General features: G+C 34.5%; 1 protein-coding gene and 1 non-coding gene across 3 annotated transcripts; both read left to right on the top strand.

The window, feature by feature from the left end:
• Window positions 1-401: 401 nt before the first annotated feature.
• LOC127848549 (neurexin-1a-like) lies at window positions 402-31,894 on the top strand. 2 transcript variants are annotated; one of them, XM_052381064.1, is made up of 15 exons: window positions 405-660; window positions 10,575-10,837; window positions 11,914-12,045; window positions 13,268-13,426; window positions 14,535-14,705; window positions 15,219-15,479; window positions 16,177-16,390; window positions 21,840-22,019; window positions 22,738-22,864; window positions 23,424-23,514; window positions 24,344-25,017; window positions 26,228-26,403; window positions 26,936-27,091; window positions 29,120-29,428; window positions 30,705-31,894. In XM_052381064.1, the coding sequence occupies exons 1-15, from the start codon at window positions 630-632 to the stop codon at window positions 30,791-30,793; spliced, it is 3,033 nt and encodes a 1,010-aa protein (XP_052237024.1). In that variant the 5' UTR covers window positions 405-629; the 3' UTR covers window positions 30,794-31,894. The 2 variants fall into 2 exon arrangements, with proteins under 2 accessions (XP_052237025.1, XP_052237024.1); XM_052381065.1 differs by lacking the exon at window positions 26,936-27,091 and having other exon boundaries at window positions 402-660.
• On the top strand, window positions 21,442-21,523 carry Trnas-gcu (transfer RNA serine (anticodon GCU)). Its single transcript has one exon. It is a non-coding gene; the product is annotated as a tRNA-Ser (tRNA).
• Window positions 31,895-60,948: the final 29,054 nt, after the last annotated feature.

Genomic DNA, 60,948 nt, shown 5'->3' with positions numbered 1-60,948 from the left:
TCAAGGCTTATAATAGATTTTCTCAAGGTCACACGTTCAATCAAATGGTTAAAACATTCAGCAACTTATGTTGATGCAACTATAAACATTCCAAGTCCATAACGGGAGCATCCATAGTTTTCAACGATACTTGTTTTGTAAGCTTAGGAAACAACCTTTCCAGTCACATATAGTGATATATTGGCTAATCGCTCGGTCATGGTGAAATTTGAAATAAAAAAATGCAAATTCTATATATAACAAAGAAGGAAATTATTTTTGCATGCGTAACCTCTAGTATACGCCGACTACAAGGAAATCATTTCTATTACATAACCGAACAGCTTAAGCAGTTTTAGTGTACATTTACGGAAGCTGTTGTAGCTGGTATGGATTAAAAACATATCAAGTGGTCTACGCTGCGCACTCGGCATCTAGTTTCTTTAATTTCCGACTTGTGGTTAAGAATTCAATCCTTAAGAGGGTTGCACTGCGTAGAATGCAATCAATGTAAGTGAAAACCGTGCCTTTTGTCGGTGTTTGTAACTTGTGTTATAGAAATCTATCAACTGTTTTTTGATTAATTTGTGAAATCTTGTGTTTTGCTATCACTTGGGATTTTAACGTCCTGGTTACAGAAATATGCAAGAATGAATTTGGTCTGGTGTATTTTACCTGTCGGTGAGTATTTTAAATAATTAACACCTGTTTAATTATTTAGTAAACGGAAACTGATATGTTACAAACCAATTAATGACTTTAAATGTTATACAAAAAAACGAAATGGAGAACAGTATCGTTAATGAAAATAAGATAATGTCAAAATATCGGAAATCATCGTGTTTGCATCGCTTCGCAATAAGTTCTTTCTGTTAAAAACCAAATTCCCAAAAACTCCGATTTACAACTTAATTCATGCGCAATGAAAGTAGTTTAAAAACAGAACATTACTATATAACATGACCGTGTCATAAAAAGTGTAAAACAAAGTATTGATGCAAAATTGCTAGGCATATGCATGCGTGAATAAGTTCCTAACTTGACGGTCTAGGCCGAAAAGATACGAGTGATAACGAATACAGTAAGAATTCTTTTTTTCTGAGATATTTTTTGAAGACATTATATTTGATTTTTATAAACATATTAAAAATAATGTTATTTTGCGTAAACAAGACATTCCAGAAAAAAAAATCCCCCCCTCAAATATTCACGATAATTCTCGGAAATAGACGAAGTAACCGGATATGGTATTTCACTACGCATATCGAGCGCGCAAATCGAGCGCGAAAAGTTCTACGTGAGACAACGTACACAATCTGTACACCGTTCTTCATCAGGGTAAGTGGATTTTCTTTTGTATACACATTACAAAGGAAGTATGAGTGTTTTCTGATCTGTTAATTATGTAATAGAAAGCTATTTTAGGCTATTGAAAGTGATTTATTTGACGCCAACAATAACAGTTTTTTGCGGCCATGTTGTTGTTGTATATCTTAACCGCCTTTGTAGACGAACCACTACCAGATCTGTAGAGTTGAACAAAAGGGTTATCGTTCTCGCCACCAGTATCTTGTATTCCTCCACCGTCTATGTACACTGTAGTATATACAAAAATATTGTCTTTTCTTACAGTCTCTGAGCTTCTGCACTCAACCGCTACAATAGTAGTGATAATACTGTCAACTGTTGTTTGTCTCCTGGACTTAAAATTGCTTTACATATTGAACCTTGACACATGTAGAGAATATAGCATTCTTCTATAGTCATATTCAATTAACTCTAGTTTACGAGGTTTGACACTTTCAAAGTGAATACTGTAATCTAATAGGACTCTAACTTTATCATGTGGTGTTTGCTCGTAAAAATGCTTATTTGTCAGCAGCTCATATTGTGTCGCGACTTCCAGAAGTATTGGTACTCTTATAGTTCGTAACATATCCCACTGCAATATAAATTGAAATTGTGTTGTTTTGAAAAGGTGATATAATAGACCTGTTAATCAAACAGCGAGGCTGTTTGAAATGGCACCCCCCTTTGAAGTGTTGTTATTAAGATCATGCTTGTGTATCTTCGGTTCCATCTTGTGTTTTTCAGAATGCTGTTGTGTTCAAGTTTTTGATAAAGTCAAATAGAGCAAATCCGTTCTTTTTCGATGCCCGTTTAATTCCGACGCCTTTGATCTTTTTACCGATGTCAATCAAATTATCGGGGTCTTTAAAGATACTGACCTTCATATTGCGTTGATGAAAAAATCAAAGTAAATTTTAGAATATTCCGACTTTTTTGTTATGATCGTTAACAAGACATCAACATTTTGTTACAGGCATATTTTTTGTCATTGAAATGCACTGAAATTATAAGAATTTCACATTTCTATCGATATACTTTTAACCCCGTTTGTCACATGGTAAACATTGACTTTATAATTTCAAATCAAAGAACTGACCGTACTGGTGTGACGATGCTTTTGAAAAGAATTTAAGTTTATCTACATCACCACAATTGTGAATGTAGGTGGAAACAAAAATTTGGGTACGAAAACAAATTTGGGTACGAAAAAAATTGGGTACGAAAATAAATTGAGTAACGAAAAATTTGGGTACGAAAAAAAAATTAGGTTCGAAAAAAAGTGGGTACGAAAAAAAATTAAGTACGAAAAAAAAATTGAGTACGAAAACTTTTGGGTACGGAACAAAATTGGGGGTACGGGGAAGTAGTACCCGTTGGGAACTTGATCCACAATCGCACATTCTCGGCCCTTTCCGTCCAAGTTAAACATCGGATAAGTACCTCGAAGGCAATAGTATGAATACACATTTCGGAAGCGGTAATGCGGTCCTACCTACGCGCGTCAAAATGTAAGCGAAATATGTTAACAAAGCGGCAGCCTCTCAGGAATGTTTGAATTAACAAAGAAAATCGTGTATTGATGTAAGTTTATTGAAGATGCACAGAAAATATATTAAATAAGCAATGGCGATATTTTTCTCAGCCACATAATTGTTAATAGTTTGATATCACAAAATGAAAGTGAAAGTAGAACTGTAAAATATGACAACCTGTCAACGTGTTGTTTTTGCTGGCACGAGAGGGCGATTACACTCAATGTGTTCACATTTTCACCATAGGCTTTGCCAATGGCCTTTATAGTATTGGTGGCTTTGTTATTATTTATTGCTATCATCTAACTGCATGATTGTGTATATGTTTACAATACACAAAGCATAAATTATGATATAAATATACTGATTGAGCTTATAATAATCTGAAAACTATAGCCAGGTCAATTAAGGACTTAAAATACAATTTTTTGTCCTGATTTCATGAGCACTTGAGTTATTTATGCACATAGAGAATCAAGATATGGGGTGATCCACAAATAAAAAGTATTTTTCATCTTTGTTGTGCAAGCTCTTTTTCCATGACTATGAAAGTGAAATTTCCATGTGAAAAGGATGTAATTTTTTTCTGAAGTATTTCACTCAACCATTGCATATAATGAACTGTTCTACATATAATTTGCCATTTTGAAAGGTGTTTGTTAGGTGATCAACAGGAGATGACCAGGGTGCCAGAGAAAAGGAATATACATTTGAGATCTGGTCAGGGCTCCATATAAAAGTGGTTAAATGGATTACATTTTATATCTGGCCAGTGCTCAAGTGAAAATGGGTAAACATTTCAGAATTTTTTGCCATTTTTTTTTAAATACCCCTTGACTAAGGCTCTTAATTCATCTAGCGTGAACATGTGTACTATATCTTTTTAACACTAAAAATAATATTTAATGTACAAATTTAATCTACCAATGTGTACAGATATTACTTAACATATAGTTGACTGTATTGAATGTAGGAACTAATAAAATATCAATTAGAAAAAAAAGATCAGAGGGTGAAATATTCATTACCTACAGCACCTAAAGCTCTGACCCTGGAGCTATTTTTATATTTCTTTAAACACACTGATTAAAGAAGTAAAACAATAAATTGATACAACAGAGAGAAAATCATCCCCTCTAAACAACATGAGACATGATTATGTATAATATTTTTGGATCTGGATCTGGATAGGTACACAGCAGGACCTTTAGGTATGCGCGCTGAGGGAGAGAGATGGGAATGACTTACATTTTGGATTTAATTTAATTAACTGATATTCATCACTGAAGTTACAGTATGATCTCATTTGATATAGATGTACATGATTGTATCAAGCACTAATATTAAATAATTATCAGTATAAATTACTGTCATGATTTCATTATCATTTAAAGGATTTCAGTCACGTTTATCATTCATATACATTAATTGTGTAAATATTATCAATATAAGTGTACTAGATGCAAACATATTTGAAATAATACAGTTTGATATACTGTATATATATATATACTACACATCCAAGCAGTCCATCAAACGATTGCAACCGAGCCACCTGGTGTGCCAACGCACCAGCAGAAAAGTCAAATGCCTTCTGACTTAGTGCATTTTGCTATTTATAACATCTACATTAGTTACAGATACATGTTTACATTTGTATGTGTTTGAAAATTTTTATAATCTTTAATGACATCATCTGACCATGCATGTTCTAGATTTCAAAATCAAGGCCCTGGTCTGACACATTGGTAACATTAACGTTTAACTGTTACCAGGCTTCTGAAATTAATTTTTATTGAACTATGTAAGGAAATCTAAATCGGGCACTGATTTTACTTGTTTTAAAATAGTCATAGATCAGTTGTGGCCTCACGTTAGTGATTGACCCATTTTTGCTTCCTTGTCACAACCTGAAAACTGTCCACACTTCTATAATAGCAAATCTGGATTTAGGTGATCTTCAAAGGTACATTTACACTTTAGCTCTGTTACAAGAGTCTGCAATCAAAGTCGATACTCTACCACTAGGCTTTTAGGAAGATTCTGAAATATTTCGATCCCTCAAGACCAACCAAACCAAAAATTAAGTCAAATATTGCCGACTCGGTTTTATTGAATCGGTTCATGAGAGATAATGGAAGGTGCAACATCTCTCACGCCCCCTAGCATCGCCTTGAGCAGTATTCAATTCTTAACACGAAAGTGCTGGAATCATTGATCCCAAGGGACCAGAAAAAAACCTACTTGATTAATGTTCGAAATAAAATCATTTTATTAATGACAATTTTATTATTTGAGCCAGGTCACAGGAAAATGGCAGTCTTATCAGTATCCAATGAAACTATTTGCTATTGTCAGAAAACCGCTTTTAAGCAAACAGCTTTCAAGCGACTGCAGGCTTATCTGGATCTATACTGGCCACAATCACCTTAATGTCTCTTTTACTGTGACACAGTTCATTTAACTTTAAAATGAGATCAAGTACTAAAATAGAAAGAAGAAAGAAACCAGTAATTTGAGTAAAGAGTTTGTAATCAATGTTTAATTTCATGACAGCTTGGTGATCTGCAAATCCCATATGATATGTTGATATAGGGTATCATAGTCATTCAATAAGTCGCAAAATGCTCGAATACAAATAATAAAGCAAAATGTGACTTAAATTGATAACTAAAAATACCAGTATGCCAGTTTTGCCGTGTCAAGCTGTCAAGATCCAGAAAGTCCTTCATTCACATCGAATGTATCATTCGAATTCCATCCATTGTTGTCATTAGCGGAGATTTAGTGAATAAATAACTCATATATCCTAAATGACAGTTTCTAAATAGCCAAACAAGCCGATTTATGTTGTAAGAAAGTTTTGACACGAGTGTCAACATTCTCTCATGGGCGCGGCCATTGTTGTATGTTGAGGCACGAACGACAACTCTGGAGAATGTTATCAATGATAATCAGCGAGGAATGCCGATTAAGAAAATCGAGCTATCTCAATCGGACTTGCTCGGTCTTTTACATAGGTCGCAATTGTAAAGAATTTTTTCATGGTATGATAACTTAGACGAGCTGCTTCGCTCAAGCAGCATCGTCAAAAATACCGCATCTCGAGTATATGGTTACATAGCCGTGATAGCTCAGGCGTCGTGACTTTTGCTCAGACATCATTTTATCCGAGGTCCCCGGGTGCGAATCCAACCATGAGAGTATATTTAGCAATGCCAAGTAAATCAAGAGTGACCTCTCTTGTGGAAGCTTATGAATATTCATTGAAAAAATGTTTCCAACCAATAGGGAGACGATTACGGTGTGTTTTCTGGATTGTTTCAATTGCACACATATGACCTTAAGTTGACCTGTATTCCTTTTTGTATGAAATAACGCGGAATATACACAAATTTGGGTCATTTTCATGCCCAACTATTTGTAAACAAAAAAGAAAAATGCGACCGAAAGTTACGGAAAGTCAAAATAAATGCAGTTCGTGTGTGACTCATCTTGAGAAAAGTATATTTTACAAGATTTGAGAATGTTTTAAAAAGTTAAAAATGGAAAAATTTATGATTACTGTTTGATTTGCCAGCAAAAAAGGTGTTTTTTCCTCTTATGTATTCGTCCCCAAAATGGTACGTACTAAAGATTACGTGAGATTGCACGATTTAACACTAAGACAGTTCTAGACTGTGTTAGGGTGGAAATACTAAATATAATAATTTAGTAAAAAGTATTGTTGCTTTAGACTGTCTAGAGCTTTGAAGGCATTAACAAACAGTTTGGATCCCGATCAGATGCCACAGTAACATAATGCAGGGCCCTTGCTACACTTTGGGGGACTGGGACGGGGGCCTTAGAAGGGCTCGTTTTTGGGGGAAAAGGGGGAATTCTTCAGTTTAGTCACTTAACTTTTTCCCAAGCACACTAAATCAGCCCAAGACCTTCAGCGCTTTCAGCGCTTTGATTTACCCATCTGTGATTGTGAACTATCTACAAATACAAATCGACATGAATGAATAAAAAAATAGTGGTCCTACTCAGTCCTGAAGTAATTATAAGAAAAACTTATTTGATTTAATGTTTTACGACGCCATATATTATGAGAAAAAAGTAGAAGTGTTATGTAGTATGTTTTCTACATATTATGTCAATTACACGGCAAGTAGATTAGATAGATTTATTTCGGCAAGGAATGCATACATGGGCATTAACAACATGTACAAAATATAAAAATATCACATACTTGAAGATAAATATACCATGACATACACACCAACACCAAGGATAACACAAACAATGAGTAAACCCATATTTCCATTGTGGTCCTTTGTGCTGGTGGCAAGACATAGAGTGGCACTTATAAAAATTGAAAATGCATAACATTTATGGAAGATTCGATCAATGTTGATAAAAGTTGATGACTAGAAATGAATGATTCCTTAATCCAAAAAAAAAACAAAAAAAAAACAAAACAACAACAAACAATACACATAAAAAGTTACAGATTTTCTAATAAAGGAGTTTTTAAAGACGACTTGAAAACAAACAATTTATCAATCTGTGTTATACTGGAGGGTAAATTGTTCCATAATGAGCAGCCCGTGTAACAAAAGGAATTTGACCAGAAACCGTTGACTTTGGGGACAGCAAATGCACCTTTTTGAGTTGACCTGGTCCTGTATTAATGAATAGATGCCTGCGGAATAAATGTTCTCCCATATAGTCAGGGGCCAAACCATTTTTAATCTTAAACACATGGCCAAGAACAATCTGGTCTACACGTTTATTGACTGGTAGCCAGTTCAGCGATCGAAAGTGTTCTGGCCCAATATGTGCCCTTGCATCGAGACCAAGGACAAACCGCAATAACTTATTCTGGGTGGTTTGGAGCTTATTTGGTAACACTTTGGTGAGACTATGGTACCAAATAGAGCAAGCATAATCAAAATGACATTGGATCAAAGACATGACAAGAAGTTTCTTGGTTTGCTGGGTGCGATATATTCAATAATGGTACAATTACAAGAAATAACGAGAGAAGGGTTTGACCTGGTTCTATGCCAAGAACCAAGAAGAATAGACTCCGTCTTACCTAAATGCAGAGACAACTTATTATCAACCAACCACTGACTAACCAGATGTAAATCCTCTTTCAATAACCTTTCAATATCAGTTTTACACTTACCAGACACGAGAATACGTGAGTCATCTGCATAAAGGAGGAGCTTATTTTTGACCACAGCAGACATATCATTAACATAGATTAGGAAGAGCAGGGGACCTAGAATTGACCCTTGTGGAACTCCACATGATATTGGGGCTGTACCGGAATGAGTGCCTGAAACATCAACAAGTTGCTGTGTATCTGAAAGGTATGATTTGAACCACCTTAAGATATCATCACCAAGACCTGCTGCACTTAATTTCATGAGAAGTATAGAGTGATTAACAGTGTCGAAGGCCTTTGGAGGTCTAGAAGAATCATTCCTACGAGATTACCTTTATCCATGTCCAACCTGATATAATCAGTCAGATGTATGAGACAGGTGTCCGTTGAAAAACCACTTCTGAAACCAGACTGACATTTATACAACAATTTGTTAACCTTGAAGTATGACTTAACCTGGTCATATACAACCTTTTCATATATTTTAGATATAATACTCAAAATAGAGACTGAGCGGTAATTACCAACAGAGGTTTTATCCCTTTTCTTAGAAATAGGAACAACCCTAGCAGACTTGAGATCCTCTCGAACAACACCCTGTATAAGAGATAGATTAATAACATGAGTGAGAGGTTGAGAAATAATCGAAGCCCTATCTTTCACAAAACGTGAGGGCATACCGTCTAAACCTGTTGCTTTATTAGAACTAAGCTGGTTTTAATATTTGAGCACTTGGTTCTCAGAAACTAAAGAAAAAGAAAAACTGTAAACAGCTTTTACACCAAGGCTAGCATACAAATTAATGACAAATGATTTTCCAAACTTAAGAACACTAGTCGGTAATTTATCAACAAGCTTTGAGGCCACTGTAGTGTAAAAAATGGTTAAAAGAATCTGCAATAATTTCCTTATCAAAGCATATATTTCCATCAATGTTAAGACAAATATTAGAAGAGGAAGATAATCCTTTCTTAGATGGTAAACCAAGATTCTTAATGATAGACCAGAGTAAGTAAGTGTGGACTAGTAACCTAAAACAAATATTGCTTGAATAAACGTGTATCTGCCATGTTGCCATTATTTTGTGTGAAAAGTGTGGCATGTAACACAGTGAGAAAGTGTGTAATGTAGCCTTGGTTGTAGGATGGCTCGCGAGCGCCCGCCAGAAACTGTTTCCCATTACACGCGGGGCTTATCAGTCGTACCACAGCATAAGTGATACGCGGGTGATAATGAATCCATTCCACCGTGTTTTACAGGTTTGATGATCTCATTGAATGAAACATTTATTATTCTTATATATATATATATATATATATATATATATATATATATATATATATATATATATATATATATATATATATACAGTATATCCAACTGTATTATTTCAAATATGTTTGCATCTAGTATACTTATATTGATAATATTTACAAAATTAATGTATATGAATGATAAACGTGACTGAAATCCTTTAAATGATAATGTAATCATGACAGTAATTTATACTGATAATTATTTTATATTAGTGCTTGATACAATCATGTACATCTATATCAAATGAGATCATACTGTAACTTCAGTGATGAATATCAGTGAATTAAATTAAATCCAAAATGTAAGTCACTCCCATCTCTCTCCCGCAGCGCGCATACCTTAAGGTCCTGCTGTGTACCTATCCAGATCCAGATCCAGATCCAAAATATTATACATAATTATGTCTCATGTTGTTTAGAGGGGATGATTTTCCCTCTGTTGTATCAATTTATTGTTTTACTTCTTTAATCAGTGTGTTTAAAGAAATATAAACATGGCTCCAGGGTCAGGGCTTTAGGTGCTTTAGGTAATGAATATTTCACCCTCTGATCTTTTTTTTCTAATGGATATTTTATTAGTTCCTACATTCAAAACAGTCAAATATATGTTAAGTAGTATCTGTACACATTGGTAGATTAAATTTGTACATTATATTTTTAGTGTTAAAAAGATATAGTACACATGTTCACGCTAGATGAATTAAGAGCCTTAGTCAAGGGGTATTTAAAAAAATGGCAAAAATGTCTGAAATGTATACCCATTTTCACTTGAGCACTGGCCAGATAAAAAATGTATACCATTTAACCACTTTTATATGGAGCCCTGACCAGATCTCTTTATTTATATAAAGCATGAGGCTTTTGATATTGATTATGGTCTGCCTTTCATTTATCCCTGGCTCTGATCTGAAAGGAGAATCAAAAGTTGCATAAAACAATTGCAATTGCATAACTTTAAGACCAGTTCTAAAAGTTGCGTGTGCAGGCAAGAAAACATTATTTCATTTTTTTAAGCAATATATTATAATCACTGCCTACACAGTGAGATCAGCTCGTTTTGCTTAATTATGCTCTACATGTCAGTCTCAACTCAGTTGTGAGATCGACCTTAAAGATAATCTTTCAAATATCAAGTGTCCTTTCATTTTCAGGACGACAAACAATCCCAGAAAAGACAAATCAATATTAACTTTACTGTACCGTATTTCACATTCCGTTTTATTTCCATGTAATTTCAAGTGTTCATCACGACGACCCCGCAGACCGGAAATGGGCAACAGTTCAACGCCGATACCCGGCTTACGTCGCTTACGTCCACGTCAAAGATCATCCGTTTCTACGGGAAGTCCTACGTCCAGTACGACTTCGACAAGCTGATTGACGAGATTCTCACCCCGGCTGACCACGAGACTTTCTCGATGGAGTTCATAACACAGACCGCTGACGGACTGATCGGGATCTGGAAGGGAACCGTTGGCCGGAAGATGCACTTCAGTCTCAAGGTACACCACTCTTACTCTTTCTGTGAATGATTTCATTTCTAAGCTAGGAAACTGTCAAATGTCAGAAGCGGCTACGGCCCTTAGTTGTTTACGGTAGCATTGAATGCTCGGAACCAATCAAATCTCAGCGGAGACGTCTCCTATCGATTAACGTTAATATATAGTAACGCTCGGAACTTATCAAATTCCTAGCGGCGGTTACGGTCTCCATCGGTCAACAGTAACATAGCAAATGCAACCCGTTTTTACTATAATTCTTAAACCATTAAATTTCTTCTAAGCGAAGTTGTCCCTTGGCGATAAACAATAACAGAGCTATGCTTGGAAATTTCTGCACTTTTCCCACAATGAGCTTGTATTATTACTGAGCCCCTCCCAACAGCAATCCGTGTTTAAATATTAAAATATTGTTTTTAATATGAATGAAGAATGAAAGCTCAAATGTCACTGGATATGTGAAAGGAATGTATTAAGTGACAGGTCGGTTTTTTGAGAGAACAGAATAATCGTAAGTCTATGATCTGGAGATATGATCGCAATTAAGACCCATGTGAAGAATGGAATCCTATTTTTTTTAAAGCTTTTCAATATTAGTACAGACTCTCAATAACACATATCTACCGAATTATGGCATGGCTCCACGTGATTTCCGTTGTGAAATTCCACGAAGAAATCCTTAACAGAAATAGTTGCTCAAAAAAGATCGGAGAGTTTGGAAACAAGTCTTTAAGAAAAAAATCGATATGTTGTATAAGTGCTTCAATCATAGCATGGTTTCTTTCCAGTTTTCTCTTTAAATGGTTATTTACTGCAAAAAAGAATTTACCCATGTTTGATTTTGAAACAGAAACACAACCTGAATATCTGTGAGCAATGCACTGTAATTTACACCACATAACATTTCTTACATAACCATCACACAAAAAAGCACGCATTACATTTCACACGTAACATTTCACAAAAAGATAGACCTACGCAGCTTTATTAACTCTGCCTTTAAAAGTTCCATATCATTGAATTTAAAGTTCAAAACGTCGTAATAAATGTTCCAATTCCGGTTCTATTTATTTTGTCAGAACGGCACCTTGTTTTTCGTCATAGACGACGGAAGGGGAAGCCCCCAGCAAGTGCGCATTCAACATCCGGACTCTCGCGTGCTCAGCGATTTGAAGTGGCACAAGATTCGGGTAGACAAAAACGGACGACAGGTAAGTCACGTGATCGGCGCGCAGTAATACATGCAATATGTTGACGGTATTTATTGCGAACTATTGTTTAGTGATCTAACCTTAAAACGCACGTTTTTTCCTCAACGAATGTTTATGTTTTACACAAGCAGCATAACGCCGACGAAATTGTTAGTTAGAATAGAGTGAGGCAGCTATCTTATATAGCACGTTTGGGACTGTTAATAAAATGAGCCGCGTTCTGATAAAACTGGGCTTATTGCATGTGCGTAAAGTGTCACCCCAGATTAGCCTGTGCAGTCCGCACAGGCTAATCAGGGACGACACTTTCCGCTTAAACTAGATTTTCGGTAAAAAGGGACTTCCTTTAAACGAAAAATACCATTAAAGCGGAAAGCGAATTCGGCGAATTACCATGGATATCAATCCGTCTGTTTGTTCGTCCGTCCGTAGTACATTTGAATCTGTAAACATTGTTATTTATGACATGACGGCGTTGATGTGCGATTTCTAACATTATTAAAAGGTTAAACAGTGGGGAGATGCATATTATTGAAGGAAAGAGCTGTGCACACGTAAATAAAATCTTGCTTCCATATGTGTACAGTTATTGTCCTTGGTATGTATCTGTATTAATATTTTGTCGGAAGATTAAACTTCTTAGTTTGGTTCTTGCATTGTTGGGATACAAGCTTTTGAAAACGATCTGTTAATTGCCTCTTACAAAGTGGCATGTTGGTGGTGTTTTGTTCGGCGTCTTGAGACATGAATGTGATTTATATTGCAGTATTTTCCTATTGTTCAAACAACTATATTCTTAAGGTTAACCTAGCCTGCTGTTGACGAAGACTTTGAATAATGGCTAGAGTAGTAAAGCAATTAGAGAGAGGCGGTGAAGTGACCTTAGAAATCGCTAACGTTAATTTATTTCTTGTCCTGTTAGCTTTATTCAATCGATGGTCGTAAACGTCAGTTGTTTACAACTCGCTTTATATTTATCACTGGATTTGTTTAAAATGTTAGCACACACATATACACACACTCGAAACTTGAGACCGAGTGCAACACCCTCTCAATGTCATCATCACCCATAGTAGCATCAAAATTAGCAACAACAGCAACACGAGCACCATCCTCTTTACCACCATAGTTACCATCATTAGCAGCAGCTACATCATCACTGCAGCCAACAGCATCAACACCATCCGCCATCAACGTCATCATCGTTAATGTCTGTTTGCAGCTCATGTTCTATATCGACGAGCAGCTGGCCACTCAAGTGACGGCCTCCACCGACGTTCAGTTCCTAACTCCCGGTTTTACTCTATACTTAGGCGGAACTAACAACGCCCGAGTCGACACCGGATTGGTCGATACGAACATCGACGGTGCTCTTGTTGATGTAAGCATTTTGAATTGGACTTACTCGCAAATAATTTGAGCTTCTAAATGGTACTTATGAAATTAATGTTTCGATCGTTTTATTATGATTATTTTCGGTACTTGCCGGAATTTTTTTTTATCCGTAGTATTTGATTTTTCCTTTTTTTCACAAATCATAATTAATTGTCACAGAAAGAACGTGCGCAATGTTCAGAGAAGAAATATTTCACAGAAAATGCAAATAATAAAACTAGTCAAGGTATCGAGGCAGCGCCTATATTGAATCATGGTTTTAATTTTGACTGATGTTCGCAAATTTTACAACAAACATTATAATTACAGTATATACATTGAAGGGCAACAACTCAAAAAATGCCTCTAACACATATTCATGGACATACTTCTCTCAAAATCCTTGCACTTCTATTTCTATCTAAAAATTAAGTCTTATTCATTATTATTTTTGATTAACCGAGGTACATGCTCTTTATTTTCAAATATGGATAAGTGTACTTCTGACATGATTGTTCGTGTTGGTTATGAGGCGGTTACAAGGGTCTGATGAGGACGTATTCATAGATATTTGCCACCTTAGCTGGAAATAAAGACAAAGATGCATGCTTTTGCTTTATGCGACGGGACGAGAGTTAGGGGGCGTAAGAAGAAGAAAGTGAAAGAATTGCCCGGATGTTTGTCAACATTATACAACTGTTCTAGAATAGACTCATCCTCGTTCTGAGAAAACCGGGCTTAATGCATGCGCGCAAAGAAGATACTTTATTTGAGGCGAAAAGTGTTTTCCCTGATTAAATGCTAATCTGGGACGACACTTAACGCACATCCATTAAACTCCGTTTTATCAGATGCTTATTTTGTTTACCTCCTGCCACTGGGAGCCAACGTGGAAATGGCAATGTGCAAACAGCATAAAACCAGAACAGCCTGCGAGTAACTCACAGTCTGTTCAGGTTTTATGCTGTTTGCTGCTCATCAGTATCTAAGGTTTGGAGATAAGTTCTTAACAATTTGAATCTAGTAAGAGAGGTCTTAAATTCAATTCAACTTTCTATTGAACTAGAAATGCGTGAACACGCAATCTATGTGGTAATGGGTTAATTTGTTTAAAGGTTGAGGCGAAGAAGGTGATCAGAAGTAACAAAGAGTGGATCGTGAGTTTCCTGCAGTTCGTGGGAGACTCCACCGGCGACATCGACGTCTACGACAAAAACCAATGGAACACTGGCAACTGGAGTTGGGGCACCACGCGGCCCTCTCCTGCCACCCCGACCCCAAAACAGGTCAGTCTATTGGTATGATTTTACAAGAACCAGGTTGCCACCTAGCGTACTCACGAGTGATGTCCCCAATTTTATAACGTGGCGGTAGTCGCTGACATATCGATTGGTCTTTAAACGCTTCTTCGGGAGATGACATCTGGTTCGGTATTCAAAAAAGATTTTTGGGAAATCTTTACTTAAATTGTTCTTATAATATTAAATTGTTCTTATAATATGTGAAAATATCGAGTGGAAATTTGCACAAAAAGGATGAACACTAATTTTCATTCCATCAAAAACATTGAAAAACCGAAATAGTGTGAGCCTTTCGGAATTGTATCGTTTTTTACGCTCAGAGAATATGAGACTGGTCGCTCGTGAACTTCCCAATATGTAACATGAATTACACACACAGATTGTCAAACGAGAGAACTCCCGCTCGAAAAAAACACAATCGAAAAGTCGGTTTTACAATAAGTGGCAACTGGATAAACGTGAGTATAATGCACGTCTAATTCTTACCACTGCTTTCAGCCAACCCCAGTCACTTTCAAGTCCGGAAACTCCATGTTGCTCGTCACAGACCCCTTGGGCATGCGCACTGGCGGCTCCATGAGCTTCCGGTTCCGAACGCTGGAACCACGTGGTCTTCTCGTTATGGGACACGGCTCGGCGGTTCAGTTCTTTGCTATAGAGGTGTTTGACGGGATCCTGTACTTTGTGACCGACTTTGGCAGCGCTACTAGCCGGAACATGTTCTCGGACCGTCGCGTGGATGATGGTGAATGGCACGAGGTCAGTTTCTTAACGGTATTTTTTAAAATATGTTTTGTTTCAGAAGTTCAGCGCTGTCGTGCGGTACATGTGCGTCGCCGTTAAAGCATATTATTATGATACTAATGGTGATGGCGATGATGATGAGGAGGAGAAGAATGCAGGCGACGACGTTATCGATACTGCAGCTGCTGCTTCCTGCACAAGATGATGCAAATGATGAAGATAAAGAGGAAAAATGACGACAACGACGATGACAATAATAATGATAATAATGGACGATAATAATGATGATGTTGATGATGATGATTATAATGATGTTATTGTTGTTGTTGATGATGATGATGATGATGATGATGATGATGATGATGATGATGATGATGAAGATGATGATGATGATACGATGTTGGTGGTGATAATGATGATGATGATGATGATGATGATGATGATGATGATGATGATGATGATGATGATGATGATGATGATGATGATGATGATGACGATGATGATGATGACGACGACGACGAAGACGAAGACAACGACGATGCTGATGATAATGATTGATGATGATGATGATGATGATGATGATGATGATGATGATGATGATGATGATGATGATGATGATTATGCTGCTGATGATGTTGATGATGGTGCTGCTGATGGTCGCGATTCTTTTTGTTCAATTACTTTCGAATTTTACCGAAATACCAATTTGCAGGTTACGATGCGTGTCGACCGGAATGGTAGAACCGTGACGTTGACGCTAGACGGACGTCAGTTCGTCGACACCGTTTCACCAGAAGAGCTCCAGCGAATGTACTTCTTCAAAACGTTCTTTGGCGGGTATGACAACTTCGAGTCGGCCCCTTGGCCCTTATACTCTCGAGAGGGATTTAAAGGCTGCTTCGAGTCGCTCGTGATAAACGGTGTCGGTAAGTCGTCGGCCTGTAATGGGCTCTTATTAGCAGCTTACAGAAACATGAGCATATACTCTCCGCTTTGTCCGTCCATTCCGCCAGTATGTGTTTAAGAATTCCTGAATAAAAAAAAGATGGGCAGTCAGATAAGGCGTCACACGGCTGGTTCGTTGATTTTCATCAACATAGCGACTCGGTAGTTTCGTAACTTGTCATTATCGTATAATCGTGAAGAAAACATATCGTCATGTGTACAAACACGTTACTTGTAATTCCCGAACGGCATACTTTCAAACGAACACTTACAGTTAAACAATGTATAGTTTAACTTATAAGTCAACTGCCGGAACGTCCAGTTATAAGATCTGTACTAGTTGCTTGTGAAATATCTGTACAGTCGATTGGTGTATAACGGATAGCTAAGGACTTCGAGTCTCATTTCAACGTAAACACCATGCATTCAGTAATTAAACCATTAAATCTAGATAGACACATGTCTTTCCTATTGAAACATGCCAGCGGTTTTAAATTTCCGAAAAAATATTATTTGTTTACAGCGCGAATTTCATGGTACACTGATTCAGCCATGACCGGATCGCTTAGGTCTTTATCGGATTACATGTGTATCGTGTTATTTCTTGAAATTTGACACAGCATTTGTAAACAATAATTGCAATATATGCACATTTCCAGAAAGGAAATTCGTTTCTGCGTTTAATATGACCAAGTTCATGGAAATCGCTGCACAATTGATGAAGTAATGGCTGTTCAAAGCGATGCATCCTCTATTCGGGTCATTTTGAGTTGAATACCTTGTTATATAATTTTATAGATTTGATAGTGAAAAATATGTTTTCAGAGAAATCAATTTTTCATTATAATTTGATTATTTTTCATTAAAAATGATGTATTCACTAATTAATATCATAGCCACACGCTAACCACATGTGTATTGGACAACTTCAATTAAGTTTATATTTATTTTGAGACAATCTCCACATTCCTGAATATGGGTCACCACATGTCCGTTATTTACTAAATCCCGAGTTGCAGCTTTCATGCTTATTTTATATGGTACGCATCAATTTGGTTTCTGAGCATTCTTACTTTTGTAAAGGACACATAATACTAAAATATTACATCAATGAACATTATGTTTACCAAACAAAATCTGCAAAATTAAAGAAACCATTCGTCTGCACTTTTCCTGTCGTCACAAAAACGGTGCGTACATAACGTGACCTTGTTTTGCTTTCGAAAAAAGAAACAGTTGTAAACATTGACACACGTCAACAAAAACATGAATGATAGGCTTTTTGTATTCAATTCATAGAAAACTATAAATCTTAACATAAATAAAATTATTTTTCAAAAAACGTTTAACCTATCCGTTACTCACTAAAATCCGCTATACGCCAATCGACTGTATGTCCTTCGCCATATGTTATCGACAGCTGACTTGTCAACGCAGTCAATATGAGCTGTAATTCGCTATATTCCAGTAACCCATAATTCATTTCGGCATAACCAACTGGTGACTTCCGGTTAAACGAAAACATTTATTCTTCTTGCGCAATAACGAAAATAATCAACTTCGGTGAATACAGTATGTATCAAAATGTCTTTTTTGTCAGATAATGTAGGATATGTTACCTTAATTATACTGAATTTGGTGTATATGCACATAAGTAATTGTCTTTCGATGGGTTTTTAGACGAATTTGATTTTTAGTGGTACAGTAGTGGGTTGGGGTGAAATAACGCATTTTTATTATTCGTTTAAAATCTCAGAACAACGATTGATGTACAAATGTTTCGTTTCAGATTCCATTTCGGCATCCTTCAAATATGCCTAATTGTTATGGACGAATAGCACGATGGTCCTGTTAACCAAGACTTTGTGTGTGCCTGAAAGTTATAAATGTCCAAGGCAAGTGTATACTTAAACTAAATCCAGCAATTAATCTGAACACCTTATTATAAGATTTTAGAACGTATAACTCTATACTGATAATATATAAAATTAACCAAATACTACATGTTGGAATACTGAATTCAGTGTGCATTGTTCAAAATAATTTATTTTGAACTGAACCAGGGACATAATTATTATGTTGTATATGTCCCTGACTGAACATAGGTATAAATATACCAACCTGTTGAAGTTTTATCTATTTTCTTTTTTAACAAACATATTTTATGTTAAAAATTAATATTTACTTCATATTCACTTACCCAGTATTGTACAGTTTTAAATATCATAAATCATATTTTTGCTTTGTTATTTGTACACAATTTTTGTATAAATAAACGTCAAAAAAGTAAAAGCACTCCAGTTAAAATGTGCTATTCTTTTGTTGTTTTCAGACTTGACAAGGATAAGTCGAACGATTTGTTACTGGCTATAAGGTTCGAAGCTTTGTAAGAGGTAAATGAACACCATCAAACATCACGGAAGGTGTCGTTATGCAGCCAGTCAAATATTACAACCGCAGTGACAGACAGGGACTCTGGTGTAAATGGAAAGCTTTTTATCTCAAAGAACAATATAAACAAACCATTTAATATTTATTTTTGCATAATCAAAACATAGTGTATGTATTAACATAAGTGTAAACATGTATTTATGTTTTTTGCTTCTTTGTTATTACTGTCATTGATGAGATACATAATAATGCAATCTGATTATGCGTGTTAATAAAACAGTGGTTTCATAACAAACAAGAATTGTTTTTGAATTTGTATCACCCGCAATTAAATTTTGTATATGGATGGGTGCAAATTCCTTGATGTATGGTAGAATCCTCACAAAACACGGAGTTTCATGTAGAAATCTTCTATAGTATCTGAGATAGAGTCCTGAAAAGTTACATCATAAACAAACAACAACGGGCAATAACTCTGATTTAAGAAAGTGTCGGGTTATGGTTCTTGTGCAGTACAATTTTCCTCATTTAAAAGTTTGTGACATACGGATGGACTGACAACGCTAATTCTATATCCCTCCTCCTATGGCGGAGGATAAAATATAAACCCAATGATGCTTGTTTGTGGTCTTTTAATTTAAGTTTCTTTAGTTTCCAATAACATGCTCACATGGGTTTCTTTAATATATCAAAATAAACACTACATAAATAATTTCATTACATAATAGTAAGCATACAAATTTCACCTGTTAAATACAATAGTAATTCAGTATCAACTTCATAAAGAAGTACAGCGGTATTCACAAAGTAAGTTTAACTTGTCAATTTTTGAATTTGCAAATCTTGCTATACATACATATAAAAGCATCAATTAACACTTAACAAGTTATCATACAAATGCCTTTAATTTGGGGTTTACTATACCAAAAAAACATATTAAATTGTACTACCGGTAATACATGAATAAATTTCAAATGAAACCTGAATATCTGAAAATACTTAAAGATGCTTAATGAAAATACTCAACAGCCTCAGTCATAAAAGGGGGAGCCCTGCAAGATCTTATTACCACTGCACCAAGTAATAAACATGAAATGTTGTTCGATTTGTTGAATTGTCAAAATGTTTGATGAAATTTTATTTCTTTTATTCAATCTTTACTTTGATTTTTTTCTTTCACTGCAATACTTGAACAATCATGAAATTCCACAGAACAGTTATGTAGTTTGTCAAGGCTGGTCCATTAAAAATAGTTTAAAGAACATTGCAACATGTCACTTTAACATTTTCTATTTCTGTAAACTGTTCATTTTATATCAAGATATCACATCAAGTCTGCTTTCAGATACTTTCATCTCCTCCCTGAAAAGAAAAAATATATAGATAGTTAATTATATGCAGGCAAAACATTTAAATTATATTAATAAGTAAAAACACATAACACACACCACATTAATACTGACAACCAAGTAAATCATTTTATTAATTGAAAGTTCATGTACATAGTTACAACCAAAAAATTATTTGATGAAAAATTGAGCAAAATAACTCATTTTCAATTTGAATGACTTGAATACTATGTCTGGTTTTAAATGGTTTTGCTTGTTGCACAGATAATTTGCATGATCACATATATATTAAAATAGGATTTGTTAAAAAATATATGATTATGAATTTATGACATAGATGAACATGTGTATACAAACAAATAGAGAATATGAGCAAGTACCTCAAACAAAATATGCTGAGCAGCCTCGCGAACTAAGCTTTTGAAGGAAAGGCGCAGTCATTCTAAGCTTGCATATCACATCATATAAAATTATGTCCAGCAATAGATGTTTTCTAGGCTACGCATCTCTTCGAAGTAAATGTAAATTCCCTGTTCTATGTTGTGGTGCGCAAGAGAATGTCTGTCTGATATGTTGAATCTTCTTAGGTGTAATAGTAGTTTGCACACATCCATGGTCCATGTGGCATCCGATATCTTAAAATAGACAATATATTATATAAATAAAAATGAAGTATTATAGTTTAGTCATATGAATTTTAATATTTGGTGTTATAATTTTACTACACAAGCGTCCTTAAGTAAATAGAGATAACATGTTAAGCTGCACATTGACAATAATTACATTTTATTTCCAGTAGATATATGTCAACTGTTGTTTACCATACAATATATTATAACCAAGAATGTTAAATGTAATAAAAAAACATCAGATACGTATTTATGTGTTTTACAGCCGTATTGTTATAGTGGTTAAATTCTCCACACAGTTCTATTATTCAATAAATCAACATTAATATACTTTACCCCACCCACCATAAACATCGATTATTGTGTATTCAAAAAAGTTATTCATACGGCTAACAACACATCAAAATCAATATTATACATATTAAAAATAGTTATCAAACACATCCAACGATTATTTCCAATATTATTTTAAATGATAATTGATTTTCTTACCTAAAACGATGGATTGACAATTATTTTACAACGGCAGTAACGGAATATCCGAATTTCGTTGAAACCGGAAGTCACCAGTCTACAACGGCATTATGGTCTATTGGAAAGTGGAGAATAGAAGATATCAGATTTATTGTATAAATGTGTGATTATGTTTCGTTGAATGTATGCGACGAGGTGGCCGAGTGGTTAAAGCGATGCACTGCTAATGCATTGGGGTCTCCCCGCGTGAGTTCGAATCTCATCCTCGTCGCGTTATTTTTTTATTTAATACTACATTTACATACTACTCTCAAACATGTTAACGTCTTAATTTCATTGGATCCAATCAGCCGAGGTGGCCGAGTGGTTAATGCATTGGGGTCTCCCCGCCTAAGTTCGAATCACATCCTCGTCAATTTTAATAATTTTAACATATTACTTTTAAAATATACTTGAAGATAATCGAAAGACACGTGAATTAGTTATTATTTTAGACTGGTGAACAAGTCAATACTGAATTTAAAAGAACGTTGTACTGATTAAACAGTTAGGAAATTAATATCGGTTTAACAATCTGTCAATTTTAGGCATCGACCTTCATCGGGTCATCAACACGCAGCGCCTTGTGGGGATCGAATTCGGCTGCAGCCCAATGTCGCGTTCCTGTCAATCTCAGCCCTGCGCTTACGGATTCTGCAGGGACCAGATGAACGGATACGTCTGCGACTGCGCGAACACGCCATACACCGGACAGAACTGCAACGCAAGTAAATCCGCTTCTAAGTGAAGTTGTTTTTATAATAACAAGTGCATGATTAGCCTGGTGGTATTTGTTTTCGAATCTCTTAACGTTGTGCTATGAATTTTGAAGCCTAAAACATGCCCTATCTCTTTCCATTGGAGCCTTGATCTGGGAATACTGAGCTTAATGTATGTACGTTAAGTGTCGTCCCAGATTCAGGGACGAATCTGGGACGACTTGTTATGCCTTGAGTGGATTTTCGTTAAGAGGAGACTTCTATAAACGTGAAAAATGTCGTCCCTGATTAGCCTTTAGGGACTGTAGATTATTTTTTTGGAAGATAATTTACGCAAATGCGTTTAGTCCGAGTTTCCCAGATCGAGGTTGTCTTATTTAATTACCGGGCTACTACCATAAATACGTTGTCCGCACTTGCTTCATTGACCTCAGTACCCACACTCGTTTCATTACCACATTGTCCGCACTCGTTTCGTTACCCCATCGTCTGCACTCGTTTCGTTACCCCATTGTCCGCACTCGTTTCATTACCACATTGTCCGCACTCGTTTCATTTACCTCAGTACCAAAACTCGTTTCATTACCACATTGTCCGCACTAAATTCAGTACTTCATCGTCTGCACTCGTTTCATTACGCTAATGACCGCATTCGTTTCAACAACCCCATTGTTCGAACTCTCCTCATTACACCATTGTCCGCACTCGTTTCATGACCCTATTGCAGACGCGGTGATCGCGGGTTGGGACGGAAGTAACTGGAGCGCGTTCAACTTCGTTAACCGGGAGGTGACCCATACCAACGACCTCTCCGTGCGCTTCTACACGCCACTACGCGACACCTTGCTATTCCGGTGAGTATTCCTGGGGAGAAATGTGTATGAAATAAATATATTAATCTCACTTTTGGAAAAAAGGGCCTTAAAGCAAGTGTGTAATGTGTCATCCCGAATATACCTGTACAGTGTGAACATGTTAATCCGAGACGACACTTTCGGCATAGACTTGATTTTCGTTTAGTAGAGACTTCCTTGTAACAAAAAATTCCATAAAAGCGGTGAGTGACGTCACTGATACGCCTGAGCGGAACGTACATGCATTAAACGTTCACCCTGATCGGGGATAAAATAAATTTAATTGGTAAATACATTTGTCAAGCGACACTTGTGGCAAACATTCTGTGTGGTTTTCGCAGTGTTTTGAAATATTATTTAAGTGAAAGAGGTGTTACTAGTAATATTGAATGCATAATCCAGAAGTAAAATTCAATTCAGGATTATGAAAACCTGTGTTCGGTTTTAAACAAAAGCTTACTTTTACCATATATGTCTATTTCGACTGCCTGCGCACCCGCGCATTTGGCCAGGAGCTACCCTGTACTCTTATGAGACTTTTGTATATACTCGTGTTCAGGACGGAAGCTGACAACAATGACGACTACATTCAGGCCGAGCTGGTCGACGGCAGGGCCAAGGTCACTATACAAGTGGACGGGATTGTGAAGGTACGACCTTGTTTTAGTTTCTTTACTTTTAGTTGAAACTTATTTATTGAAGCTCGATTGTATCAAAAGCATGCGACTTAATGAAACGCCTTAGTGTCCATTTCCCGGGTATAACGAGCCCTTGGCGACTTTTGGGAAGATCTTTAGAAAGCTTACACAATATTATGGAGTCCATGCTCTTCCGGTCGCCAGGCGGAGGTACGATATTGTATTGCTAGTAGCAACAGTGACCGACCGTTCAGCATTCTTTTGCTGAAATATTGTGACGAGCCCGCGTGTCACGTAAAAAAGTTGAACAAAAATAAAACTCGCAGTAAAACAACACAAATAAAGTTTTCTAACACGAATACAGCGTAATAGATTTTGCGCTACACACATATGCATTAATTCATCTTAAAATCAAAATTGTTTGTCGCATTATCGTTTGTTTATTTACCGTTATGTCACCGCTGACTGATTCCATACATCGAAGTAATTCTATGATTGCTGATATTTCTGGGTCTACAGTGCCATAGTACCTTGTTTCTGTTTAAATATAGTCTACTAGAAGTTACATTCCAACAAAACTGGGACTGTCGCACTTTTTTGTTGCGGGCGGTCATAAGGTTTTAGCGCAATTTAGCTTTCAGATATGTCTTTCAATTTTTCTTGTGTCGAATACTTAATAACCTTAAATTATGTTTGATAAACAAAACGGTCTACACATAGAGGTAGTCGCAGCGGGACCCAAAGAAAAAAAAACATGTTTTATTGCGTATTTTTAGACATTCTCCACTGGAGTTGACCTGAACAGCTGTAATGGAACATGTTTTTGCTACGTATATTGCAGACATTCTTCACCGGAAAGAATCTGAACGACTATATCTGGCACACTCTGTACATACGTCGGCGGGCGGACGACGTTCAGGTGTGGGTTGACGACGAGGACAAAATGACCGGCGTCATGGGAGGCGAGAATTATAAGCTCTACATCGACCGGATCATGCTCGGTTCCCAAGGAAACAAGGGCGAGCATCGTGGCGCGAACAACTATATCGGTTACATGCAGAATTTCATCTACGACGATAAGGAGATATTCAACCTTATGCGATCACAGAACACGAATTCGAATATGCAGTGGATTGTCGAGCCATTTGATAAAATTCCGTTGCTGACATACAAACCAATCACGGTCACTAGCAGCGAAACGTATTTCCAGCTTCCGTCGATTTCCTCCAAAAGGACTTTGAAAATTATCTTTAAGTTCAAGACCCGCGAATCCAACGGTTTGATATTGTACAACAGCGGAAGTGACGCGATCGCCGTGGAGATGAGCAACGGACACCTCCGCCTTGCGTACACAATTGACGGCCGGAACCACTTCACAGTGGTTCCCACGGGGCAGCTCAGCGACAACATGTTGCACACGGTGCATGTGGCGCTCAATGAACGCGGTCAGTTCACTGTACGGGTGGACGGAGAGAACGTGCATGTTTCCACTAGCGGCTCACTCAGTCTTGCTGGGTGAGTTAATTGTAAGGGGACCGTGTTGGTTTGAATCCAGCTCAGACCACTGGGTTTTCTGAGCCAAAAAATATTCACACGCTTGCTCTTCTCCGCCCCGAGGTTTAAATGGGTGAGGAAGAGAAGCAAATGTGCCGTGGCGGCATACTGCGCCGAATGTTAACGGGCAACTTATATCTCAGACATCAGGTCGAAAGTCGACCGAAGATGTGATCATGTTATCATTACAGACTATAAAAAGATCTGAAACCTGAAATCTTCTTTACCTTTTAATCAGCATTGTTTTAAAAGACAAAAAGTATTGTACTCCCAAAGCTCTTGACGGAAATCTGAAGTTTGTATTTCAGATCACAAGATATAATTGGATGACAAAGTGTTTTCCCTATAAAATATTAAAATACTACTAGTTTGAAAACTTTTTATTTGCTTTTTAAAGATTTAAAGTTTAAAATAAGATCAAGAACAATGTAGCCATAGGCAGATAAAGGCTGTTTCATAGGAGCTTTGTGGATTCAGACTTTGGTCCAAATTTCTCGACATTGCTTTATTCTGTTTGCCCATAATGTTCACAATGAAATAAAAAGTAGAGTGATAATGTTCTTGTGACAAATTACATGTATTATGCTTGACAAATACGTGTCGGATTGTCATATAATGACAATTTTGTTTTTTAAATGTTACATTGATCTGAATGTTTTTTTTTACTGTTATACCCATTTGTCCTAAATAAGCCGAGAGATCATTGCCCGGTTCTAATAAGCGCTTGAAATCGTACCATACTGCGTTCAAAGGAATGTTTGTTCTCACTATCTCGATTAGCCTCAACCTCAATTAACTGTGCCGACCTTACTTGTTTGGTTGGGGTTTTACAAGTTGAGTTTTCGATCATGTTTTGCGAAATTCACGTTTTGGCTAACGTAATCATGTGTGGGTGAAAAATGTACACATAAATTATATTCACATAATTATCGCTGTTTTCTGCATACTCAAAGTACTGGTTCTACCCAGGAAAATGGACAAAAAATGTCAGCGTAATGCTTCAGACTTAAATATGTTTTTCTATTTGCATTTAATTATGATACAACACATGAAATCTATATTCGAATCGTAGGCATTTAAGCACAGCTGGACAAGAATACAGTGACCTAAATTTATGTTAGCATTAAAGACCTACATAACAATATTCACATTTTCAATGTTACCAATGTAGGACGCTGTACATCGGCGGTCTGCCACAGGCAATGTTCTCGCGACCGGAAGTTGCTAGTCTAATTGAGTCGAGGAAGGGATTCCGCGGCTGTCTCGCCTCCTTTGACCTGAACGGCGCTGTTCCGGACCTTATGAACTATGCCACGGACAAATCGAAGATTATTGACGGGTGCACCGGTAGGTCGAATGCATTTTGTATGATTGTGATTGTTTATATTTGTTGAAACTTTGATGGTGATGATGATTATGAAATTGTGTTGATAATTTTGATCATAATATAAGCGTTTATGATGGTGATGACGTTGATGAATATAATGTGGACAAGCGCACGTAATATTACATCACATTATAACATAAATTGCTCAGTGTCGTGCAATTTTGACCAATCCAGTTAAAATGTGATGAAGGAAACTGATGTCTTCTGATTTGTATTAACTCATTTCAGTTGCATATTTTACAGTTTAATGATTCGTAAACTAAGACGGTAATTTTATATTACAATATTTTCAATTAGAAAAACTAATGTGCATGTGAGAAAAAAAACATACAACATGCTTTTGTATTTTTTTATGAGACATACCATGTATATAATAACTTATAACGATATCAAATTAATGAAAAATGGTCGGTTATGGCACAAAATGAAAAATAAACTGTGTTAAACAAATCGAGATTTACTGCATACAATTTGCGCATTAATGGTATAAAGAGGGTCGGTGGAGGGACTGGTCCGACTGGTCATCATGCAGCAGCACGTGCGGGATGGGGCTGAAGACCCGGTCACGTGACTGTGGCGGTCAGCTGGGGCACTCGTGCCCTGGACCCAACACCGAGTCTTATCTGTGTCTCACCAGCCAATGTGAAGGTGTGTATAGGTTGATGTTACATCTCTGAAAGATTTAAACCTTTTGTGGTGTTAAACTAGTGTTATTTGGCCGATGGGCCGAGTGTACCGTGCACAAGGCATTGTGGATAAAAAACACTTTGTTCTAATACACACCATTAAAATATGACACATTTAACTCTACATTTATGTTGATAAATGACTTTTAAAAAATGCAATACGTTGTATTATGGTCGATAGTACTTAAAATTGTAAATTAAGAATGCACTCGAGGTCTTATAAAACGTTGAGCACTTTAATAAGGTATCACACATAGACTGCTGTATTCCGCATTTATAATATAAGCCTACCGTATATGAACATGCTGTCAAATCAAAATTAACGCTTCTCTCATACAGTCATGTTAATACATATTGAGAGGAATTCGATGTCACGTAGATGGTATGTTGTGTACATTGAAATTTACACAGAACACGTTTCACTCTTTCCTGATTAATTTCGTCTAAATAGGCTTTTTTCCTAAGTTTGTTTTTACAAAACATTAAAATGGTTACATATGTGGTTTAGAGCAGCATTTCATGAATTTGTTCATGAATAAAAGTTTTCAAAATACATACTTATTTATACTGTCTCTGTTGTAAACATTGACCTAATAAAGCAGGGTCGGATAAACTAGTTGATCTCCAGCAGTTCCTCACGTGACCGCGATCTAACCGTAAGTATGTATTCCTACGCGCCGATTAACATGTTCTAATATTTGACCTTTGAAATTTATTGGGACGCATCATGAATGATATCGTTATATTATATGTCATCCTTTTTTTTCTTAAAAATATATTACAAAACCAGCTTTCCGTATTTATCATTTTCATTTACTTGATTACGCAAATTATGACGTATTTAGTGTGACGTCATTTCTGAGACGAAACATACTATCTAGTTTCTCTCAGGATTTTAGGGACAACAATTTTGACATGGTTGTTTCAACAGTATTTTTTTGGAAAAATATTTTTAAAGCATCGAACGAATCATAAACATATTTCGGATTGTGTGTTTGTCATTTATAATTGTTAACTTCGATATGAATACAATAATTCGCTACGGCAGGATTACGATTTTGTAAATCTGGTTTTGGGTCAGAGTGATTAGCATTCGATACAAATGCTATCAACAAATAGTGTGGTTTAAAATGCATTTCGATATTTATATGGAAAAAAACATAAAATTGATTTCGACAAAGGGATGGACGAACAGAAAATGGATGTGTATATCGTTGTAACTTTATTGTTATTAGCAATGGATTAAAGTTGTCATTAAGTTAAATACAATTTAGTTTTTGTGTTGCTGCTGTTTTTTTTTCATTTTTTATCAATACAAATATCACTTTCTTGATTCGTTTTTTATTTCTTCTTGTATTTTCAATAGGAAAGTATTAAAAGGAACAGTTTAAAGTGGAACTATTTTTTACGTGACACAATCGGTAGTAATTCGGTAGTAATGCAGGAGGCTCGACAAGAATAATTATATTGTTATGTCAATTTATAATTTGTCTTTGATAAAATGTGTCGACGGCATGAAGCAGGATAAATAGAATACATGGTTGGTGCCGAGATGGAGACAGTTTATCCGGTTGGGCCCGAAAAAGAAAAATAGTGCTCGCTAAAGCTCGCCCTATTTTCTTTTTCTAAGCCTCACCGGATGAACTTTCTCCATCTCGGCACCAACCATGTGTTCTCTATATTCTCGCCGACCAAGTGCAACATAAAGCGCATTTCCTGCGCTAAAATTGCAATGTCGCCGTATCTTTTCATACTGTTCTTGTACACCTATATGTGATAAGTTGTGAGACTAAAGAAAAAAGTCATACTAAGGCAATGGGGCGTTTGAATAATGGATTTTAATAGACTTCGTAATACAAGCTAAACATTTAGACATAACTATAATGTCACAATAAATATAGTGAATGTTTAGAATAATTAAATGTCATGACAAAATGCATCAAATTACGAACCTTGATATGTTTCATTTTAATACATGACCGTGTTTCAGATGACATGTCCGCGTTTGCCACTACTGGGGTCCCTGTGTCCGGGGATCGAAACGGTACCTTAAAGTTCACCCTCGTACTTACGAACGTGGGTCACGATTACGACAACGAGACCGGCGTGTTCACGTGCCGCATTTCGGGCCTCTACCAATTCTTTGTCAGCATCGAGAAGCAGATCAATGTCTCGCAGGCCTACTGTCGCCTTATGGTGAACAACTCCCCGACGATTCTGATCGCCGCCAGGTCTGCGTGTATCCACTCGGATGCCTTGCAGCAGACGAGCAATGCCATTGTGCTCGTTTTGAAAAAAGGTGACGATTATATATATATATATTTGTATATTATATCATTACTAATAGGCTGTTGAATCAACCCTGATTCATATTTGTATTGTGTAATAGTTTGTGTTACATAATATATTTTATCACATGCCATACCCTGTTTCCCATGTAATATGACCATTACATATTTTTTTTATTACATATGTGTTATACAACATTTTTAAGCGTTTTCATTGGCTTAGTTTTCGTTTATTGACCAATCGCATCTTGCTATTTTGCAACGTTGCAACGTCAAATGACGTCACGAAATGTAAACAACATTCGGGATTTATCATTATGTTTGCGTAAATATTTATTTTATTTGCTCATTTTAAAGCATGTGGTAAAAAAGATCTGACACTTGTCATATCATACCATATTTTATTTTATCCCATCATCAGACGTGCATTGTCGAAATAAACCACTGTTGAATATATTTTCCTTAATTTCGGCAATGCTGAAATATAGCTGTCACGCGCGGCGGAGGATGGTCATATTACTCGGAATCAACTATAAAGTAATCATTTTAGTAAAATTGAATCAGATTCAACATAACATACAATTTGATACCAAGATGTAATATATTTGCAACACAAAATGCAACACAAAAAGCAAAAAACATTATTTACAAATATTAAGTGCGCGTACTCATGACGTCATTATTAACACGTCAAACGACATAAGTCATATTCTTTTCCGCTAAAGCTGCAGTTTTTTAGTGTGTTTTTTCATTATTTCTAAAAAAATCGCGGACGTAGAGGTATGATAAACAGGAAAAAGGTTAGTTACTGATCTTTTTGTAATATATTAGGCTCGGCACAAATAAAACAATAAAACAATTTTTGCTTAATATTACTTTGTGATTTTCCGTGTAGTTCTATTTTCCTATTCTTTTTTTAAAGAAATAATTTACGACTTAAAAATTGATGGGATAAATCGAATACTAGGTCGGTGCCGAATAAAGCGAAGTTTATTTTGCTCGGCCCGAAAATCTGAACCACGAGCCTTGGCGAGTGGTTCAGATTTTCTAAGCCTCGCAAAATGAACTCGCCAAAGGCTCGCTTACTAAGTTAACACAATTCCTAAACTCGTTTAATAAAATATTGTATGATATGACACCTCGTGCCAGATCCTATATATATTTTCCGCCAAACGACGTTACCCTTTAAAATAACGTTGATGTCACATCTTGTTTGATGAAGGCTAAGACAAAAGCATAAATAAACAAATGCAAATGGTTTGAACTGTATATTTTATATAATAAAAGGTGATGAGTTGTACCTTGGCTACTGCTCCGATCCATCTTCCATGACGAAAGAAGGCGTGTTCAGTGGATCGCTGCTCTCCGTGAATTAGGCGGTCCTTACCCGTACTACACAATAAAATGACAACATTTTGTGGAAAATTTTAAATAAAAGAAGAACATTTATTATCAACCATGGTAAACATTCTGAAAGCAACATCATCCATGATCACATTTACATTTATTATATATGATTTTGATAAAACCACGGTAGTCTCTGAAAGTATATCGTATACTATAAATATACCAGTTGCAATTGCGGCTTGGCATATACATGTAAACAAAACAGTCATACATGTGTTCATTATTGCTATGAAATAAATAATTTCGTTTACATTATATATGGCGGTTTAGGTATTCAGTATTACAGTGCATACACGTACATGACTTTAAAGTCTAGTGTGTATAGTAATAATATAATACATGATATCATATAATGTTTATTAAAGAAAAACTAATCTATATATACTGTATAATCATACGCATTATTTACAGTGTACACATAATTTCTTAGAAAGATGACTCTAACCTTCCATCTTACCTGTAACAACAGTCTTATTACATAATCCATGCCTTATAACCATTATTTTGCTATGGTGAATTTCATACGTGTCATAAACTCCTGATTGTAAGACGCTTATTTGTTTATTCACGCAAACTCTTAAAAACTGTGTCCATCGCTTTGAGTATTGAATCAATACACAATTGATAAAATCATAACAAACACACCTACCATTTATAGTATCTCTGCTTTGAAGAACGTTCATTTTCACAATTTGTGAAAAGAGACTTGTTTCAAAATTGTTCATAATGGAGGAGGCCCAATAGTATAGTGTAACATCTGGTGAAGAGATCGCCTCATGTACATTAAACACGCACCATATTGGGAAATGCGTTGAAGTTCTGCGCAACTGTGTTCATATGATACATTGACATTTTTTGTCAATAAAGTACTTCAAGTGTGGTCTAAAGAACGCTTCCTCATTGTGGATGAAATCAGTGGCCTCCCTTCCGCAAAGCCGACGCAAGATATTATCCAGATCACCACAGCGACCATTCAACAACGCCAACAAATGAATGAAATTGCAAACTGTGCCGAAGTCGATGCTGTGTACAATTCTTATAGTATATGAACTAAATACTTCGAAAATGAATTGTATGGGTCTTATGAAATGAGTATGTATTTTATACGGAGCATGAATTGAATCGAAAGCCGAGCGGAACTGTCTGTTTATTAGGATCTGAGTTAGTGTTCGTGTGTAGTATGAACGAATCTGCACTAAAATTAAATTTAGATTCACATCGTACATCGAATAATTTCTTTCGTCTGTTGTCAAAACAAAAGTACGGTTGATATTCAAATGCATTATTTTTCTCTGTCCGGGATATTGTTTTAGTACGTTGATGCTGCATTAACAAATATAAGTGTATATGAAGTGAAAAGTGAAAACACCAAAATAAAACAACGCTCGCGATAGACACCTATAAACATAGCATATACTGTTAGATGCGCATAATGTCACTTTAACCTAGTTAACACCGATAAAATATCTTGCATGTAATGAAACTGCTTATACTGTTTGCGCATCCCATTTAATAATACTAGTTCACAATACTGTATGAAAACTGAAAACAATACTTTAAATTATTTTAGTGTGGCAACATACTCCAAAATGATATGAAATATTAAGACTTATTGTAAAGTGACATTAACCGCGAATAAAACTATTTAACACAATTTCCTGATATTTAAAATACAATGTCAATACAGAAATTGTGAAAGGCGTTAAACGTTAATAAAGTAAAGCAGGAAAAACACTTAAATGGAAACAAATGATACGATAATAAGCACATACCAAAGTCAGCATAACACATGTTGGGAAGCTATGCAGATTCTTAATATATTCACTTTTACTTGTAAGAAACGACAACAACTAATTATCAACGTTAAAAATGAAAAAGCTCTTAGTGTCAATAGGAATGTGAATTACAAAATGTTGCGGGTGTTACGTTCACAGCGAAAAACGCAAACGAACACATTAAGTTAGTACAACTGTATGCAGTTGACATTAAAGTCAATATACTACAACTGAACATTTTTTATTTGTATAACTTATTGTTACAATTGAAACACAAGAATACTTAAATGAAGAAGTATACTTTCAGTATATTTATTTTGTTCTACTGTTAGGTATAATTAGGAATGAGTATTTACCATTAATCATGTTTAATAAGAAAACTCCTAAAAAGATTACCACCATAGCATCTGTTTCCAAACATTGCATCCGGTCTATTTTGATTTCATAGAGGATATTTGTTGGATTCGGTGGAAAATCAATTTTAATTCACGAGTGATCATAGCAAAAATATATTTTCTATGATCACGAGTGAATTGAGATCGAATTTCCAGCGAATCCAACAATTTTTAATTTTATTTTATGCTTCACCGTTTACGTACAATGTTAAAGAGTTTAACTAAAGAATTTCGCTGGGATAATAACGTCATTTCGTCAACAAAATGACGTCATTTCACAGTAAACAGTGAAAATAATCGGTAATTTACACTTTTTGAAACAGTGAAATTATCAGTTATAATTCACTGATATTTCTATATAAACCATTTGAAAGCATAAAGTAAAATGTCATTCGCCCTTCTATAAAGTGATAATAAAGAACTAATACGTTGAACATATGAACATAATGTTCTAGTTAATAAAATTTCACATTTTAATCATTTCAACGTGGCTGCGTTTCCATATTTTCATAATATCAGAATGATGTTAATTTTAAAAACAATTTATTACCGCGCAATGAAATCGTGCAAGCATTGGTTGTGCCATTGGTTATATAGTCCTTATGAAGGATAAATGAAGGTATCACAGCTCAGCCTCATTACAATTATCATATGATAAAATGTGTTTCTGAAATATGTTCGATTCACTTAAAACCTTTTTAACGGAAGTAAGTCGTACGGTACTGATTTAAGCAAATACGGAAAGGGTGTATATAAGTACTAGAATTTTGGTATGAACAACATGCAGTGCTTATCTTCCTTATTGGGTTATAGATACGTACTTTGTTTGCAAGTATAATTTGTCGATATATTTTTCTTATTTATGACAATACGGGTTAATTCGAACGTACTAGAAAATTGTATCTGGGGTTTATAATGAAAAAAAAGGAGAATGCGAATAAAATAAAGATTTTAAAGCGTAAAGCATGACAGCAATTGTTGAGTCTTCAATCATCATTTGGTAGGTAATGGCGTATGTACGTGATACAGCTATTTTCGGAACCAGGCATTAACCTGCGCGGAGGTGATATTGGTATGTTACATGTTCTTCTTGAGCCATATTGAGATCATATTTGCTTTAGAAAGGCACAACAAGCATCGGATAGTGAGTCAGCATTTCATAGTCACTAAACACACTAAAGGCACAGGTGAAATACCGACGATAATGCTTTATGTCACACCATTGAACGTACATGGATTTTTCTTGTTAAAATGTACTTAAATGCCAGTTTACTAACAAAATAAAGTGTAATTTATAAAGATGTCATGCTAATTAATCTTCAATTATATCAAATTAGGTTAACAGCATCGTATTAAAGTTTATAAAATTGATATCCGACTCACAACTTGTTCATTATGGTATTTAGGATCATATGGTCATCGTATTAGAACGACATGTCGCATGCAAAACCATGTCGATCGCTTTAATGTTAACCTTTTGTTTAAAACATACACATATTGTGTTTTTGTTTAACATATACAGATCTTATTGATAGCACACATGTTCACTTTCGGATTCATTAAAGCTAGCATTTTATTAATGGCAAGAGTTGAATTAAAGGAAACCAATATTACACAGCAATAAATATGAATAGATTAAGTTCATCGCTTGATAATACTTGTTTGTCTTATTATATTCAACACATGTAATTCTTTCATTATGCCACTCTTTGTAATTAAAAACGGGTGTGTTTACGTGTAGCGTTGATGCAATGACTTTAAGTAAGTGAAATAGTAACTGACGGTAAAATCAGCAGCGTATTGTATGTACCATATTATATAACATGATAACCAAGTGAAGACATTACCCAAAGAATCTCAAGACATAGTACATCAGCATCGGTTATTGTATGTTCAAGCTGTTTGTTCTTCAGTGTTTTGACAAGGCCACCAGCCAGATAACAATCGTTGTGTTAAGGAGACATACACATATTAAATTGTAACGAAAAACAACCCAAAAAAGGAGAGTATTCGCATCATCGCCACAATGTCCTTTCTCAACAACATTGCCAAGGTGACCAAAACGTGTAAACATCAAGCGAAGCCTGATTATATTTTATTATCTTGCTGACTTAATAGTGTTTTAATTAATTATTTTAAATATATTTATTTATATTGTCATATAGACAATGTAAAGCACACTTGACAAGTTTACCTTAACAAACGTTCATCGTGTTACAGTGCTTAACTTCAATATACATGTTAACATTAAAAGAATAATAGTTATAAAAGAAGAATATATCATAAACAAACGCGCATCCAGTGTTTGATAATCATCATCATTACGAATGTTATTTTTTACGCAAGAGTAAAGCCAAAAGATGGAAACAATACAAAACTAGAAGTCGTGAATACAGCATTTCTCCATCAGACCACCTTGAGAGTCATCACCAAATTTAACAGCTCTCAAATTCCGTTGGTGCTCAAGACAGCGTGCACTCATCACACGTGAAGAACATTTGTGACAAAAACTAAACACACTCAGAAACACTCGACAACCAACTTTTTTTTAAAAACATACTTTTAATAATCCAACCGTCTTGCACATGCCGCGGAAAACTATGCTCCTTGGAAACTCGAAGTGTTTTTATGGACACGCAGTGTCCGATTAAGGTCAGACTTATCAAGCCTTAATTGAGGTAAAATGTGTTATTTACCCAGTGAACGCCGCATCTGCATAAATGTAATCTTATGTTGTACTCGACCTTTAATTTTCATGTAGTTTGTGTTCCTAATAAATTAGATGATCTTATATACAAGTTTTTCTTTTAATGTATCCATGCGCTGTGAGGACTAAGCCGGAATCTGCAGTTTCGACAGCGTGACTGCTTTATGAACCATAAACGGTTGAAGAAATCATTGCAACATTTATGCAATTACAAAAACACATGAGAACACGTGTGCTCATGGTTTGCACAAACTTTACATGACCTAATTAGAGTTCATTGCTATACGCAGGATTTCAAACATTTCCTGCGTTCCCTCCAATAGTAAAAATGCACTGACGTCACTTTATAATGCATTCAAGATATTATAGTTTGAGCAGAAAGCAGTATTGACGTATATGCATACATAAATTTTGCAATACAGTAGGTTTATTATCTGTCAATATGTCCATATGTTTACCTCTCTCATTTCTGTCTATTTTTGTTTCAGTTCACTGTTGTCGCTGTTAAAACAACACAAACAACAAAGTGTTTGTTGCTATCATATATGTACACAATATAATATTTCTGAGCGATCAGGTGTCATAGTCAATTAACTTTTGAAATCGATATTTATACAAAGTTATATTAAGAAAATGTATTCTTGTATTACTAAGTTTCAGAATCTAGTAATGGAGAGACAATGGAAATAAGTTGGTAAATTATATGAGGGCTTAGTATCTTAATTTGAGAGTTGATTAAAGTCAAAACGTATTTTTATGACACAGTGAGGATTTCATACATTCTACAAAGACACAAACAAGTTCATTTAAGCGTGAGTAAATCGGGCAAAGTAAATTTACGTTGATGCGCAGCATGCACAGTTTGTGTGTTACTCGGAATATTAAAATTACTAAAAAACAGTGTTGGCCCAGGGCAAATTAATTATAAGGTTTATCAACAAACAATAAACGAGCCTTTGCGGAGTAAATTTGTTTTGGCATACCATGTAGAAATGTATGCTCATATTATGAATGCATTGACATTTTGTTTTAGGATTGCTCGTTTTTCTTTTAACATGTAAACTTTCGTTATTTCAATAAACACATTTTAATTGTCTTTTGATTGTCAAAAATTATAAGTCTAGTTTAAAAAAAAAACTGTCAAACTACGGAATAAATTAAGATACTCAATTTCACAGTGCCAACCCTCGATATTTTTCCAAATATGTTTTATAACCAGTAAATTACAAAATTCACACTTATGAATTTGACACTTGATAAAGCAAGAATAAGTAGATCTATATTTATAGATAGATGCCTTATATATATCGAGATGATAGCAAATGAGATGTAACATATGGAGGAATGAACATATAAGCACACAAGTGTTGTTATCTCCCCATAGCAAAAAAAATAGAAATAATACCAATATTTAGCCTGAGGTCATTTTAACAAAAGTTAATAAAAATACTGAAGGTTAATACACATAACGAACAAAACATTTTCTATGATATGATGCATAATTGACCAAAATTGTTTTTAAGTCTCACCGCACAAATGTTCAGTTCGAGCTTCACTTGGGACGTAATTAGCATGATAACTTTTAATTTATCTCTCTTCCTTTCACAAAATCATTGACTTATATTTATAATGCGGGGCATTACTTATACAGAATGTAGTTTGCATTTTACAATGACGCGAGTTTCTCTTATAATGCTTTCGAAGTTATTACTTAGTTTAATAGTATTTATTCATTTTATGATATAAGTTGCATGACTGTTAATGAAAAGAAACTGCAATAATTGTTTTCCGTAATGGCGGTCAGCTGCGATAATAAAAAAAGTTTGTTTTCTTATTGGACTCGTGTATGTAAGTGCATTGGATTATCATTTAATCCTTAATTAAGATTGTCTGATGTTCTTGCTACGCTGGCATTGCAAGCTAATACATAAATAGATACAATTAAACGTTTACAGAGTGTTGGTGGACATTTCAACGTAAAAGCGTTTATTAAACTTATTGATTCACTTGCAAATAACTACGTAGCAAATAACTACGGTAAGAGTATGGCAAAATGTGTGTCCATACTTTCTCTGAAATAATATAGCAAATTCAAAAGCAAATTTGAAAATATGTCGTTAGCCTTAAATCATCATATATATAAATCAGTGAAACGAAACTATTACAAATGTGTTTTACTATCATTTGAAGTGCGCCACACAATGTGTATTTGCCTCAACTGAAAACCACGAAGCGAAGTAAAATATATAATATGTATTACTTATATGGTTCTATTTGGCTTTCACTATCAGTTTTTCCTTCGTATAGCCCTTAATCACGTCGAAAATATTTTAAAAAAGATCATTTGGCATTATTGTTTTCTTTTATGTCGTTTAATATGGATTTTTTCTGATACAGTATATGTATTAATTAAAATACACAAAAACAGGTATTTAATAAGTATATTTGCATGGTGTTGATAAATTGAACATATCTGAAGTATTTTTATTTAACAAAATATTGTGTGAAATCCTATTATTATGTGATTAGTTTTTGAATTGCACTATTATGCCGATATTGTATGTATGTATTACCATGTAAGTTGACAACCTTATAATGGTAAATCATTTAAATATTCAAACACACGTTTTGTAAAGTTACGTAATGAACAAAACGCAAATGTTGAATCCAAGCAGGTAAGAAATGCAAACGCACACATATCCATGCGTTTACAAAATAGATCGACAATGTAAAGAATACTATTTTACATATCATACGTAATGTCGTCATTGTTTTGCTCTAAAAGCCGTACAGTAATCTTGAAAGCAAGTCATGAAGTAATCATGCCGTAAAGCTATGCAGTGATCTTGAACTAAAGCCATGCAGTTATCTTGAAGTAAAGTCATGCAGTTATCTAACAGTTAATCCGTGCAGTTATCTTGAAGTAAATCGGTGTAGTTATCTTAAAGTAAAACCGTGCAGTTATCTTAAAGTAAATCCGTGAAGTTCTCTTGAAGTAAAACCGTGCAGTAATTGTAAAGTAAATCCCCGCAGTTATCTTGAGTTAAAACCATGCGATTATCTTGAAGTAAAACCGTGCAGTCATCTTGAAGTAAATCCGTGCAGTTATCTTGAAGTAAAACCGTGCAGTAATCTTGAAGTAAAACCCTGAAGTTATCTTGAAGTAAAACCGTACAGTAATATATTAAATATCAAACAAGCCTGATCGCATTAGCGGCGACACTCCTCGACCGGACATTCATCCGACTACAAAATATAAATACTTTAATTTCAGTACAAAGGTATTCAAATCTCTCACTTTATGTCAGTAAGGAAATTGATATTTAATGCTTTTATAATACACCATTACATACCGTACTTTCCAAATGCGGATAAGACGTGTTTTTGTTTGAAGAACAAAAGGTATAAAAAATAAGACATACCTCTACTGCATGTAGTGTAGGAGACGCTTTTTCTTTTTTGATCGTTACTAGAGCGTGTTGTGTTTTACTCATTGTTGCATAAAACGGTCAACCCTAATTCAGGGTCCTTCCATTGCACGGTCGGTACGCTATAGTACTAATCCTGTCTCTCAAACCCTAGCTTCGCGTTACTTCCATATTAGGACATTTGGTCAGCCCATACACCATCATGGGTTACGTTTTGCTTTGTTATTCCGACAGCTAACCAATTACTGTGCAGTAGTCATATGGCACTGACCACATTATGACTACTCGGCGAGATTTACAGATTTACCCGCAATTTCCCAGGACACGACACCAAAGGTACCAGTAGCCGTATCCGAAGTCTTTTGTGCCACCATCGCTTGATTTTGACCAGGAACATGAGGAGTAGTGCTAACTCCACTCTTTACTGAAACATGCAGTTTTAGCAGTTCTGTTTTCTACTTTCATGCCCATTGTAACCTTGTGTGGCAATGGCGTGAGGGCTTGAATTGTTGTTCACGCAAGGCTTGTCCCAACCGCTTCAATCCCCGCGGCAGCGGAAGCGATCTCGGCTCTGGCGACGGCACCTAGATCTGCGAAGAGAGGTATCGGTGCTTAGATTTGCGATATTTCGTAATCCAGTAACATAAAGATGGTAGCGATTGTCAGTTGAGAAGACATTCTCTTTGGTTCAGCCAGATTCTTTAACGAAAAGGTATATCAATGAAATTATAAATAAAAGTAATGCAGATATTGCAATTGAGAAGAATTTGAATTATACTAGAAGTATTTGAATTATACTGAGCTAATAATATTTGTAAATATTATGTATGCATGCTTGATACAATATATTGATTACTTATTTTATAATACTAAGTATTATACAGTTAATTATTTAATGTTAATTAAAGTATCAATAAATCGAAGTACTTAAGGAAATTCATTGTCTTACATATACAACCAATACTTCAAATGTTGGATAAAACGAACACTCAGTAGTTGTCAATGATGATCAGCCAATTTCGAGGCTTAACAAATGAAAGCGAGGTTTTTATATAATTTTCTTTTGTAAGACGAGAAATGTAGCACATCTTGGATATAATAAAATTGTTCACAAAAGGTTATAACTTATAATCAATTAATCAATTTATTATTGTATTCAGCATAAAGCGGCTGGATAATGCAAACGTCTTGGTTTTGCGAATATTTCTACAAAGCGATCATGAACGCCACCTCAATTTAAAGGATGCATTGATAAACATGGTTTTTTACATAGTTTTCATATTTTGTTTGTTTCGTAACATATTTATGGATGCATTTTTTGTTATCAAAGACAAATTATAAAACATGTAACAAATCATTAAAATGAACTTCTATTGGTTTTTATGTCGTTCATTGTTAAACATTGTATTTAATTGGCAGATACTTAAACGCGGACCGGTCTGCGGAAGATATAGCGTACATAGTAATCTGCGGACGATATAGACGAAGAAGGATTTTCGAATCTACGAACGATATGAACAAAGAAGGAAACTGCGGATATGATGAACAAAGAAGGAAATATACCATAGTACATTGAATGGTGTGAATGGCTAACAATAATTGATATTTAAAATATGTTACGCTTTGATTCAATGACAAAATGATGATTAGATTACACATTTTTTGTAAAACCAAGTTTTATTGCAATACAATTTTAATAGCAGACATTATGTACTTTATGGATTATTAACCCATCAGTTATCTTAGATTTAACAATCTAAATGTTGTCATACTATTCCACTCAAGATAGCGCGACTTTAATTGAATTACACTGTTTTTAATATGATTAAATTTTTAAAAGGTTTTATTTATATTAAATTACAGTAGTTCAGACAAGTTGAAACCACTGTCAGTTTTTTATATTAAATTAATGGCATTTTTATCCACAAAAGCATCATATTATATATACATGTATTGATTCAATATTATGTTTTCAGAAGTACATATGGAATAATTGTGTGATAAGGGTCATTTATGAAGAAAATATTAATAATAATAAAATATCTGTATAATATAAAGAAGTGAAACTCCAGCTGCTGGAGCAGTATTGTATTCTCATTATATACAATTAGTTGGTCCTTTATTTAAGGCAAGTGACCAATTGCCAAAACAGTACAAACCAGCACAAAACAGCACAATACAAAACAACATACATAACACATAAAAGAATAAAGCTCGGGTCACCGCCTTGGAACGGTCAATGCTTAAAATTGGGGGTTTAAACCGGTTTTAGAGCGCTCAACCTCACACTTGTCCCAGCAATATTCATGATACATTTAAGTGTAACTAAAATTTAACCTCATAGCATTGCAAATCAATTTAAACAATAATAAAAGGAAATAAAATGCATTCAATTTAATAACCATTTAATTACTCAATGATAGGAAAGAGACCAGAGCAACAGAGTTACAACTTTTTTGAGGAACGATGCAATGAAACTGCGAACAAGTGTCAACTACATTCCTTCTTTATAGAAAAAGATTTAAGAATATAGCATCATAAAGTTCATATTTCAGATCATCATCGCACAAATACAGGAGGAAGCACAATAATGGGTGTAAAATGTCCATATTACATAGCTTGGTTGTTTATGTGACTGCTAAAAATAAATCAAACAAGAAACGCCTGTCAGAGAGAAAATAAAATTAAAATTGAACGCTATAAACCCAATGACCGATGCATGTAGATTTAAATAGTGAAAGTTGGTCGTTTGAAGCAATATAGTAGCGTTGACGTCACAACAATCAATGTAGCCAGGAACAGAGAAATAGTATAGTATGACGTAATTTACAAGCGAAGACACGATAACGTGAACCAAATCCAGGGGCAGTACTGTAAAATAAAAATATTAAAGGGGCGGTACCTTAAAATTGAATTACCAATAAAACAAGCTTCCTAATAGGTGATAAAATATTAAAAAATCAAACGTATAAAATGGTAATTCCATTAATGATTCCAAATTTTAAGAGAAGAAAGATATAGTGAATCGAAAACAAACAAGCACGTGTTTTTATGTACGTTAACATCATATCCTTTTGATAAAAATGAGTTAATTAAATTGAAAAGTTTAATATAAACATTTTCTTTAAGATATTTTAATTTGCGAACACGCTTCAAAACATCTTTATAAAATGCTGGACGGGAAATTCCATTAGTTAAATGGCATTTAAAAGAAACATTATATTTTGAAATTAAATCATCATACTTTGAGTGAAATTTAGCGAATTTACTTCTAAGGTTATGATACAAAAATCCTTGTTTTAGCAATTTCTTCGTTAATATATAATTACGATCATTAAAATCTTTAATACATGAACATACTCTGGCATAACGTACCAACTGCAAAATGTAAATCATAGGATGGACCTTTAGGGATGTTACCATCTAGGAACGGAAAATTCACAATTTAAAATTTAAAGTCGTCCCGTTTGTCGTATAAACTAGTTTTAATCATATTGTTAATAGTAAGATGTAAGTCTAAATACGCAGCGTCTGTATTGGATTGACAAGATCTATTTAAGACAAATAGCTCGGGTAGATTTTGTGAATATTATTGTTCAAAGAATGGAATATCCAAATTAAGTATGCCATTAATGTACCTGCTAGTAAGGTTAAAACATTGAATCTAGTTGTTTAATTTTAGATAATTCTAACATAAAATCGCTTTCATAACAATATAACAAAAGATCAGCTATAAGTGGCGCACAATTAATACCCATAGGAACGCCGATAATTTGTTTAAATACTTTACCATTAAATTCAACGAACAAGTTATCCAGAAAAAAAGGAAGTGCTGCACAAAAGTCAAGACAAGTCCAAATGATGTAATTAACTTATATCTGATTATTACAAAAAGCGGTTTTGTGTTTAAAGCCAGATATGAACACTTCTCTCTTCAATCAAAGAAACAAGTTTGGATTTTATTAAAGTGTGAGGAGGCGTTGTATATAGTGTAGAAAAATCATAAATGCTTACCTGCACTCAATGCAGATGTAAGATACAGTGATAATTGCTTGGTGGTACAAGACACCGAATTAGCGATAACACGACTTTTATATGGCGTTTTATGTAATAAAGGTATCCAGTAAAGTGATGGTAATATCTTGTCAGTAATATTTACTATTACATTAAATTTTCGCATTCGGCAATACAGTCGGCAATAATTTCATTAGTTGCTTATTGTAATCAATGTAATGTGATGTAGTCTGTGAAAATTCTTGTGAAATAGTTTGAACATAAAACACTCGTCATTATTAGCAGCCTTATCTGCAGGAACTATGACGAATTAAGATTTTAAGTCTTCAAGCAATTTACAGAGAATTTGTTTAGACTCAATATTGTTATCATTGGTATAGAATTGTGCAATGTAATAATGTGTATAATATTATCACAAAAATATTTACTTATTAACCAGTGCATTTCTTTAGTGATATTTTTGTACAGTGTCCGCAGCTTCCTCCTTTATTTTCATCAGATCCTTATAACGTCCGCAGATTTATTATTTATTCATATGGTCTGCAGATCCCTTCTTTGTATATGTCGTCTGCAGATTCCTTCTTTATTCATATCGTCCGCAGATCCATCTTTGTATATAGCGTCCGCAGATTTATTCTTTATTTATATGGTCCGCAAATTCCTACTTTCTGTATAGTGTCCGCAGATTCCTTCTTTTTATATATCTTCCGCAAACGTATTATTTATTCATATGGTCCGTAGATTCCTTCTTTGTATATATCGTCCGCAAATTCCTTCTGTATTCAAATAGTCCGCATATTCCTAATTTCTATATAGCGTCCGCAGATTCCTTCTTTATATAATATATCGCCCGCAGATTTATTCTTTATTCATATCTTCCGCAGATTCCTTCTGTATTCATATGGTCCTCAGATTTAGTATTTATTTTATGGCCCGCAGACACCTTCTTCGTATATATCGTCCACAGATTCCTTCTTTATTCATATCGTCTGCAGATTCCTTCTTTGTATATATCGTCCGCAGATTCCTTCTCTATTCCTTCTGTAATTCTGTACTGTATTTTTTGCACAAATTGCAACAAGCAATAACTTGTGAATGTGTTTAAGTACATTTTCGTATCTATAAAACATTATTTATCATGTTCAAACTTTCTAGTATGTATGCATTAATATTCTATAGTAATATATGCCTGCTTGTCATTGTGTACATTATAATTCTTTCATGACGTATATATTGTAATTCTTTAATGTATTGTTACTAAACTATTAAACATACTTGTGTGTGTTTATGAAAAGTATGATTTGTCTAAAATAATATCAAAATAACTAAATATTTACTTTGAATATTCCAGTACCAAAACATAACGCGTGAATATATACAAAACAATTGTTCATTAACAATTCATATTGTCTCCCATTTCCTTCTTTGTTCATATCGTCCGCAGATTTTGATAACCCTTCTCTGTCTATATGGTCCGCAGATCATAATCTATATCGTCCGCAGACCGGTCCTTGTTTTAGTGCGACCATATTTAATTGGACAGACGGGCATTTGACAGCGACGTTAAATAATCATTACATGGAAAAAACATCGTTCTGTTAAAGTCCACATATGATAATTTTAAATCTATAAGTGTATAGACTTCTAAACAGCGTTTTGACGTTTTGAAGTATTATAATAGTGACATACACTTGTATATGTTTTTGATAAGGATAAACAGATCCCTTGAATTGTTAAACACGCACGGTTCAAATAACAAATTATTTTCTTACATGTGGTTTGTAAATCGCTTGGTGACTGTAATTCGCTTAATCGATGTCTTGTGTATTGTATTATACTATTTCTGTTTTCATATCGACCAATGGAAAAAATCCGTTTTTTACCAGTTCCACATAAGACTTTCGAAGACAAATCACGTGTTTCTTATTTAAAACTGCCTTCACGTTTCAGCTTAATTGCAGTTTTCAAGATATGATATACTTTATTCTATTAGACGGATTGTATCGTATCTTCAACGTTTTTTTCACATATACATCTGAGTTTCAATGAAAAGGTATATGCCTTTCAATATCGCTGCATTCGCTAGATATTAAATATTCATTAAATTACTTTCCGTGTAAAAACAAATTTAGCTAGCTGGAATAAGATCTATAACAATTAACTCATGCATTTAATTTAAGTAAAACTTACTTCACGGTATTGATTACGTTTTAATTCATTCATGTGGTTACCTCCATGTGATTTGTATACGCACACGATATAGTTTGCAAACGTTTAATGAGCAAAGTATATTAAATATAGTTTATAATTTCCACCAGATATTGAATGTCACGATGTACAGAATAAATATGTCGCACAACTCGGATATTATGAGCAATGAGATTATGAGATGGTCGACTGCAGATCATTTAAATACCACTTCGCGATGATTGAATACTTTGGTATTTTGGTCGCAGTAACTGATTACAGTGAATCAACACAAATAAGCATGCATCATCTTTTTAAGCATGGAAATTTGGTTAAATTATTGGACATTGCATTTAAGAACGACTTTTAAAGATGCAAAACAAATAAATTGCGGCGCAAGATAAACATAAAATACATATTCGCCCCCAAATATAACTCCTATTTAATACCAATCAGCCATAATTCAGTGGTTCTTGCTAATAAAATTGACGCTTGTGTTATCATCCCATAAGAATCTTCTTCACTCAAACGACCTTTTCGTCGGCTGTTGAGAACGTGATTAGTTGACCAAAATTGAATATGCTTTCCAATGTTAATCATAGGATATTCGCTCGTGGGCTTTGGTAGGTGGCCTTACATAACAATGGTAAAGGTGTGTTTGAAATGAGCGTCTATACACTATACACAAATAATAGCCCGAACCTGAAATTTAAAGGCGCAAATTATGTTCACAGTTCTTCGCAAAGTTCGGAGAAATAGCGTTCAAATGCGGCGATCCCAGAATTGATCACTTAATGTTGATAGCTGATTTTTGTATGCCAGTTGTTGACATGAACTGAAAGTTTTCCATTCATACAGTTTGTGGAATTAAATTGCTTGCTGTAAAAACTACGAAAAAATGTGATCTGTGCTGTTTGGATGCAATTCAACGAATACCCTTATATATGCTTTTCATATTTCAGTCTTAATAGGATGTAACAGTTCACATATTTTTGTATCTGCTTGACACATATTTAATATCTTTCTACTCCCTATTTCGGTTGACAAATTACTGATGAAACATTGCTAACTTTAAAGATAAGTATTGTTAATGGTTGATTGTTTCTATTTATGCTAATAAATGTATAATCTCCTTTTTGTTGATATAGATTTCCGATGAAAACGAAAATATGTAACTTATATGTTTATTATTCGAACTTTTTCGACCCTCGCGTTTTCATTGTTTGTTAGTATGGTTTAATAGGTTTAACAGGTTACGGAGGCGCGCTCTGTTTGTCATTGATTCTGAGCCTGTGTAATGATGATTGAGCAAAACTTTGAGCTCGGCAAGAATAACATTGAATAAATTTATGAGCAAATTCGATGATGATTTTGCACAACATGTGAGTGCTGGAGTGTTTGCAAGGTTTTGTTAAGTCATATAAGAAAAACTGTTCAACCGCTTGTAGTCATGTTTTTGTCATCTTCAAATTGTACTTGGCTAATAAATCACTAAAAAAATTTGATACTTTTTTAAGTTTTCACAGTTAAGTTTTTATGGAAAACAAGTTACCAGAATAATATAGTCAAGATATGAATAAATTTAATGGAATACCACTATATTATGTTGCATATCAAAGACCAAGCATCTTCACCAGGTGGTTTCATAGAAGATGAACCATTTGCATATATATGTATAAGGAAAACAAGTTATCGACAGGGGTAACCCAGGAGCATGATTTGAACAACATGATAGATATTTACAATAAGGTGTAACGAAACAAATACCAATGTGCGGTTTAAAATGAGAAGCGTTGTAGTGTTTTTCACTACAACACCACAACACAATGGCAAGTATTAGAAACTCTGGGCTACTTGGTACCAATTAGTTTAGTTGAATTAAGTCTTGAGTGGAAAACTGTGTTTGATTTTGTAATCAACAGAGGCCGTATACCACTGGCCCCAAATGTAATCCCACCCTAGGCATGCATGTAAGATACCTACAAACAAAAATTACTTCAAACTTTGTCCATCAAAACCGAAGTTATTTAGTGGAAAATGTGTTTCTATTTTTATTAATTTGATCACAATACACCCAAATATAAAGCCTATACAGATCTGCAGGTTTGCTATATACACATACATTTAAAAAAAAGAACATCTCCGTCCAAATGGGAGTCATCGAGATGAATTTGTTTTCTATCTAAGTTACATTGACCTTTAGTTAATAGGTTATAGGAAAAAGATGTTCAACTTTGTGAAGAAAGCATGAAACTTTGTATAAAACCATTTTAAGGTATGCTGAAGTCAATTAGATGTGAGGACACGCGATTGAATAACTCTATATGCCTTAAAATGAGGCTCCAAAAGGGGCCCATTTTTTATTTTTGTTATTTTTGAGTAACATGATAGAAAACAAAAACTATACATATTTTTTTGATTTACTAGTGTTTCTTTATCTATAAAATGTATCAATATTTAATATATCAAACATTTTTATACTAAGAATAAAGTAAAATTACAAAAATGAGGCCCTAACAGGGGGAAAATTCTAAAATAATGGTTTACATACACATTTAATGCTTAAAAATGTCCACTTATTGAGCTTACATAGAATAGTTAACTTAATTGATCTTAATAAATGTACTACAACTTTTTAAATGCAAAACTAAAAGATTCCTCACCAATAATTAATGAAGCCCCTAATTGGAAACACTAAAGTAATACCTCTCTGGTAATGCAAATAATACAAATAATGTTGAATCACTGGACCAATACAAAATCTTAAAATAATTAATCATTTTTGCATTATTAATATCTCATAACAAGTATTACATATTTAATTATTAAGGTTAAAGCCATATAGGAGGCCCTACATGGGAACATACTAATAATTGTTTAGTGTATATCAGCTTCAATACTGAGTATCAGCAGCTTCAATACTAAGTATGAGTAAAATGAGAACATGATTTAGCTAAATAATACCTTTTTTTCATAACTATTCATAAACTTCAGTTCATATCCAATGCATGATATAACATATAATAATTATATTTCAATTACAAACAAACTAACTAACAAATGAACTTGATCAAGTCTAAACAACTTCAGTGTTGAATATGTTATTTTAATTCTGTTAGGTTCTTGTAAGATTCGATAGTTGTAATTGTCTCAATGATAATTCAATAGTCTGTTCATGTATGGTAAATGCATAATTATACACAACTAAAATGATCAGTAGATCAAAACTCGGAATGAGGGACTAATTTTGGTTTTTCATGTATACCGGTATTATCTAAACATATCATGAAATGTATTATAGAATATTCAATTAGTTGTATACAGCAGTAATTCGTACTGAAGTCATGTATTCATTTCATATAAACTTATTTATAATAGGGTCTATACTTAAATGTATCTAATACTTGTGGTGTATACTCGTATTATGCAAGTATCTTATTCTCTTACACAAAGACCTTCACAATGGCACAACTGTGTACAGAGTAAATTTGCCTTGATGCATTCACATCTACCAGAGCAGGTGTTTTTCGGCATAGCTGATTAACGTCACTTTTGACCTTAGGTGACATTTAGGTTACATTCATAAAAATGCCCGAGGCTACCCACGAATGAATACACTTCATTTAGTCCATTGGCTGATTTGAGAATACCACCAGAACATTGGAAACATGGCCGCGTCTTTCTAACACTGTTTTACTGCGTGTTCAGCATGAAACAATTTTATCTCTTATGAAAAGGCATGATAGATAGAACAGTTTTACACTCAACTCTTCACATCAATACAATTTGTGCGTAGATTCTACACCTTCGTCAGTTCGCGGTAAGTGTGTGTGAATGTCAGAGTTTATATACAGGTCATCGCTAGGTCTTCACGAATACCTTATGTTCTGACCGGAGTTCGCGGCCAGTAAAATAATCGTCATATAATAAAGACGCTATAGCGTGAACTATGTGAACTGCGATTTTCTTTAGACCAGAAAGATGTTTAATGAAGATATCTAGCGATATAATTTGGTATGTCAATAATAGATTCTTAATATGTTTTCAACAATACCACGATAAATATTATTTTTAATTAATTTAACAAAAATTATTCCACCATATTGACCAATGTATTAAGCATGAGCGCCATGATTCTCGATACTGTTAATACTCGAATCAAATAGCAATGCCCGACAAACCACTAAAACAGGTTTGTTCGAAGAACGCGCGTATAAATATTTAAAATATGTACGGATACTTCGCGTGTGGCCGGTTGGCTCATATGTTTTAATTTCACTTCCATTATTCTTTTGGTTTTCTGTTTTGTATCTATAGGTGAATGACCAACAATATGTAATAATGTAAAATAAGCCGCAAAAACTCCGCGTAACATCCCGTACTGCGTGTGATGCAGCTAAGAACTGCACAGAAAGACATTCCCTATCCTTGATCTCATTCATTGAACTCTTTACCTTTCATAAACTCCAACAACAATCAACGCCCTATATCTTTTTTAAAGATATTTCTTGTAACAGTTGCATTTGATAAGCTCTCTACAACTCTTAGCAGCTTCTGGAAGAGAACTCCAAAATGGCACCCACGTGTCATTGTTCTTGATCCATCCCCAGTCACTAAGATTAGGCAATTCAGGATTCGCAATCATGGCTTGTCCCCAAACGTGACCTGCTTGATACACAGCCCTATTAACATGCTGGACAATTGCGCATCTGGTAGGTGGAATGTTTTCAATCTGTCTATTTCCTTGAGAAAACAGATGCTTCCTAGCTTCATTTACAGACGCATAGGCTGAGGTTTCGCTGTACAATAAGATAATGTATCGTTCCACAACTTTGAAATCCTCATCTGTCATTGAAAGTAAGGGATTTGACAACCGTTTAAATACTGGAAAAAGATGAGGGAGCGTAATGAATAGCTTGAATGCTGTCTTTTTGCCAATGCCTGCAAATGCAGAGACGGTATCGCATCCTGACAATGCATGAAGAAATAAAAGGCCAAACGAAACATCTTTTCCGAGACTAGTGGCTATCAAATGAGCTGGTATGTACCTAAAATATTTGGCGTGTCCAAATGCTAGCCACAGTTCACAATTTTTAAACTGACTGATGGTGAAAATCGTTAGCACTAAGACATCTGTGTCAGTTGCATAAAGCATTACCCGCTTGTAGCCTTGTTTATACGCATCCAGAGCATGCACAATCATACGATAATCAGCTTCCTCATGGCTGCAAGGCTGGATATTGCTTATATCTGGTTTCACTGGCTCAGTGCTGGTGTTAGCAACTAAAACATTCTCTCTCTAAGTGGTCAGAACCACCTTCCCTTTGTGGTGTTTTCAAAAGACTAATTGGTGTTGCCAGAAATTCGTTAAGTGTTGTTTTGTTTTCATCAACCCTTAAGGATGATTTCCATTTAGCAGGAATTCGAGTCGATCCGTTTACTCTGATTTTATCGCCTGTCCCTCGACTCTGTGTAGTATGTGCTTTGAGGCTGTCGGGTCTGTATGTATCCCATACTACATCAATCCTGTTCACTGACATTAGCTGCTTAGATATATAAGGAAATACAAGCTTCAATGCATAATCACTAAATGTTAGAACTCTCTTGTCTGACCTGTTGGGATCCAGGGACTGAACAATGGCAGCACCATCCAGTATGCTAACCTCTACAGGAGGACTCATCTCTGGCGATTTCTCTTCTCTTTCTAGACACTTCAGTAGGTCTGCTTTAATACCTAGTCTCATCTTGTTATTTTCTGCTATAGATGGGGGCCATGCATGGTTTTCGTGTTCAAAAAAGTGTCTAAATCACCGTCTCTAACCTAACATGAAATATACATTCTAGACAATAATTGAATGCCACTTTTCATACTCTTAACTTTTGATGCCTTTGCCAATTTCTTTATGGACCCAGTTCGAAAAAGGGGAAGCGACTTTTCTTTATTGTGTCGTACAAACTTTTCATATTGTTGCTTAGACGTTCAACAATCATAGAATCGTACTGAGCTTTTCCAATTGATTCTGCTGTCTAGTTGACTGACATGATTACCTCAGGAGACATAACAACTTTTGTGTCAAGTGTATACAGGTCTGATGTGTCTTCTTTAAAGGGATTTCCCATATCATCTATTGTTTCGACTAGCTGGCGTACCCGAGTCTGAAAGTTTTTTTGTTTAGTTTGCTTCTACTCATGGTGTTTCGTATCATCTGGATTGTCTGTATTATCACTCGTTTCCATAAGAATGCGTTTGTTTCTGGTGCAGACACCATCCATCTTCGAAGTGCATCTGGATTTTCGGTTAGACCAACGAATCCTCCATCACCCTTTACTATAGCATTCTGCTGCTCACGAATTTGGTAGTGAGCAAGTGCTGAAAATCTGTGCTTAGTTATAGCATATTTAAAGATTTGGGCAGATCTTGATACTGGGCAGCTATCAAATTCATACTTTTTGCTAAAGAGGTATTTTCGTACAATACTTGCAGCTCGTATTAAGGTGACAGCTTCATTGTCGTGATTTATACCACTTGCACAAAGTAAGGCATCACCAATGTCTTTCATAAATGACAATACAACATCATAGTTACTCTGTTGGCTTCTAATGATGGAATCGTTCTCAAAATTTTCTCTTTCAAGTTAGTGTTGGTGCAGTACCACCCAGACTTAAAATGCGGTCATGGTATAATTTCACCAGATTTGAAAGATTAAATATATTACTTGTGTGAACTGAAACATTTTGAAACTTTTCAATATAAACAATAAGTTCTGCAAAAGCAATGTGCTCAGGGGCAATGTCCGTATGCGTGGTTCCAAGCACATTTTGCGCAGATTCAAACTTCATATACTGATTGTATAATGCTGTTAAACAGTTTTTGTGATACACTGCGTTCAAGGCTGCCATATCACCACATGATAACTTCATAAGTAGCTTCGAATCTGTTAGGTCATGGGCAATTTCACGAATGTTTGCTTCTATGATAATGTTTCGATTCTGTGAAAATCTCGAAACACTATCACAGAAGAAGCATGTCAATACATGAGCTGTATTTGATTCTGAACTATGACTAGCTGTTCCCGATGTGCTTTATCTCAACATTTTCTTAACTGGACTCAAATATGAAAACTGATCACAAGTTTGAAGCTTTCTTTTCTTCAGAGCCCTTTCAACCTTTTGGCTGTTGCATGCTGCATACCAAGTTTTATGCCACTTTGCTTTATTTATAACTAAAGTTATCTCAATGCCATCATCGTTATCCATTCTGTTTACATCTACATAAGACGGAAGGGCATTAAGATCAGATAATGTCTGGATTGTTCTTGATAACTCTTGATAAGTCCTATTAGTATCATATGATTTCTTATAATTATTTGTTGGGTCGGTGAGAGGTTTGTTTGTCTTTAACTGGCAAAATAAACACAACTTCCAGTCCGTATTCACCTTTTCTTCGCGTACCTCAGACTCTGAAGGTCCAGACAAACTTGCAAGCGTGACCGTTTTAGCCATGGTTATTATAATTGTTAGTAATATCAGATGGACAACAGCCTTATTGTTAGTAAGCCCCACAGCCAACATGCCAGGTAAGATATTCTGTAAGCAAAACAAAAAATTGTTGACATATGGAGATATGTCATTTCTTTAAATTTACATGAATACCTAGACTGAACATAATTTCTAGAACCCAATGATAAAGCTTAGCCTTCTATAAACATAACAAATAGAACTGCTATACATTTAAAATAATTTTATTTATTACATGACCAGTACTTGCATCAAATTTACTTAATCATCGAAATCCTAGCTTTTTTCACTTGGATCGTTGTAAATACTATTTTTCTATCAGTGTCATTAATAATGTTAGTGTTAGAATTAAACAATATTCTAATCCTTCACTAAACAAAACAATAGAAAGAAATATTATTAATCAATCAATGGAAAACAGTCAGTGAATTTTGCAGTGATACATGTATTACAAATGGGGTTTTGGATACTAAGGGAAGAAAACAATGTAAGTCTTGTAAAATGTGAAGTACCAAGTGCAATATCAAATACCCGGTATTGACACAATAAGGTTTAATATAATGATTTACCTATAGATTTGAAATGAAGGTAAATAATATATGATACGGGTATTAAATATATTTACTTCTAATGTTAAACAAAGTTTGTATATGTACTAAAGGTAAACTACTAATTATCTCCCATTTCAAGTACGATTTTGGAGGATTATCATGCAATGCTGCCAATGCATCAATATATCCATACAATTTTAACAGTTAACGCACCTCTCATTCATTATATTGCATTATGTTAACATTTAAATCATTTTAACACAATAATTGTGACATCAAGCAATTTCAGGAAAATCTCTATCTCAGAAAAGCCGTTTATTACCTCTCTTTTTGAAATTGGTTTAAAAGTAGGTTCCAGGACAGATAGAGCATGTCCTCACATCTTATTTTATTAAGGGTATATTAAATAAGCTTCATACAAATGTTGGTGCTTTCTTCAGAAAGTTGAACATATTTGGTATTGTATGTGCCATAACCTATTAACTATTTACCAACTGGTCAAAAATGCATACCCTAGCTAGATCAGCATTAAACCTACCTACACACACAATATCAGCCCAATGTTCCATCTTTACTGAATGTATTGATCGAACAAATTTATCTAGTTTTAGCCGCGATGACCTTGACCCCATAACCCTAAATGCAAGCCATGCTACGTCTGCATGTCACACAGGAATAAGCGTTGTCGCATGAAAAATACCTGAGTTGTATATGTACAGAGGAATCGGCTGAATTGCAGGTCAGGGGTATTAGCATTGATCGGTTACCTCGCCTGCTGATCCAAAAAGAAAGGCATATTTCATCTTGCTTGCAAAGCCTTTACCTGATTCCAAAGAGAGCATAGTTCTGCTTCATGGATTGTTACAGTCCTAGGTTATTATCAGGGACTGTTTAAACTGACCCTTAATACATGTGAATCTTTATTTAGATATCTGTAGTAGATACACAAATGTAGAATATAATTATTAATCGGAAATCTTTATCTGATGTTTTATGTACCAACAGAGTCATAAGTCTACTAAATTTCAAAACAGAAATATGGGCCTTTGTAAGTGGCCTTTAATGATGGCCCAGTTAACAAAATTGAAATTGCAATTAATATCTGTATCATTTACAGATGTATACACTTGTTAAGTGCAAACTTTAACCTGAATTTCAACATGAACGCAAGTTTTAACCTGGCATACATCAGCTTAAATTTAGCCTCGCCAAAGCTTTTTGTCTTTGTTAGTGACTAATTTTAATTACGCAGAACACATACTTACACTTTAGTTTTTGTATATAAATTGTTTTCGTTATAGCATAGAGTTGTATTTATATTTTTCTAGCAGTTAATATAGGTGTGGAAAATATCTAATATTGTGATAAATTTATAGAAATAGAAGCGTCAAAGTTTGAACACAGATTGAGGTATGAGCCTCAATCGGTTACGTTCTGACATGGCGGGTTGCCTAACTAGCAGCTTATTACATTGAGTGGGTTCCAATTGATTGGTTTCTTTCCAAAAGCCCGGCATAAAGGACCAGACTCCTGCGGGAAGTTGTTCATTAGTAAATGGGACTCATACGGCAATTCTTCCTGGTCCAAAATTGACAGGTTTAAGCAATAATAAACAGGCTGATCCTTAGGTAACACATTAACACAATAGTCATCCAACAATTTACTATTGTCGTGTTTAAAGATAACTTACTCGTGCTTACGAATTATTAATTCGTGATGACGAGATTACTGGCTCATGGTATCGACTTATTTTGATGTGTGAACTAGATAAATAACTAAGATAATGACTAATTAAGTCGTCTTAAGTTATAACTTGATACATAATGAATTAAACGATGCATTTGGGACGAGATAACTAAGGTTCGACAGCGACACAATCACTAAATCAAACTAATACAGTTTAAATTACAAAATCGTGATAACGGCATATATACAAACAGAAACATGGCACATCTGTGTCATTTTATAGTTAAACCATATATCACAATGGCTTACTATGATCAATATGAACTTCTCACATGAAGTCTTTCTTAACCGGATGTAGAAGTTCTTAAAAGTAACGACTGGATATATACTTTACTCGCCAGATAAATTTCGTATTGGCATGAAATTAAATTACCTACTAGCTACTCAAATAAAAACTACAGTTTTTCTTTCTGAATATTTCTTTTGATTTCGTCCCAAAAAAGTGCATATGCATTACATTATTTCATATATCAAAACAATAAACTAGCTTGATTAAAGTCCAACACACCTTTTGCGTCTATAGAGGAATAAGTTTATCGTATGTGTTTGGGAACCGAAAATTAGGTCAATGTGTCGTAAGAACCTAATAATGGGGCCTTTATTAACAGAGTGAATGTAAATGTTAAATGACAGTACAAAAGGTTTATTTAATTGTATAAACTATGATTTCGTTGATGTTCGTGTTCAGGTGCTGTGTCTTCTACAATTTGATTCGTGTTTTTTATTCAATCAATGTTTAAAATGTGCGTAACGTTAATACGGCCATGCAAGTACATTATGTTTAGCTTTTAATTAATACACTCTTATTTTGCTTTTTTAATTTTATTATTTTAAAACATTCGCGATTTCAAAGGTATTCTCAAGTAAGTCATAAACACGAAAAACGGTATATCCGTAGTACGAAGAACATACACACATCGCGAAAGTGTATTTTGTTTAAAGCTATAGCAGTAAATTTAAACGACTGACGCGTATGCAGAGTTGCTTAACGTAAAATTGTATTGCCTGTAATATCCTCGGATTCAATAATTTATCTTGTTTAACGAAATGGTTTTATTGTATCGCTACGTTATATCATATGTAGGTTTCTGTCTATTAGCTTTTCGTTATTTTAGGCTAGTAAACAATACGAAACATTATTTAGTTTCTCGCTTTAATGTTTATATTGTATAACCTGCCAGGTCATGTTAAATACTGCATGTACACATGTACATACATTTTTTAATTCAACGAGCATGTTACCCATAACTTATTTTAAACGATATATGTACTTCTCGCATCAAAACACTATCTATGATAAGCAATAGGAGATCTAACATGTTTACAATTGTATCGGGTTAAAAAACACGAAACATCAAACTATCGAACAAAACTTCGTTTCTTTTTTTGTTGGTATTGATATGGGAGGTAACGATTACAGTTAATTTACTGCGCATGATATGTTCGCAAATTCTTAAACAGGAGGCAAGCTCTTTGATTCGAACTCGGGAGCACGTTTTCTACGCTCAACAATAATGGTCAAAGTGGCACTAGCATTTATATTATAATTAATGTTGTGAACGAATATGTACAAAGTATGTCATTCTTTCATTAAAGTCCTAACAAATGTGAAACAGATGGGGTATGTATGTTTAAGAATATTGTGTAACTGTCCAACTTACATGGCGATAATTTGTATTTATGAAACATTAGGAAAAACAATTAACTAAAAGATAAGCGTCTTGCTCTGGTTAGCTAATAATATTTAATGTTTACTATAAACAATAAAAAGACTACGCGGATATTAACTTTAAATTGACCATTAATCGAGGAGCGATAACAATTATATGTGACAAAACTGGAATTGGAATGGTATTTTTTTAATGTGACCTTGACTTTTCATCGAGGATAGTGGCAGATGAACGCTACGCATTGTGTTGTTATAGGGTTAAAAATTTAAAATTATATTTAAATATTCAAACATATATTAAAATTACACAACGGACTTAAAATATATGACTTTAACAGTGAAGTGTGACATTGACTTTTCACCGGAGAACACTGTATTTTTTATTTGTGACATTTTTTACTTTTCATCTTGGAGCGAGGGAGTTAAATGTATCTGTTTATAGATATCCGAGGTTGTATAAAAACCCTTTCAGGTATGTTAAAGTTACAAAGAAGAAACTAAATTCAATGAACTTTGACGTTGAATTGTGACATTGGTGTTTGACCAATGCGTTATTCGCGATACATTGTATTATAAGATAATCCGAAGCTATCTGAAAATCCTCTCCGTTATTTATAGGTTACATAACGGACAGGACAAACGGACGGTCGGAGCCTCTTTCCTATCAGACGCCTAGACGTATCAAACAACACACTTATGGTCGTTTCGACTAGTAACGATATGCGAACCCTCACCTACCGTGATAAATAACTTACTGCAGTTGAACACTTATTATTTAAAACATCAAAGACTACATTATTTTTTATATACATTGGAAAAACACTTTCGAATTTTCACAATAACACAAATAATTTCGATACTCTCCGTGAACACACATATTTATCTGATTTAAGTATATCTTTGCAATGAAATATTACGTGTTTTTAGAATTGAATCGTGAATATGCATCGACACATTTGAAAACAAAGATTTGAAATAGTAACATTTCTGGAAACGGTTTGATGACACGGTAGATGTTGGGGCCTTTTTGTGCTGTGTTACTGTCTATGATTAATTGACCTTTCGACAGCGGGAGTGAAGCCACGCCCCCCGATTTCAAGGGAGGTCACTCCGCCGAAGTCCGTCATAAAAATGGCTACGCGAATCGGTAATCGGTACGTTGGAATATATTCCCGATGATTTCGGTCCAAATTACATGAAATTTTTTCTATTGCTATCAAGGTTCATTTAAAATGTGTTAAATATTATGTATCAAACGGATGTGTAGATCAACTCAAAGATATAGTACCCGAATGGCCGTTTATTAAAAAGGCCTTCGCAAAAAGGCCGCATAAGTGAACCAAAAAGGCCCAATGGTATCCCAGAAAGGACATACAATCTTTTTTATTATCATTGAATAGTTATGATGAATATTACTATCATAACAATTAATTAGTCATAACTTTTTTATTAGTCTACTCAAAAGCCGTTAATTTTATAATCAAAGTCGGCAAAATTATCGCCAATTATTGCATACAGTATGAATTGTTCGTTTGTCACAATACTTTTCCTTGAGTAATAAATGTTTCAGTTTTGTTATTTAAAGCCGTAAATTTTGCAACCGATGGCAACATCGCAAACGTGACACAGGTAAGTAAAGGACATGGGACGTTAAGGGTCGTTATTTGCCTTTATCCAAATCTTGCCGCCGCCGATTCTGCTGTATACTTAAGACGGCAAGAATTATTTTTTTTTTTTTTTTTTTTTTTTTTTTTTTTTTTTTTAAATAAGAAAACTTTATTTACCTCGTCAATAGGTATGTGTAGGTCGAGGCCATCCTACTCCATACCTTACAAAAATTATGTGTTAGTAGCAATTAAATACAGCCTGTGTTAGTATACAACTAAATGATTTGCACGTTTATAAACAGCGGATGCAAGTTTATATTTAGCAATGTACAGTGTATGCATGTATGCATGTATACATAGATACATAGTAGATGACAAACTTTGTGAAAGCACAGAAAATACAAGTAGCAACTATACTTTCTATATAACACAGGGATCTTCATACTTAATATGGAGATTTGTACTACACATATCATTGTTTTCTTTTGTAAAAGGTAAAGAAAGTGTAGATTTGAACAAACAAAATATGTGAAAACAAAACCACAGTGTATAGTTGAAATTATTCATTTCAGTGCACATCAATGTAAAGCAAGTACATTTTAAGTTATGGGTTCATTGATTAATAATCTTACAACTGACCAATTTGGAAATTCCGATCCTTGGCAAATGGTGTGCTTTTGAATTTCCCATGCTAGTTGAAAACTATTTTTTAGCCCTGGTACTGTTGGGATTTTACTATGTTTTTTACAGATAAAAACATACCTTTTCATTTCAAGAAATAAAATATTAATGGGGGTCATTTTTTCAGAACAAATCCCAAGTAGAACATCTTGGCAAGAGATGTTGGGAAAATTGATGTTGTTTAGATTCATTGAATATTTTATATAGTTGATAATGGGTTGAATGTGTTCACATTCCCAGAAAAGATGAGTTAAGGTTTCCTCATGTTTTTTACAAAAAGAACATAGATTGTCGTTAACAATTTTCATTTTATATAACAGAGATTTTGTACCCAAGATTCTGTGTACAATTCTAGTTTGAAGCCATTGTATATATGTATCTCTGGAGTTTTCAAAAACAAAGTTATGTACAAACTTCCAGTCAATGTTATTAAATATTTCATTCCACTTATTTTGACATGTAGGTTTTTCTTTATTAAATGTATATGTGCTATATATTGATTTATTTGGTTTTGCTTTAAAAACAATAACATTCAGATAGGAAGAGAAAAATACTCCAGTGGTGTTTGACTTGTTAACAGTAGCAAAACTTGATTTTTTAATAAAATCTGATACAGTTCTTTTAACTCCTTCATAGAATAAAAAATTTAGCACTTTTCCAGTGTAATTCTCAATATCATTCTTGGTCTTAAACCCTCCAGAGGTACATAATATGTCCCTAACAAGTCTAATTCCTCTTTCATACATGTTCTTATCATAAATGCAATTCATACCAATTTTAAAGTTGTCATTGTAAAATAATGGCATATTTAATACATCATCAAATGTACAAATCTTAAATGTGTTAACATATATGCTATAGTAATTAAGAACATCTTTCCAAAATGTGTTAGTTAATCTTTTAACAATTTTTTGCACATATGCATTACCCATATTTAACATTTTTTTAACATCAAACAGTGAATAGACTAATACAAAGCATTTACCTGTACATAGTGCAAGTTTCTTTATCCATGTTAGCTTCATACTTTTTTCAAATGAGTATATATCTATCATATTCAGCCCTCCCTCTTCATAAGGTTTGATAAGAATATTGTGTTTGATTTTTAAAGGACCATCCCATATGAAGTTGTAAAAACAATTATGTATTTGATTTAATATATGTACTCCTGGACTGGGAAGAGCAATAAATAAATGAGTGAAAAGGGGGAGTAACATGGATTTAACTACAGTAATCTTTCCTAAAGGTGAGATATTTCTCCTTTTCCAAAAATTTATGATATTTTGTAACATTGTCAATTTGCTAGAATAATTATAATCAATCATTTTCTCTAGGTTGACATCAAATATGATACCTAGTACTTTGAAATTGGTTGAACCCCATATAAGTTTGTATTTAGTTTTTATTGAGTGTGTACTATATTTCTTGGAGCCTATCCATATGAGTTTTGTTTTGTCATAGTTAATTTTTAGTCCAGATTCCAGGGCAAAGGTATGCAATAGGTCAAGTGCTGTGTTAAGAGAACTTTCAGAACCGTCTAATAAAAGTGATGTGTCGTCTGCAAATTGGGAAATTTTGTATTCAATGTTTTCAATAGTTATTCCTTTAATTTGTTTTGAGTTTCTTATTTTGATTGCCAATGTTTCTGCACATAGTATAAAAATGTAAGAACTGATCGGATCGCCTTGACGGCAGCCTTTTTCAATTTTGAATGATTCAGACAGGAATCCATTGATTTGAATGGCTGACATAGTGTTGTATAAAAAAAGAGAGATCCATTTTCTGAACATTGGACCAAAGTTAAAATAAATTAGAGTTTTTTCAATGAAATTGAATGCCAATGAGT

The sequence above is a fragment of the Dreissena polymorpha genome, chromosome 10, assembly GCF_020536995.1.
Source record: "Dreissena polymorpha isolate Duluth1 chromosome 10, UMN_Dpol_1.0, whole genome shotgun sequence".
In the NCBI taxonomy this organism is placed as follows: Eukaryota; Metazoa; Mollusca; class Bivalvia; order Myida; family Dreissenidae; genus Dreissena; species Dreissena polymorpha.
This window is presented reverse-complemented; position numbering and strand designations above follow the sequence as displayed.

Coding starts and splice junctions, on each gene's coding strand:
- LOC127848549 (XM_052381064.1), top strand. CDS start 630: ATGAATTTGGTCTGGTGTATTTTACCTGTCG. Junction 10,838..11,913: donor AGATGCACTTCAGTCTCAAG/GTACACCACTCT, acceptor TTATTTTGTCAG/AACGGCACCTTGTTTTTCGT. Junction 25,018..26,227: donor GGCTCACTCAGTCTTGCTGG/GTGAGTTAATTG, acceptor TTACCAATGTAG/GACGCTGTACATCGGCGGTC.